Raw genomic sequence first — 72,089 nt, 5'->3', positions numbered from 1 at the left:
CAGATTGGTTGTATGTGAGATGCCAGCCCATGTGCACAGAGAGGTAGCCCCACTGAAGTTTGTTCCTACAAAGAGCTGATAATGAAAAGCTGAGAATATGAAGTGTCATGGGCTAAAGCAGCAAGCAGGTATGGGAAAGCTAATGAAGGAAAAAGTTGGCATGTTATCCAGAGACAGCAAGGCATTTAATTGCAAAACCAACAGTTGTTCATATGCTTTAGCCATTTTTTTCTCTAAGTTTACACATAAATTCGACACTGGAGAAAAGCATTTGAAGAAATAATTTTAAAGATTTCCCTGCTAATATTCACAAAAAGGGAAAATAGACAAAAACATTTGTAGGGATTCTTTTAATTAAAAATCTGGCTGAAAACTTAAACTTTTTACACATGGAGTATTTTCTTACTCATGTTTCAATTAAACAAACAAACAAACAAAAGATGTGGAAGTTCCTTCTACATATTCACTTTTTGCTCTCTGTTCCTGTTCATCTGTCAGTTAGCACAGTTTCACTGAAAGTTTCACCTCTCGCTACCTCTTCAAGCTGCTAGTCCTGGAGAAAACAGTCTGCTGGCATGCTGACAGTGTGACAACTTATTAAGGGTAAGCATATGAAATCCCATAGAATAAGGAGTAAGTCTGAACTTGAGCCTGGGATATGAATAGTAACTCATCTCCACTGGATTCAGGAGAGCGCTACCCTCTTAGTGTGTGTTAGTTCCCCTCTATCTATTGGATCAAGTACTGCTAAGAGCCTGGAGGATCACTTACTTGTGTCTTCACTGGGCTCAGTAGGCAGGTGATGAACTGTCCATAAAAGGGTGTCTGACATGTCCACAAACAGCTTTTGGCATTTTGGGAAGTAATGTAGCAAAAGGAGAGGCATATACCAAGTTTAAGGCAAGCAAAAAGTAGAAGAGATTTTCATGAACCAAACATTTTAACGTAGAATGGAATTGCACCCAGCTTCACAGCATACAGTCTAGTTGGTGACAATGGTGGTAACTTTGATGTTTACAATTTTCTAATAATTTGCATTCGTAAAAAGTGTATTAACTTTTTTTAGTATAAATAATAGCAAAATCACAACCCTGGAGTTCAGAAGAGCAGACTTTGGCCTCTTCAAGGATCTGCTTAGAAGAGTCCCATCTCTTTAAGAGGGGAGAGCACTACCTTGGCTTCAGTAAGACTTTTGACACTGTCTCCCATAAGATCCTTACAGAGAAGCTAATGAAATATGGACTGGATGACCAGATAGGGAGGTAGACTGAAAACTGGCTGAATAGCCAGGCCTGGAGAGTGGTGATCATTGGAAGGTCTAGTTGAAGGTGGTAACCAGCAGTGCATGCCAGGGGTCAATACTGGGTCCAATCCTATTCAACATCTTCATTAATGATCTGGATAATGGGGCAGAGTTTACCCTCTGCAAGTCTGATGACATGAAACTGGGAGGAGGGGCTGATATGCCAGAGGGTTGTGCTACTATCTGGAGGGACCTCCACAGGAGAAGCAGGCTGACAGGAATCTCATGCAGTTCAACAAATGGAAATGCAAAATCCTGCGAATCAGGAGGAATCACACTGTGCATTAAATATGCTGGTAGCTGACCAGCTGGAAAGCAGCTTTGCAGAAGGGGACCTGGGGGTCCTTGCAGGCAGCAATACACTTCTGGCAAGGAAAGCTAACAGTATCCTGGGCTGAGTTAGGAGTGTTGCCAGCAGATTGAGGGAGGTGATCTGTTTCCTCCACTCAGCAGTGGTAAGGCTGCATCTGGAGTACTGTGTCCAGTTCTGGACTTCCCAGTACAAGAGAGAGAGCTGGAGAGCAACTGGAGAGTGTCCAGTGAAGGTCTGCTAAGGTTAATGGACTGGAGCGTCTCTCCTATGAGGAAAGGCTGAGAGAGCTGGGAGTGTTTAGCCTAAAGGTTCAGGGGGGATCTCGATGAGGCTGTAAAGAAGATGGTGCCAGGCTCTAGTCAGTGGTGTCCAGGGACAGGAGCACTGGAACAGGCCACCCAGAGAGGCTGTGGAATTTCCATATTTGGAAATGTTATTTGGACATGATTCTGGACAACCTGCTGTAGGTGACCCTGCTTGAGCAGAGAGTTGGACAAGATGACCTCAAGAGACCCCTCCAACTTGAACCGTTCTGTGATTGTGTGAATTATTCAAATTCAGACTGAATAACTTCAGACTTTTCTTGCTTTCATGTTTAAAAATATTGGATCTCAACTTAATTTGAGTTTTGTAACCACTTTGAAGAAGACACAGTTAAATCTCTGCTGGTAACAGCACTGAAATTCTAAGCAACCACGGGAAAACTCCAGAGCAGTCTAGAGGTATGCTCCTCGGAGGGAAAGGACCAGGAATGTCAGGCCAGCTCCCAGAAACAACTTTATCTCCTGAAGTTATGCAGGAGGTAAATCTGCTCTCAGGTGAGACTTTGAATGGCAATAAAACTGACCAATTCCAGTTTTGCAGAAATGTAAGCCCAAATTAAAAAAAGACCAAGCAAACACACACCCCCTGCCACAACAAACAAAAAACCAGAATAGGCTGGTTGAGATAAATAAGTGGTATAAAGAGTTAAAATTAACATGCCTGTAACTTCTGTTTAAATCACCCTGTGGCATTTTAGATTCATTTGTTAGTAACTGGCCAAAAACGAATCCAGCAAAGGTAACCAAATGTTAACTTGGCCTTATTTGCTCCTGGGCTGAATATAAAATCGTAGAGCAGTTTTGGTTGGAAAAGACCTTCAGGATCATCGAGTCCAACCTTTGTCCTAGCTCTATCAACACCACTAAACCATGTCCCTAAGTACAACATCTACCCTTCTCTTAAACACCTCCATTGGCTGTTCCAATGCCTGACAACCCTTTCAGTAAAAAATCTTTTCTAATATCCAGCCTGAACCTCCCCTGGTGCCACTTAAGGCCATTTCCCCTTGTTTTATCACTTGTTACTAGGTAGTGAATAGGAGATTCCTCATGATCAGAATCCTAATAAGCTGCAGAAACTTGTGATTAAAGTGTAGCTATAGATTAATAGAGGGAGAACTGGTTTCCTAGCAAAGAACTGCTGTATAGAGAAAGGTGCTGGGAAGAAAGCACGATTTTTTGGGGGGAATCTGTTAGAGGCCCCAGGCTCAAGAATTTGCAAGAGAAGGTGAATGCGGGCTCCTCCTATTTAATGCAGTCCAATAAAGGTATGCAGTGCATTCAGCTTTTGAGGTGAAGGAGGAAAGGACTGGTCAAGCTTGTCTGAGACAGAAGTTGAAGAGAACAACTAAGACTGAAGCAGGATGAGCCCTTAAAGAAATCATTGGGCAGGCTATGATGAGTAACAGAGACTTTCCTTTGGAACTTGGTTGTTGGATAAGAAACACCATTTCTAATTACCACAGAGAGATCAGTCAGTTTTGGTGTAGGCCATGGGGAATAGCTGGAACAACTGAGCAAGATTACAGGAGGCCCTTCTATTTCAGGGAATGTTTTGAGACCTGACAATGTAATTAAAAATGCATATTGACAAATTGACTCCATTGCAGTTTTGGATTCCATTTTTAATATATCTGAAAGTATATCATCACAATGGGGGTTTTACTAAGCTATTCCTCAGCAGATGCCTACAATTTAAGACTGTGACACTCTGCCTATAAATTAATTTGCCAAAATATTATTTTTTTGTGGGAGGGGGTGAGGTGGGGAAGCATTAAAGGGATGAAAGACACTTTCTTTTAAAGTTCCAGCAAATGTTATTGAAGAACTTCACAGTTCCTGATTCTGTACAAGGCGACCAATACTAGGTGTTCACAAAGCACGTTTCTATTCTGTATACTGTCATGCCAATTTCCTTGACGTAGGTCAGTTTTCTTTCTCTTGAGAGGCATAGCACACTTGCAGGCATGCAGAATGGGCATTAAGGTTCCTGCATGCCTGAAAGCCTGCCTGGATGAATGTCCACAAAGTAATACAGCAGGTAGATTTGTTGTGGTGTTTCTCACTGGCAGTGGTAGAATTGAAGATACACCTGTGTCTATTTTTATACTAAAATAGTTTTCACTGATGCTATTGTTGGAAATATATTTTACTGTATAAAATCAGTCTTTCCACTGTGCCTTTTGAAGAATTTCTATGGGAATCCTATGTTTCAGAGAGAAAATACAGGATGATGGTGATAATAACAGACGATAGTTTTGCTCTGATTCTCACCAGCATGGATGAGTACAGCTTTACAACTGGTTTGCATCTGTATGTAAAGTTACTTAGAATGAGATATATATAGAAAAAATTATACTGCTGGGGTCAGACTATCTCAGTTGCCTTGGAGGCTGACCTTTTGTAATTCTAAAAGTATTCTAACAAAATTGTTAACAAAATTTAGTATTTTAATATAAATTACTATATACCCTAAAGGAAGTACTTGTTTGATTTGTGGTTTTACATGTATTTTCAGGTAATCTAAGTAGAATGTGAAAGAATTACAAAAGGAATAAAGTTGCAGAAAACTTAGTTTCTGATTCATGAAAGCAAGGAATAATTTCTTTGTTCTGAGAGGTGTTGATCTCATTACTGATGGCATTAATAGGAAGTGCTTGTAGTCTATGCAATGCTGTTGATTTTGGTCAGGAAATAAAGTCAGTGCATTTGGCTTCATGCCATATTGCCTTATTTTCGGGATGATTTCTGCAGTCTGGATGGGAAATGGAACTAAGTTGTAATACTGAATGAAAATAATGTGCTGGCTTTTGTGTATAGGGGGGCAGGGATGAGGAAGCATTGTCTGGCAAATAGTCACTTTAGAAAAAAAGTCAAGAGTAAACCTGTTTTCCAGTAAAACAGTTTTAGAAAAATAGTACAATTGCCAGTAAACAGATATTTGTGGCTGTTACTAGGTGGGGCACAGGACATTGTAAATGAACACTCTGATAGCTAAAGTCTAATTAGACTGGAATACCTTATGAGAGAAGGCAGGCGCTAAGCTCAATTCTCTGAGCCTCTGGTTTTGGCCTTGGATCATGAAGGTAATAAAGGAGAAGAGAGCCTCAGCCTCAAGTAAATAGGGTATAAAGGAGTTGGAAATACGTGGGGAAGATTGCCAATATCTAACATCGTAGAATATGAGGTATTGTTATTTGTTAGTCTGTTTCAGACTTCAAACCTTCAGTGGGGCTGGCAGTGTGGGATAAGGACTGCCCCAGAGCAGACTGTTTCCCTTCTGAAAACTTTGGCTCTGTTGGTACCACCCTCACTATCCCATCCATCACAGTCTGGGGACTAGAGAGAACAGAAATGTGAGCCAGCTGTTCAGCTACAGTTTTTTCTCAGGCTGGAACAGAACCTCTTGGAGATGATATTTTGCTTACCCACTGAATAAATGCTTTCACCAAAACCCTGAACTATTTTATTAGGACTTCTTGAATATGGGGACATTTTGCTTCTGTCAGAGTCAAAAAATGCCTAAGGTGACACCCTTCTTCCATGACCACAGATCCACTGGCATTTGCAGCCAGCATAAGACTTACTTCTGTATGGTGACATGCTGCAAATGAGGGTTTGTTTAGCATGGTGACTTCTCATGCCTGACTAAACTGTCACACTGTTCCGTGGGATTTAGTGGTTTGGGGACTAGACTTTTCTTTGATCCCTTCAATAGAGAAAATATTGTGGTTGCAGGTGCAATCAGCTCAAACTGTCTGTCTGTTCTGAGTGATGCAGTCTGTTCTCTCTTCCACTTATTATCTAATTTAGTGACTTATTATTTCTAATCTCATCAAATAGATACTGATACCATGGAAAGTATGTGAAAGAGGCAGATAGGGAGCTCATAGTTAAGGCAAAGAAAGAATAACACCCTTATGGTAAATATTAACTAGAAGATTAGCTAGGCTCTCAGGAATGCATTAAATAAGAGTGATACTGCAGAACCAGTAGCAGAGATGCTCTCACTGTAACTAGGACATCATAAGTGATTTATTTTTTTTAAAAATCTATGAAGTGCATTAGTGTTATTTTGTTTTATGCATCCCAGATCTTTATTAACTGATGTAGGAGTAATTTAATGATGGTTAGGAATCCAGTCCAGTAATCTCTAAGAAATGAGGATAAGTAGGATGTTGTAATAAACAACAAGTCACTGATTCTGAACTTGTATTACAAATTTCAGTTAGAGCATTTCTAAAGTGGACTGGAATTGGAGCCAGGCCAGAATTCAGATTTCTAATTTAAAATTCAATCTCTCCTCTACTCTATTTTCTCTGGGAGGACAGCTGCCTCAGTCTAATGACCCTGGTCCCATCATCTACAGCCCAAGCTTTGGCAAATGTGTTGAATTTATAACTCTTTCTCTGGGCCTCTTCAGTTTTTTCCAAAACCCAGGCCTATTTTCTATCTTTTATTGTTGTTCGGTTGTGTGTGTTGTATTTCTTTTCAGACAGAAGACTTCACAGCAAAATGAAGAGATGCTAACGGCATAAATAGGCACATACAGGCAAGTTTAGCAGGTTAAATTAATTTTGCAGGTAAAAAGCAGCAGAGACCAAGTTGTGTTGGCTTTTGTACTGGCTTTTGGCAGGATCTTATATAGTAACTGTTCCTGGAGGGCTTGTCTCTGACTTGCTGGCCTGTTCTGAATGGAATGCTTCTATCTTGGCTAGATTAAAGATGGTGTAGTTATGCTACTTATGTTTCAATTGTATCTTCATTTTGCTATATAGATTTGCTCAAAGTTTGTAGATCGATATGCATCCAGGTGTTGTTTATTGTGCAGTAAGTACACTTTGAACTTGGTTTCACAGCTGAGGCAGTTAGTGGCATGCCTAGACTACAGCATCAGAACCTTTGTTGTGCTAGCTCTGTATTAACATGGCATTAGTCCACGTTTTCAGAGGTGTCTTTCCATAATTAAAAACCCGTGAGTTACCCGATGGCACTGGAATTGTTTATTTGCCTTGAAACTTTGCAAAATCTTTAAAAAAATCTATCTGCCTTTTAGTCATCTTTATGTGTGGTTTCCATGGCCTCGTCAGGATTCAGTAATTGAAGTCCACAATTTTTTTTAATTTTTCCATTAATATCAGTATCTGTCAGGCTTTTGATTGTGTGGGCAGCCACTATTCACAGCAACTTGATGAGATTAAGTTTTCAAATCTAGCTTCAGAAAACATATCTGTAAATGTGGCAGCTGCAAGTGAGGTATATGCAAAACAGCACTCACACAGCCTTCTAGAGCACATGCAGATATTAGCTTGTGCCTTCACATGCACTAACCTGCCTGGCTGTCAGCCAAAAGCTTCCTTTCTGCTTGTTGCATGAGTTCTTTCCCACTTTTGTGAAGTGCTATTTTACAGGTATGAGACTACAGCTCTTCACTGAAAATCCAAGTAATTTTCATCAGTGTGCTTGAGTTTTCTCATAGCAGAAGGTTTTAGGTATTTCTCATGAACTGCTGTGTGTACATATTAGGTTGGCTACCAAATAGTGAAGTGTCTGTAGTGGTGCATCTGAAAATGAGAGAATAAGCAGTGTGGTAATCTGAGATGAGCTAAGTAGCCCAGTGAAACCTAGCTGAATAAAGGCACAAAGGGTGTGTTAAAGTCTCTGAGCTCCTTGTTGGTTTGTTGCTCAATGTGGTACATGCTATGGTCTTTCTGGCATATGCTCTGAATGTGTGTTTTAAGGAGCGCTGTTTGCTTTCCGGTTTAGAATCAGGTGCAGAATGTCCAAACAAAATAGCCTTGAAATAAGATTCCCTAATATCTGGTGTTCGATGACCCCCAAAATTTCTCGTTCCTTGCTTGCAATAGGGTTGCTTGCTGATTATCCATGAGGCTGTTCTGCAACATATTCAGAAAGATATTTGCCCTCATGCTACAACACTGATGTGTGAAAGTTTAGAACTATCCATCTATTTAGGGTATTTGTTTTGCATCCTGCTTGTTTAAATACAGCTGACTTCAGAGACGAGATCAACCTTGATTTGTTCCCAGAGTGATTTCTGTAGTATCCTACTGATTTCCTTTCTCAAATTCTTCTGCACTTTGGCATGAATATTTTTGATGCTGATGGTAGAACAGGAGCGTCTTTGGGGACTGCTAACTCTGTCTTTAGTTGACTTATGTAGGTATCTAGACATGTATTGTCTCCTTGTGCTTATAGCTTCCACGACGTTCATTTACCCCATCCTGTTGATTAGATTGAGAGCACTGTCAGGACTTTGTCCTGAAGCTGTCACAGTCATGTTGCATAGCTGACACTATGCTCACTGTAAGTATGGGTGTATAGTTGTGTTAAAAGTAAACTAAACCTAAAAGAAAAAATAGAGAAAAAACCTATTTCAATCGTGTTTGTTTCATTTTCATAAACTGCTGGTCTGTGGCTCTGGAGACACAAACACTACTCTACCGAACAAATAAAAAAGAAAGAGAAAGAGAAATGATACGAGGAAACTTATAAAATATTCTCTATTTCAGTGCAAAAGTGAATTTTTTGGGGGGAGAGTTACAAACAGCAAAGGAAAAAAGAGGACTAATTTTTTAGAGTAACCAGCACAGTAAGTAATAGTGGTTCGACAAAGAAATGGATATATTTTCCCTAAAATTGGCATCTCTTTCTTAGAAACATACTCCAGAAGATTAAGAAGGTGGGTGTGTGGTGGTGGTTGTGAGAGGTGGGCAGACAGGGTGCCTGTACAGATGAGATGGTAGTGGTTTGTGGCCCTTTTGTTCTTTCAGCAGGAGTAGATGGTTTAAGTCTTGTTGTTTTGCAGTGGTAGAAATAAGGAAACTGTTAAGTCCTTATCAGCAGGATCTCAAAGGTTTCTAAGCTCCATTATGAGACAATAAATCTGTGGAAGAGTTCTGGCAGCAGCGGCAAGGCGCTCTGTGCAAGGATGGTGCTAATCATCCTTTTGCATTTCACTTTCAGCTGACTGGGTAGCAACCACTTTGGTTTCCAAAATATCAGACTACCTATAGAAAGTGAAATTGGATAAAGGATAGCTGGGTCCTAAAATGTTGCATTTGTGTGCTACCGTTGCCAGTAAGTGGTCAACAAAGATTTAAGTGCAGCTCCAGACAGGATTAAATTGTAGGATGTGTTGCAGCTGAGAAGTGCTACATGCAGAGGCCAAGGAGCCTTCAAGAGAGTGACCTTTTGCAAAGCCTTCAGGACAATGGTTGGTACAACAAAGGAAGAGGAATGCAAAGGAAAGGGAAAGAAAGAAGACCTGTGTAGAGAGGGGAAGTAAGAAAAAGCAATGGGGTCAAGAAAAACTGGCATTGTTTGCATAACGCAACACTGTTGAGGTAGGGGATTGGGTAAGGTTCATTTCTTGGTGTACTCTGTTGGTGTCACCTACAGCTCAAATAAGTAATTAGGTGTCTCCAAAAAAGATACTAGAAAGATTTGACGAGACAGTTTGAATAGAAAGTGTCTGTAGAAGTTATGAGCAGAAAATGTGAACAGTGTTCTAATAATGTTTAGAAGTTCGCAGAGAAACTGTTTGTTTTGTTGGCAGAATTACATTAGCCACTTGTAGTTTTTGTAGACAAAAAATGTTTAATGCTTGTGCTAATTACAGTCATTGAGAATAGAACACAATACATTGTGAAGTTGAAAAGGATGGGTTTTAACTCATTTCTTTAAGCTAGAGCATCATCATCAATTTGTTAGAGGAAGTTGTTATTTCCTAAATCCAGGCATAAGCACTGTGCAGGTAGGAAGGAGAATTCTTTTTTTCACCCATATACTATCTTTTTCAAAGTAGAGCCATGCTTTAAATACTTGTATATGTATGTATGTATATATGTGTTAAAAATATTACTCTAATGTGAAAATATGTATTAAAAACAAGTGTGAGAGGAAAAGGTTTTTTTTTAAACCCTGTTTAGATAAGACAGTTCAGGATTTAGATGAGGAATTACATATTTGTTTCATATTGTTATTGCTGGGAAATTAAGAGATAAAAACATATATACATGGATATAGCAATTTTTCATTTTGCTACTGCTTCCTTCACCATCTGCTTTACCTCCTAAACTAAACTGCTACAGAATGTGTACCTAACTGGATGACAGACGTCCCCTTACAATGGGGTACAAATAGGAAATCTGAACTGCCCCTATAGCCATCAGTGGATCAAGAGCAAAGGAAGTGCAAGTAAGAAAGCTCATCACATACCGGAAGACATCTCAGAGGTAAAATAGTAAATCTAGATCCTGCTGCTACGAATTTTGAATACATAGTTCAGCTGGGAGTGTTTACAGTTAAAAGCAACACTTTTATAATGTTGGATGATACTCAGCATGAATAATGATGGAAGAATCTGGCTCATGATGTGGAACACCATGAAGAAGAACTAGTGCTAGTTGCTGATACCTAAATGCTGGTTTCTAAAAATGAAGAACTCTATTTTCCTTCTGGTTTGTCCTAGGAAATATTTTCGGGGAAAATAGAATTGAGATCATGACCTTTGCTTAATGTAGCTATGTATCCTCCTTTTCTTGTTTGACTGTGTTTTCCTGTGTTCGTAGTTATAATTAAATAGGGCATTAAAGAAATCATTCTACCATCTGGTACTTGTTTACAACGGCATATTATTCCTCTTGACAACTTTATTTTTTCAAGTTCAAGAAATAGTAACACCTCCTGGTGCAGTCTATAAAAAATGTTGTTGCTCTGTGATATAGTCTCTGTAGAAAATCAGTAATTGTGACAACTCAGTATTTCCCTTCTCTATGGAGTGATCCAAGAACTGCTTCAGAGGTTGATTTTGCCAAGTAACATGATGGACATTTCTATTCATGTGTCTTCTTTCAGAGGTTGTGTACACTTTTTGATAATAAAGGAAAACTTAGCTTTACACTCAAGTGAATTGTGAATTTACTGAATTACTCTCATACCATTTAACTTTTAATAGACCTATGAGCTTGAGATGTTAAAACTTGTCCTTGTAAGAACAAGAAACTGATACGGCTCTCCTGGCTTGAAATTCTGGAGCAGTGATGACAAATACATGGGCTATTGAGCTGCAACTACCTTGTAATCTTTAGTGTCTGGTTACTATTATAGAGATATATATTATGTGACTGGTGATTGAGATATGAGTAGGATTGGAACTCGTTGACAATCTGAACTCTGAAATTCCTCTGAAAATTTGTGGGAGCTTTACCCCACAGTGCAGTAGTGACACTTTCAGGCAGCATTGCCACTCTTGCTCATCTAAGAGCTATTCCATGAACTCCCTTTCCCACAGCCGCCTTATAAATGTGGTAATACATCCTCTGACACAATATTTCCATGTAATTTTTCTAAGGCCAAGAAGTTTGGCTGTCAGTGCTTAAAAAAAAATAGTCTTCTACAAGTTTTATTGATGAGCGGGGGGAATAATTTTATCTGTTTATCAGAACTGTTGATGAGAGCTGGCATTAACTTGGAATTTTGTTGGTTTTAGAAAGTGCCTGTGTTATTCTGAGGAAGCATATTTCTGAAGCCTTTCTTGGAAGCTCTGAAAAAAATCTTTCTTAAAAATAGTTTAAATATCGTGTATTACTTATTTCAAATAATGGTAAGATGTTGTAAAATAATAATTTCAGAATTAATTTCAACAGTTCTTGAAGCAAAGTTTCCCAAACTTTAAAAAACGATTCAGAAGTCTGCTTGGTAAGAAATGGTTTTGAAATTTCAGCTGTCTTCAGAACCACTCCATCTACTGCCTTGTTCTGTCACCTGGGTATGCGCCTTTTCAATGATAAGTTAATGTGGACAGAATTTGGAATGAACATGTAAATGTTTATATCACAGAGGTTGCATATTGGTGAGTCATTCAAAAACTTGACTCTTGACACTGAGGAAAGGTATAACAATAGCACTGACACGGGTGATGGAGGATTTAATTCATGCAGACAGTAGGACTGTGAATTCTAAGTTACTTCGCTCTTGCTGGCCAGACAGGAATAAAGTCTTGCTGTAAACTACTTCCAGACTCTGACAAGGGATAGGCTAAATAGTCTGTGGTACTGTAACTACAGTTTTCGTCGTGGTACCCAGGGCCTGTCAGTCTTTGTATGCAAGATTTTGCAGGTGCAAGTCTTGACAGAATTTTCAAGATCACCTAAGACAGTATTTCTTGAGACCTAAAAAGTTTCTCTTCCACCAGTTAAGCCCATTGTTACCTTTCCTGTTTATCACGGATGGTATGAGAAAGTTATTCTGCTTTTCTAAAGATGGATTCTGCTGCTGCTTCATCATTAAACAGTCCAATTTTTCTATCTTAGGCTATATTTCTGAGACATTTGGACACTTTTATTTTTCTGCTCTGGACTGTCCAGTTGACTGGCATCTTTCCAGAGCTATTTTATACAAAGATAAGGGCTTTATCTGACATCTGTGGCTTGAACAGTGTGAACATTAAATCATAGGTTTTGCAGGCTGTGCTCATTTATACATTGCAGGAGGATACCTACCATTTTTACAACAATGTGTTGACTTGCATTTAGCTATGATCTTGTTTTAATTGTGGAGTATCTCAAGCTTGTTTTTATTTGGAACAAACTGGTTTTTTAAAAAAACTTTTTTATTAATGGGAAATTGATATTGGCAAACTTATGCCCAAGCAAGCACTGTGTAGCTTGGCCTAAAATGTGACAGACTCTGTGGAAACTTGCACAAGTTTTAGAACTTTCTTTGAGTTTAATTCCAGCAAAAGCTAGAAATACAGTATGAATCGTCCAATTTCCAATACAGACATGCACAAAACTGGAAGGAAAATAAAAAGCAGCGATCTAATACAAAATTATGTATTGTAAACATCTCTGGAATTAAGTGGCCAATTTGGAAAACCTCAGCAATAGTGCTATAAGTGATGCTGTTATATTAAAAAAAAAATAAATTAAAGAAATTAAAGAAACTCTATTTTATTGAAAAAATAAGAGTGGTTCTGTCTTTATGAACTACTTGCAAATAGTTAACTTGAATTTATAGCTACATCCTGGACTTAACCAGGGTTATGACTTAGACTTCTGCCACCTACAGAAAATAAGGGCCATTTGAATGATATTCTGCTGGCCTTTAATTTTCCCTTTAACTTCTTCCAGGAATTTGGTTTGTTGGAGCAAAAAAGACACATTGTCTGGATGCATATTACACCCTGTTGTAAGAGTACAAGGAGCTGTATTTTTGGTTTTGTTTTTTCCCTGAAAATTCTCTGACCTGCTCTAATATCCTTCTTTTGAAAGAAGAACAATTAAAGAGTATGATTCTTATAGATATTTTAGAAAAGAAATGGATTTTCCTTTAAGATCACAAAGTCATGGAATGGTTGATGTTGGAAGGGACCTCTGTCTCTTAAAGATTTTTCACATTTCCTGACATTAGAGCAAGAGTCATCTTTTCTGAATTGGGACAAGGACTGTAAGGCTTTGTTCTCATTGCAAAGGTATTGACATGGTTATATTTGTGTAAAATCCTAATGGAGAGGGACAAAGTTGCTTTTTCCCTTGATAACATCAAGGAACATGCTGATGGTTACTACTTATATAGTGGGTAGTACTACCTGTGTGAAAAAACCCTCCAGATCTTTGATCCTATGAGGATTTTACTGAAACCTGGTTTAGGTGTGTTTTTATACTTAAAATTTTTCAATTTGACATATTTCTGAAAACTTAGAAATCTGCAGTTAAGAGCTTCTGAACAAGAACCCTCCAAACATGAGCAGAAAATAGGTTTACATAGTGGCCTGTATGTGAGTGTAGGGAGAGTCTGAAACAAAAATGGTAAGGCATTAATCCATTACATCATTGTTATTAATCATACAATAATGTATTAATATTTATAGTCTATTTTCCAACCAGAAAGATCACCTGTTTCAAATCTTGTGGTGTCAAGTTTGAAACTTGCAATGCTAATTATCTGCCACCTAACTTCCCATGTTACTTCTAATAATTTGCCATAAACATCTAGCTGAATGTTTATTCCATAAACTTCCGGCCTCCTTCTCATGTGCCAGGAGTCTGAACAGTGCCTGCCAAATTCTCTGGTTTCTTCCTGACAGCCTCTGATTTGCTTCTGCAGTTTACACAAAGATCATGCAGTGCATTGATTGTCCAAAATATAATTCATTAAGTGTAATATAATATTAAATTGCACTGATAAAGTAGGCCATTTCCTTTTCATTCTGAGAAGCTGTAAAAAACCCTCTGTTTTTTATTTCTAAGCTGTCCAAGATTTTCCAGTAATTAGCTTCTAACAACCCTGCTGAAGAATGTTGCCATTGAGCACTTAAGGCCTTAAGTTCATACAGTGAATGTGAAAAATAAGTATTACAGACTGATGTAATAATTAAGGTTGGAAGGGATCTTGACTGGTCATTTTTCCCAATCCCTTACTCAAAACAGGGCCAATATAAAATTTGGATCTAACTTTGACGTTAGATCAGGTTCTTGTCCAGTCAAGTTTTGAATATCACAGAATAGTTTGGGTTGGAAAGGACCTTTAAAGGCCTTCTAGTCCAAGCGCGCTGTGGTAAGCAGGGACATCTTTAGCTCAATCAGGTTGCTCAGAGCCCCGTCCAACCTGACTTAAATGTTTGCAGAGATGGGGCATCTACCACCTATCTGGGCAGCCAGTGTTTCACCACCCTCATTGTAAAAAAATTTCTTCTTTATATCTGGTCTAAATCTGCCCTCTTTTAGTTTAAAACTGTCACTCCTTGTCCTATCGCATCAAGCCTTGTTAAAAAGTTTGTTCCAAATATCTTTAATGACAAAATACATTTAATGAGAAAATTCCACTATATGTCTGGCAACTTGTTCCAGTGTTTGAACACTCCCATTATGAACAGTATTTTTTCCTTATGTGTAATTGAAATTTCCTTTGCTGCATCATGTGTTTGTTGTCTCTTACCGTTTTGTAGAGCACCTCTGAGAAGGTCTGGCTCTATCTTTTCTTTAACAACTTGTTAGATAGTTGACAATAGTAATTGTGTCTTTCATTAACCTTATCTTCAGGCTAAACAAATTCAGGCACTGAGCTTTGTGTCATGAGTCGTGTTCTTCAATCCTCTAATCATCTTGGGCATCTTATGTGTGGTGGTACTCCACTGGACTCAATGTGGTTTTTCAATGTTATTCATGTAATAGGAAGCCCAAGCTGGACGAAGTACTCCAGTAAACTCAGTACTCACCCAAGTACTGAATAGATTATAATAATCTCCTCACTTTTTCTGCTAGCTAGTTTCTCTTGCTAATACTGGGCAGTATGTGGTAAGCCTTTTTTTTTTTTTTGTCAAAGCCATGGTGCTGCCTTATGTTCAGCTTGTCATTTGATGGGTCCTTTTTTGCAAAGCTGCTACCTAGGCAGCTCTCCTGCAGCATGTACTATTGTGTGATGCTATTTCATTCCAGGTGCAAGACTCTGCATTTATGTTCCTTGACTTCACAAGTTTTTCGTCAGCTTATTCTCCAGGCTGTCAAGATCTCTCTGAGCAGGCAGAGAGTGAATTAACTACTTCCACCAGTGTGGTGTGATTCTTTTTCCAATAGTCATGAAAGTTAAGCAACTCACGATTCCCACATGATTAGTTGGTTGGTATGCAGGCAACAGTACCCTTCTTGAATTGGAAAGGTACAATTAAGTTGTTATTCTAATCTTGAAAATCTCAATTATGGTTGATTTATATGATAATCTGACTGCAGGCGATGCATAATAAATACAGTATTGATGATTTGCAGCTGCTCAGTCTAAGTATTTTGAACTGCTCATCTGATGCCTGTAAAATACAGTTGTATCTTATAAATACAGTTTATGATCAAAGTCCTGGGGAATTCTTCCTCCCTGTATTGTTCCCGCCACACCCCCCTCCTGCCAATATTGAATGCCTTCCTGTTCAATTTTTGGAAGAACATTCTACCTTTTCTACGTGCTCAGTGTAGTAGTTACTACTCCGTTTCCCCTCCATGTAATCTTGACATTTGGCTTTTCTTAAGGTTTTATTTTCTAAGCATTGACAAATTTCTGAAGTGTATTTTGCCTTTTTTTTTTTTTCCTTTTCTCCCTGTAATCAAGTCTAAGACCAGGAAAGCAGTCTGGGAAAACTGATGATGATTCTGATGGGAGTATTTTCTTCTATGCCATCCTTGTACATGAATCACTGTCCCTCTCTGCACAGGCCAGTGGGTTTACCTCCCATCTGCCACTCTAGTGAAAAGGAATACTCTTAACTTTTCTTTGCTGAACACCAATTGCTGTAGGCTTGAGCCAGTACCACTTTAATTTTAGTAAGTGGCGCTCTATGTGTTTGCTATAAAACTTACAGATAAACCAACTTTATTCCTTTCAAAACAATTTATAGTCCTAGTAAGCAGGTGAATAATTGATGTAAATGATTCAAGAGGAAGTAAGAGTGGAGTCAATGGATGTCTGGGCTAATGAGAAGTGGGAGCAGTCTGCAGAACACATCCAGATGTATCTCTGACATAGAAGCAGTAATAGGTGTTCCTCGAGGGATGCTAATTTCACAGGCTGGAGGATTTGATTATTTTGCTGCTGGTCTCCTCCACTGATGCGGAGGATCTGTTGTCAGTACGTAAACTGTAAGTGGTCTAAAGGGAATAGGGAAGCCAGATAAATCCCAGAAAGAAAGCAAGAAAAACTAGTTGAAAGGTCTTATTCTGACAACTGTCTCTCTTATTGCTTGTCATCTTATTGTGGTTCATTTCACCTATGTATACTGCTGACTAAAAGTCCTTTGCTGTATGAATCTGTCAAGAGCTGAAAAGAGCGAATAAAGTAAAGCTCATCGAATCTTCAAGGGTTTTGCTAATGAAAGGAAGTTCTCTTAAAAGTATAGTCATCAGATACCAACTTAGCTTGGATGGTCCTATATAGGGAAGCTACAAGGTCCTTTTCCTTTTTAGGATTTATGTGTTTTTTACCTAAAGACTATGTCAAAGCACTGAAAGCCTGTTAGGAATTCATCTATCCAAAGGCTATCTGTATTATGTCATTAAAATGAAAGAAGTTAAATGTGGGAAGTCAGGTTTTTCTGCTCTATAAGCAATCCCTATGTTTATATCGCATCTTAATCTGGTAGAACAAACTAGAACAGCACACCTTAAATGTTGTAGAAGTCTTAATTTCTTAAAAACCTACCCAAGATCAAAGTGGTTTCTAGAGTTGGACTGACTAGCTGCTATTTAAATGGAAATGTTATAGGTCTGTGTTATGGTTTGTCTAAGCACAGTCTATATTTTTTAAATCTGAACCACATCTGATCAATTTGTAGGTTGCCAAATTTTAGCCTTGATCAAGGAGGGACTTCTTTTTGGCATCAGTGGACTTTGGTTCAGCCAAACCATTGGGCTAAAGGAATCCTGCAAGCTGGTCTTAGGCTGCAGGAGGGCATCCTAGGCTACACCACGAAGGTGTATAAATACGACTTGTCAAGTATATTTGGCCCTTATGTAAAGTAGAATCATAGTATAAACCACTGCTTTCATTTGTTAATTTCCTTCCTGTGCCTTATCTTTGCTTGTGCTATTTATTGCTCACCTTGGTGACACCTGGTGTGGCAGTTGGGCTGGGCTGGCCCCTAAGGCATGGCAGATGCTCTCCTTAGCTCTCTGCCTCCTAGAGGGGAAGGGGGAGGGACTGGTGAGTTGGAGCAGAACACTAAGCCAGCTCTAAAGAAACCAAAACAATAAAAGAAAAGCTAAATAATATTAATAAGAAAACATTAAAAAAAAAAAAAATACACAAAACCAATACCAAACACAACTGCCCTTACCCCGATGGTGATACGTCACCAGCAGACAGGAACCGGGTGCAGGAGCTGGACTCGGGCACTGGATTTAGGAACACACAGATGTCCTGGTTTGGGCTAAATCAGAACTAATTCTGTTTTAGTGCTTTAGCTTTCAGTTAAGTCTCCTCTAGCTAACGGCACTTTCTGAAACAGCAGCATGTTTTTCCAGACAGTGAACGCTTCTAGCAGTGATAAGGCCTGATGTTTATAGTTCGTACCAAGGAATGGTATGCAGAGAGGCCCTTGCTTATACTTGTTCTTGTAGTGACCAAGGTCACTGCTGAATCTTGTGCTCCATTTTGGGGTGCCGGGAGTGAAAAGGGTCACAAGCACGTAAAAGGTCGCACCTTCAGGGAGGAGTGAACTGGACAGGTGACCCAAACCTGACCAATGGAGTATTCCATCCCATAGATGTCATATTCAGTATAAAGCTGAGAGATCGCTAGGGTCTCTCTCTCTTCTTCGATGGCCGACATCTGAGAAGGACTCTGGCTGTTCTTCTGTCGTCGATCCCGATCCGTGCATCCCTGAATTCGGTGCCTGAGTCCAGCTCCTGCATCCTGTCCCTGTCTGCTGCCGAGTCCAGCCTGGGACTGCCCCAGTGCCAGCCCTGCAGCGTGGTGGTGACGTATCATCATCAGGGTGGGGGGAGTTGGGTTCAGTATTGGTTTTGTATATATTTGTACATATTGTATATATTTCATGATTTCCTTATTTTTATTATTATCTTTTCTTTTATTGTTATTGTTTCATTAAAGGTGTTTTAGTTTTCTTTTCCAAAGTGTAAAGTCTCTCCCCCTTGTTCTCTCTCCTTTTCCCTTTTGGGAGGGGAGAGGGGTTAATAGAGAGCATCCGTCATTTGTTAGTGGCCGGCCCAGCCTCAAACCATGACAACGGATCAGGATCGCAGACAGAAGAACGGACGAGTCCTCCTTGGCCATCGAAGAAGAGAGCTTAACCCTCATGATCCCTCAGCTTTATACTAAATGTGCCGTACAGAGGATGGAATACTGAGTTGGTCAGTTTTGGGTCACCTGTCTGGCTTGCTCCTCCCTGCAGGTGCGACCTTTCACTTTAAGACCCCTTTCACCTCCGGCACCCCCACATGGGACACAGGATTCTGCAGTGACCTTGGTTGCTGTAAGAGAGTGTATAAGCAAGAGCCTTTCTGCACAGTGTTCCTTGGTATGAACCATAAACATGAAGCACTGTCACCACGAAAAGCAGTGACTGTCTGGAAAACCATGCTGTTGTTTTAAGAAAGTGCAGTCGCTTAGAAGAGGCTTAACTGAAAAATAAAATCACTGAACAGAATTAATTCCAGTTTAGCTCAAACCAGGACACCTTGTCATACTCCAAGATGATAATTTCCCTGGGTAATGCTTGTGTTTGTGCAACACTCAGTTCAGTGTAACCTGTTACCTTCAACTAGGACTTCAAATGACAGTAAAATTTATGCTGTAATATAGTTCTTAAAGCTGGATTATTCAGGCTGTTCAATGACTTATAACTTCTTTTAAAGGAATGAAAGCTGATGCAATAAGAAGTGAAATATACCCATTCCTTAAACATCACTGAGCTATGCTTTAGATCCTCAAACCTAAAACGGAGGTAAAGTAGAAACCTTGTGGTTAGTGCTGACTGAGGAGACCCTGGAGATCTGGACATCCTTCCCAGCCAAATTAACTTTTTTGTGACCATGCCCATCTGAAGATGCGTAAGCATTCTTGCCATGCTGCAGAGCTGAGAAAATAAATCTCATATTCTTCTGAGGTACATAAATATCTCAGGGATAAATATTGTAGAAAAGCCTATAAATATTACAGAAATGTAATGTATTTGTTGAATAAGGTTCAACTGCAGGCTTATTGTAACTTTCAGATTCTTTGACCTGAATGATATAAACAGAAATTATGAGCTTTTGCTGAAAAACCTTCGAGGACGAATGAGGACTGTAGGATTTAGCATAACAAATTTGTTTGTTTGCTTAACTGCCAAGTGTTACTGATTTCATTAGAACAAGAAACTTCCATAATACTTGATTCTCTGTATTTTAGTGTTTATGCAAATCTTGCCTGTGTTTTCTGAACTAAAATGAAATAGCAGCCTCTGCTGGCAAAAAACCCCACACCAAAACCCAAACAAACCAAAAAACATCAAAAAAACACCCAACCTTCTAGAAAAAGTATTTTTAAGCTGTCTATACCAGCATGTATTTAGTGGGTCTGAAACTGTAAAAAAACAAATGAAACCTGTCATTGACTGTGTGGTTTTACATCATCTCTCAAGTCACCTCATCTACTTGATTAAACCTGTTCTTCCAAATCTTGTAGCTTGTTCCAAAACTTGACCTATCCACTGGCCCTGCATCCTGCACAGGGTGCTGCTCAGCATTAGAGGGACTCCTTAACTTTGTGAAACTCATAGAGATCTAGAGATTTTGAGGAAAGTAGTTGACTATCCTGGGCTGCCAGATGTGTTAAGCAGTTGCACTCTATCTACAGGCTCCTGTGAAAGAAAGGAAGCTTTTCAGAAGCACTCAGTAGCATGCATGTTCATCTGTTTCCCTTTCTTCCCTCCCTTTGCCCTCCCCAAAAGGAAGGTTATACTTCTGTCTTATATGTGTGTGTGTTAAATCAGTTGTCTCACTCCAGGTTCTGCAACATGTGTGAGCTTTACTAGGACAGCATCTACCTCTGCCAGCATTATTCTAAGAAACTGGGTTTCATTTTAATGTGTAAACCCACTTTTCACTGTGTTTGATCCCTGAACGTGTATTTTTAGTCTTGATATTTGGAGGTCATATTTCTACGTACATTTTGATAAATTACTGTCAGACAAGGGTTCCATGTTATGGCTAAAGACCACTAATAGTACAGAAAAATATGTGCTACATGAGGAATTCCAGTTGAATTTATGATAAGTCTCTTTTGTGAACTAAAATAACAACCAAGCAAAAATCATGTAGGTCTAGGATGTGCAATGTATATAGAGGTTTCATAAAAATGAACAAACACTTTACTGCTTAAAATGAACACTTATTATCCTTTCAGCTATTTCTAAAATAGATTCCTTCTAAGGAAAGCCAACCACTGTTTATTTTAGCAGTAAAATGCCCCGGTAAGTTTATTGTGATGCAGAAGGTATTTAGTCCTATCCTGCCTAAGAAATAAGCCCTCCATCTGCAGCTGATTGGCACTTTGTTCATATAATAAAAATAATGAATAATTTTAAGGATTCTAAACAGCATTCAGATTGTTAAACAAGAGATGTATGTTAGGAAAGATGAGGTAGTGGTGAAGCTTAAATTATTTGTTTGGAACAGTGGGTCTCACTACTCCAGAAGTTTTTCTGTAAAAAAAACCCAACCAACCAAACAAACAAAAAAACCAAACCAGAATAAGAGATTTGATATCTATAATAGTTTCTAGCCTAGCTATTTCTGAGAATGTTTCTGAGTGTGGTGCTGTGATTGGGAGCCCTGTTGTGAGAGATTAGGTGTGAATTCCTCTGCCCCTGTCATCTTTTCTTAGCAACGATAATAAGAAGAATTAGAGAATTCTGGTAAAAGGTTAGCAACTCTTGCAGAACTCCTGGGAATTTTAAAGCTCATGGATTTTTTTTTTTTTTTTCCCCCGGCTTCTAACTAACAGTCTTATCTCCTGCATCTTTTTCCCAAAAAAGAACAAGACATGACTCTGTATGTTAAGGAGAATGTATACTCTTTCATAGGGGTTTTTGTTTGTTTGTTTGTTTTTCTTAAAAAAAGAGAAGCTATTTTGAGTCCCTCTAATCAGTGGCTGGTTAGATCTTCCAAGAGAAGGTTTCCTGTAGGGGGAAAAGGCTGAGCTAGACTTGTTATTACAACCACAGTTGGAAAATGGGCGGACTGCAAGGTGGGCTGAGAAGTAGTTGTAGAACCTGACCCAGAAGAAAGACATCTAGTGCTACAAGTTACAGGATGGGGAAGGTGGTTAAAGTCCAGCATGTCCTGTGGCTGTGATGGTCCTAAAATTACATACCATAATAACTCTATGACCAGAGCTGATCATGGTGCATCACCAAGACATTAGCAAGAGCTGAGCAAGCTGTTTTCTGTAGTCCCTTGTTTTTTTTCAGGATGTGAACAGTAGGAAAATACAAATCCCAGGGGGAAGAAAAGGGCTAATGTGCTTGGCAGAGAGTTCAGAATTGAATATAACTAAATTATTCAAAGCAGCTGAAATTTCAAGCATTATGCTTTCCAAACCATCAGGTCAAGACTGGTCTTTTCTGGGAAGACTTGTGAATAGTTGAAGAGGATTTCTCAGTCTGCTTCTAGGACTCAAGTGTTTGTTTTGTATTTCCAGCCTTGAGTGTAATCTGGGACAGACTGTAGCTACCTTGAGTGTCAGACTAGTACCAGGAAAGTACTAGCTGAACTTAAATGACGGGAAAATTTTAAAAAAATGCTTTTCAAATCTTAACACTTGCTCTGATGAGGTGCTTCTAGCTAGGAGCTTTTATACCTGCATAATCTTCCTATTGTCTCATGAGAAATTATAAGTGTCTGTGGTAGCAGGAAACAAAATGAAGTCATTACTTTGCCTGTGTCATTTTGAGGCCAGATGGTACTGGAAAAATGGACAGGATGTTAGTTGGCAATTACACCACCATTCTTCCTGCCAGTGGATGGCAATGTTTGACCAGAAAACCTAACCATGTATGAGGAAATAATAAAAGCGGAAAATTACATCCTCTTTTATTGTCAGGGGAGGTACATATCTTCCTTTAGGTATGTGGCTTTCTGGAAACTGAAGAGGAGGAAAATATTATATTGTATTAAACTGAACCAAATCTCTTTGCACTAACTGTTTTTTATTATTGTTCCAATAGTGCTTAGAAACCCCTTGAGCTTTGAATTTCAGCATGTTAGATGCTGTAGAAAACATATGGAAATCATTTCATGCCTACGAGAATTCAGTAACTTCCACTATATCCAAGCTCATTTAAGAAGCACCTTCTTTTAAGATGATGAATGTTAGACTCCAAAACTGAACATTTTTTTTTTAGTGAAGTGAGTATTTAAAAAAGTACCAAGCTGTAAAAAACCCACAAAGTTTGTAAAATTGTGTCAACAATGATATAACTATATGCCAGAACATTAATTGCAATTGTGAAGATGATGTTGGCGAGGTGTTTCCTTAGTGTTAGAATGTTGAGAAGAGACACTTGAAACAACTCTGGCTACTCTGTTAAACTGCAAGCAGCTCTGTACATTGCACTTTGTAATCCAGGTAGTGATTCAGCCAATTATGAGAACTGCAAATTAAATAATATTATAACTAGAACAGAGCATATTTTGCAGCTTTTTGTTCAACTGATAAGCCTCGGAAAAGTATTACTCTCTTCTTGAACACAGTTCTACATTATGCCCTGTGCCTGTGAAAATAACATGCTTGTTATGCTTTGACCTCAGTTGCTTTACTTAAGTGTTGGTTGTGGACAGTTCTCTGTGAGCTTAGCAATATGGAAAGCACAAATCTCAGTGCTTGCTTTACCATACCTAACTCTTGCTTTAACAAGCAATTCAGTCATTAGTGTATAAGAATTTTTCTACAATGAATATTTATGCTTCAAATCAGATAGGTGCATTAACTCCTAAAACACCCTTTTATGTCACGCAAGGTTAGAAGTGTTGTTTATCAGAAAAGATTAATTTACTGAGTGAAACAAATATAGGTTAGTAGAACCTTTCCTGCTTGAATTCTGAATGTACAATTTATGGCTAGAAATAAGAACATATTTCATTGGGTGAGACAAAGGGACTGTTTACCTTAATACTGTATCTTCGACAGGGGCCAGTGGCAGATGACTAGGGAAGAACTTAAGAATTAGGTAAACAAGATACAGAGGTCTCCTCTTTTGAAAGACTTCTTCCGCAAATTTCTTCATTTAAAAAAAAAAAGTCTTAGACAGTTCCACAGCTCTATTACATTTTGTGTAAGCACCTCATTTCATTTGGGTTTTGGGCCTGCTATAGCGTAGAAAAAGCATGTCAGAACATTAGAAAAATCTCATTCTTTGTAGTCCTGCTCTGCAATCAGCCAGAATTTATAAGGATTTTTATTAGGCTTTGTGCCAAGTCAGTGGTTGCTTGGGAATCCATTTTGTTTGATTTACTTGGAAATGGTCAGTGTGGAAGGAAATGGTCTGTTATTCTGTCTGGACGAGTGCTCATTTGCATGACAAACTTGAGGAGATTGGACATGAAGGAAGATGTAAGAGTTAAGAGGGCATGTAACTAACTGGCTGACTAGATATAGAGGTTAATTCATAGTTACTATAACAGGCCATTTTTCTAAAGAGAGGACCTCTTTACCAATGCTCCAAGAAAACACCTATTAAATAAAACCAGTAACTAGACATATTTGGTTTATGTCCTAAGATGAAATGTAAGCCATCCAGTCTGGCTCACAAAGGTGGAATACCTGATTGTTATTTTGCCTCAGGACATCTGGTTGTATACCTGGTTGTATACATGCTGTAAACATGCTGTGGAAGCACCAGTCCTGGCAGTTGCAATGCATCTTATGCACAGTAGAATGCAAATCATGGAGCTGGTGTTGCTTAGCTTCCAGAGAGAGCATCAAGAGCCTTGTTCTGCATTAGAATCATTATTGTCTAATTAATTTAAGGCCAAGTCAAGGACAGGATTCCTTTCTCCCTTTAAGTAAACACTTGAAGCGGCTTAGGATTCATGCTGCAGTGTAAAAGCACTGAAAGCATTACTTTTTCAAGATCCCTTTCTCCTCTTTTAACTATGTATAATCTCTAACTGTATAGTTATAAACTTTGAGTTATGGCAGAAGTGTGATTTAGGAGAGGTGCTGCAATAGAGGGCTTGGAAATGCTATTTCAGAAATTCTGAGTTGTGGTTCTAAGCCATGGCGACCTGCTGCAAAGATGGTTCCAAATAAGGAATTTTACTTCCCCTCTCTTTCTGCTGGATACATTTACTTTTGTCAAATAATCTGAAATGTAATGGGGAGAAAGATGTGCCTTTTCTCTTTTCTTTTTTTTTTTCTTCTTTTTTTTTCTGCTATCCTATAACAAATGCTTTAGATTGTGACTGTAGTCACTGAAGAAAGGAAACTACCCCATGAGAATGGAGATGATTTAAGAGTTCAAGAATTCAAAAAAAAGAAAGAGGCCATAGAGATTATAAACTGGGGGACTAAGTAGGAATAAGTACATGTGAGAAAGCTGTAATTTATGAATCTTTAAAGTGTAATATACTTGATTGCCATGGAGAAAAAGAGATGCAAAAGATCTATGAAGATCATTCTGCAAACTTTGTTTTTTCAAAAATCTCCAGACTTTAAACTTGACAGGTTTTCCAAAACTGTCTGGAATGACTGTTTAAGCCTTTGAATGCACAAAATTACCAGTTACAGACATTAAAAATAAATAAATAAATACAATTTAAAAATCCGGTCTAGCTCTCCAGGAGGCCAAAAGACACTTTGGAAATAAACGCTGGGCTCTTTCTTCCTCACTTGATGCTTTGAATCTTGTTGCATTTTATTTCTGACTTATACCTGCAAACTTAAAATTAATTATCAGCTGTATTTATCATTGAAAGCTTTCAAGTCTTGAGAATTGGCAGAGTGCACATCCTCTACCTAGTGCTTGACTGTATAGAGTGCGTTTGATACTTGAAAATGCTGTGCTTTCTATCCTGTTTCTCAGAAGCCAAGCTTGCTCTGCTTCAATTGGCCAATGTCAAAACACTTACCCCTAATACTTATGCACTATAAAAATATGTTTCATTGAACAAATTCTCACTTAGCTCATAGTTTTGAGAAGGGCCAGTTTACAGACTGACTTCTGAGGTTGTGTTCCAACAGTGCTCACTATTCTGTAATAAAGTAGAGCACTGATACACCAATGTCTTGGTTTAGAGTTCACTTGGGTTGTGCCATTTACAGTACAGAGGAATTCAGAACAACTACTGGCTCACAGCAAGAACTGATATAAGAATAGGGCACTGGAGCCATCATGTGCAATCTTTTCTTTCCCAAGCATGCTGTCTCTTCAGCACTTCTTAGCGTTCTTCTGTCCTGTGTTTTGCTTCAGAAGAGGTATCTGGAGCTGCTTTGGTAAACACACACCACCACCAGCAAGTTAGATTTTCCTCTGTTGTTGATTGTTTTTCTTTTCTTTCTGCAAATTTCTTTTCTGACATTCTGTTTTCCTCAGTCCTGATGGTAACATAAATGTTTAGTAATACGTAACCTGATGTAATCTGGCAGACATGTCAGTCAGTTTGATAGAAACACAATCAGTATGTGGAGTGTTTGGTTCAGATTTAGACATTGTTTCTCTCTCTAAAATGGCAGTATTTTTTCCTCTTTCATTCAACAAATAGCAGATTCCCCCCCCACCTCTCCCATCTACCAAACGTAGTAAAGTATTGAAGACTGCTTTAGTAGAGGAAAACTTTTTGTCATGAAATCTAAACATGGAAAGAGAGCAAGCTGCCAAGAGTGGTTGTGATCCCTAAGCTGATGTTTGCAGTGAACTTCTGTAGAAGTGATAGTGCAAGTACAATAACAGCAACGGAGGTAGAGCCATATAAAATTGATTCGAGTTGGTGGAGAATACAGAGGAATGAGATAAGTGCTAAATAAAATGGATCAATATGTTACCTGGCTGCTAAGAGCATTACGTAGTAGAAAATGTTCTGTATATTTTAGGTGATTCAATGTTTTCCATTGCAAATTAGTAGGCTAGAATTTGTCTGGAAAAAAAAAAAAAAATGAAGCTGCAATTTCCTGTAGAATATGGACTCAAGTAAAATAGGGTTATCAACCCATTTGCAAGCCTGACTTCCATTGAGAGAAATTATTTTGTCTACATAAAATAATCGTACCACAGGTTTCACAGAGAAGTTATACCACCTTAGTATTTGGTGAACTTGTAGTTCCTTTAAAATGCTGCCTTAATGCCAGGACCTTTTCACAACCTTGCAATAATCTACTCAAATATGGCTGAATTATATCAAGGGGAGACAGGGAGGTTTGGACAGCTAAACTATCTTAAAACTCTGTCTGTACTGAGCATGATCCAATGTACATGTGCCAGGGGCTGCTTTCATTTGCCTCTCCCAGCTGTTGCATAGTTACTGAGACATTGAGCAGGAAACTGAAAGAAAAGCAAGGGCAAGTGTTACAATTTTTGTTTGCTACCTGCTGTAACACCAAGCCAAATTTTGTGTTTGAATCAGAAGTGTTTGGAACACAAAAAGAAAGGTATAGCATGAAGGATAATAAGAGGTATAGCATGAAGGATAACAACATTGGATTTGTATTTTGTCTTTTTTTTAGAGAAGTGTCTTAAGTGATTGACAGATGCTGTATCTAGAAACTTTCTCATATAAATGCACATACATCTACATCCATATACGTTGCAGCTCAAATATACTTGGTAAAATATCATAGGTTTATGTGGATCTTTTTGTTTACTTATGGGAAATTAGGTCCCTTTATATTTCCATTTAAAGTTTGCTTCCGTTCACAGTGCAAAGAGAAACTTTTGAAGACATTTCAATAGGGTGTTCAAAGATTACTGCAATTATGAAGCAAGGAAGAGAAGACTACTTCAGAAGTTCTAATTATAGTTTTGCTAGTGGAGATCAGAGAAATGTTATTCCTTTGGATTTCTTTTAATCTGTTTCTTTTTGTGCCTGTCCAGGTCAAAGCGCTACAGTATTTACAGAATATTACTCTGTTTAGATGCTGCTTGCAGAGCTATGAAGTGTCATTTTTAAGGTCAGGTTACCTGTAGCCTGTATGGGTCCTCTGCTTGATGTAGAGGTAACACAGAGACCTCTTTTTCCTTGTCTTCTTGGCCAGGTATCTAAGCTATAATCGCATTTTGGCAAGCGTGAGGTAGGGAAAGCAGAGCACTGGCAAACACTTTTATAGTGCTGGATGAGATGGAGAAACAGAAAAGGCAGGATCAGGTAACTTTTTCCATACTGAAGCAGTGCTTGGGATAGTGCTAGGTCTTTTTATAAGTTTTTCTGCCCACTACCTTTTTTTCGGAGGAGTTGGGAACATCTGCCTTCCTAGTTTGAGCAATAGTACAGGCTTCTAACCTGGGGAAATATTGTTGGTATGGGTAATGAAGGTACCAGACTTCATGATTAGCCAGAAAGGAAGGCTTTGAATAGTCATCATGCACACAGTACTGCTGGGTTTTCTGCTCCAGAGCAACATAACAGTCGTATGTCACTTCTCCAAACTCGAGCAACTTTCTTAAGGCTATCTATCATTAAAGCCTCTAAAAACATGCAAGTGTGCCATGGGTTCTGTCAAACTTCCACTTTCTGCCTCTGAATACTTGTAAAGACTTGGTGATTAGGGGAAAATTGCTGCTCAACCTTTTTTCTCTTCTTTTTATTTTCTCTTTTTTTTGTTGTTGCTTTTTTTTTTTCTTTGTTGGTTGGTTGGTTGGTTTGGGGGTTTTTTGGGTAAGAGACAGAATTTACTTGTTCTGAACTCTGTTCTCAAAGAGAAAAAAATAATCTGAAACTTTTTGAAAGAAATCTTCCAAAGCAAAGGCTCAATTTGCTTAATTTCAGTCAAGAAAAGTGAAGAAATCACTAAACAGCTGACTGAATCCTTAGAATGGAAATATTTCATTAGGAAATCTGTGAAGGTGTTGCTACTTGGTATTCCCATAGTATTTATATCATACCACATCAAGTGTTTATTTCTGATATATATTTGTGAACTTATTCTACTATGTGAACTTATTTTATGGAGATGGAGATTCATCTTGGGAACAGCTAAATGAAGCAAATTCCAAAGAGCAGACGAGGCATTGTGTTTAATAATGAGCCTGACACAGAAAAGTACTGGCAATGTAATTTGACTATCAATCACTGTCATCTCTGGAGCATGTGAAGCTTATGGCAGCTGCAAGAACAGCTGTAACCCAGGTCTATTGTCCTTATGACCATCCCATGTATTTCTGAAGCCTATTAACGGCATTTTTAGGGCTTGAAAACTGGATGGTAGTAATATAAATCTGAATATTCTAAATGACACTGGCTCATTAGGCAGTGCTTTCTACAATAATATCTAATTTTTGAGAGTTCACTTGGCAAAAGAAAAGACATTTGAAATGGTACAAGTGTTACAGCTTTACAAATGCAAGCAGCATTTTCCCATTTAGCACAAAGAGAGAGGAAAACACTCAACAGATGTATCTAATTGCTTCTTCTACTCCATGTAGTTTATTTCTTCCAAATGCCTGAGGGAAGACTTTGCCTTTATGTTGAGGATAAGGCAAATAGAATATTGCCTGGCACAGAGATCAGGCCCTGAACAGATCCAGAGGGGCCAATATATTCCATAGCAACATAAGGAAGACACATGGTTTTCTATCTACTTACCTGCTTCCACTAAGAGCAATACATGATGAACAAGATCTCTTGTGTGTGTTAGTCTTGCAGTCCTAGAATTTCTGGATTTAGGGTCCACCTTCTTCCTGGTTGCATTTTTCTGTTTACCAGTTTTTTTAACAGTTTTGTACCTTGCAGTTCTTGAAGTCTTCAGAAAAAGAGTTGGACTTTTCTAAGGCACATGAAAACTAGCTAGTGGCTCTGTTGCATATGGGATTTTTGGGGGGGGGAGATATTTTATAAAAAAAAAAAAAAAAAAAAAAGTTGTTGGAGGCCTTTGAAAAGGAAGGCTCGTAGGAAAAAATAATGACTTTCAGCTCCTGGGTTACTAGCTGTTCCAACATAAGCTTCATAGCCTTAGGAGGCTTAGTCCTGGTCTGCCTCCTTGCTCTTGGTTAAGTGGATTGAAGATATTTGATATATTTTACCATCTCTTTTTTGAAGTGTGAGCAACTACTAAAGCTTCTGTAGGGTTTTTTGTGCTGCATATTGATCATAAAACTTCATAGGCACTATTAGTTTTCCAAAGTTCTAGTATTTTGATGCAGTATTTTATCTGAAAAGTATAGCAGTTTTGATGACTGTATTTTGCTTGGCAGTTGTAGGAATGTCAAGCCATATGGAGCCCTGTTGAAAGCTGACACAAGCTCAAGACTTGTAGCGGTGTTTTAAAAAAGATAAAATCTAACACAACTTCTGTTTGTACTAGGGAATTGGAGGGAATCCCCTAACTAGTTTCATATATGCCACTGAAACTCAAAGATACATGACAGTTGTGGTAGGGAACTACATTTAAAAATATGACAGAGCACTCCATTACCAGTTCCTCTGGTCAAAGATTGCTCCAACTCTTTTTGTGGTGCTTGCATTGCATATTGTAATTGCATGCAATCTTCATCGTTTTAATCCGAGTAATGACAGAACTATTATTTGCTTCAGGTAATTATACAATGTGGAGGGCATTGGTTAATGGTGCTTTTTGTAAATCTATTTCCTCTTCCTTTTTTTTATTAAGTATTTCTGGCTGAGAAAAATTTGAAAGCCTGCTAAATATCAAAGGCTCTTTCCTAGCATATAGCTCCTTTTATGTTTGTCTGTTCCACGACACTATCTCCTGTGATAACAAAATGCTCTGTTACACAAGAAGATACAGTTTGGGCTGAGAGCAAAACTCAGCTAATATTATAAGCATTAAAGAAGTTAAACAAGGAGGTGGTTGTAACTGAGGTAAAGAAAAAGAAAGCAGTGATGCTTTGGGATTTCCTGCCTTTAACTTGTTACTGTCTCCTGCTGCATCATTTTCTTTTGATAGAATCTTTCTGAAAACCAAGCAGAGATGTATGGCATATCTGACTGATTCAAATGATCAAATTAAAGTGAGAGAAATAAGGTTATTTAGTACTTGCATCTGCTGAAAGACACTAATAAGCCAGTCACATTTGAGTAAAATCACCCATGTGACAAAGTTAGTTACATGATTTCACACGTCCCACTAACAAGGTTACTTCTGTTGCATGATGTTTGTGTTGTATTTTACATGTATATCAAATCAACAATTGTCATGCGTCCCCTCATGTTATGCATATTAAAATGGAGCATAGTATTTTTGTCTTCTGTAGTGATTCTAGCCTATGAAATAATTGCAAATAGGATTCAGAATTATGGGTTAGTAGTAGTCTTCTAAATTTAGTATATAGTTTTGAGCAGACAAATGAATTTTTAAGGGAGGTAACTTTCAAAACTGAGATATTTAACTTCACCTGATAGCAACCAAGTAACTCTAGTAAAGATCTAATAACATCTGAAAATAAATATGTATGTGTGTTATATCTAATGGAAAGAAGCAGCATATAGATGATACAGCTTAGGTGAGCTAGACAAAGGTAATCATAAAGATGATATGAGGGTAGTTCTGGTTGGTTCTAGTACTTCAGAGGATGGTTAGTCCTCCAAGGCATGGGATATGGAGCAGTTGACATGTATACTGCTGTCTTGGTTTGAAAGACAGGTGTCTGCTGAGGAAGGCAGGAGCCTCCCTTGAAATGGAAAGTGCAACCCCCTTCCCTCCAAATTATTATAATTTTGAAATTAACGGGCCTTCAGACAAAGATATGGGGAATAGGAATAACAATTCTTTACTTTTATATATATATATATAACACAAGGCAGGGAAAAACAAACAACCCACTGGTTTACACTGACAGAGTCAGAAATACAACCTGACACCCTGTTAGGGTGGCAGTAGCAGATCGATAAGATGATGGCTGCAGTCCTCCTGAAGCGATGGATGTAGTTCTGTTGAAGCAGCGATCAAGTAAAAGAGTCTGGTCTTCCTCCGAAGGTCCAGTGGTAGGTAGGTAGCTCTTGTCCTCTGGAACTCCAGTGGGGGGAAAAACTCCTCTGGGAATCCAGTGGAAGAAGGCTGCTAGGGTGTTCGAAATCTCTGTTTTTATTTGGCATGGACTGCTTGGCTCCTTCCCCCGGGCAGAGCATCTCACAATGGGATGGGGAGTCGTGAGGCAGTTCCTTGATGGGCCATTAACAGGAGATAGTCCAGGAGCGAGTTATCTATGGGTCAGGCGATAAGGCATTGTTGTGCCCATTAACAGAAGATAGTCCAGAGGGAGGAGGCAGGGAGCACCGCCCCACCTGGTCTCAACAGCTCCTGAAGATGGTAATAGAATACTTTTTTTTTTCCTTTTGGCACATTTTACACTGTAACCTAGGACAACTGCAATCATTGAAGAGCATTTGAACAGGAGTGTAAATGGATTAGTGTGTATGAGGTACTTCCATCTATCATAATTATTAGAAATGGTGTGAAGAGAATTCATGAGGCAATATATAAAAGTCTATAAAGTTGTTTCAGGACTGGAAGAGTTAAAGTGAAGTCATCTGTGAGTCCCAGCAAACCTCTAAATTCTTGAAAGAACTCATAAACACATATAGAGGAGTTAATTCCAACATATGCATATATTTTTAATATTTGGACATGTTAGGTCTTAATAGGAATCTGTAACTGTTACCAGACAACTGTGAAATTGGGGGAATACACAAGAATGTATATATGCGCAGGCTGTGCGGCTAATTCTACTGAGAAGCAATGTCCATAATGTTTACGTGAGTTTTATATTGTAAGTAACAATGAAAATGGGCTGTAGGAGAGCTGCTTTCTATTTTTATCTCTGTTGTAATGCTTGTCTCGGTTTTCCCATTTATAAACAAAAGGAATGATATTTGGCTGTGTTGTGGACTGATTGAACACCTGAAGAATATAACAGAGAAGCTAAGTGCTTCCCCCTCCCTTACTTTCTGTCATATATGTTCTTTCTGCTACTTGGAATTCTGTATCTCACTTCTTCCTTATCCCTAAAATCTTGCATTCTTTTATTTCCTTTTCCTTTTTTTCTTACAATGGACAGTATCGAACAAATTCCAAATGGTCTGCAGTATATAGCAGCATATGGTGGTGCTCTTCTTTTCCTACCTATTTCACTGTATTTTTTTGTAATTGTTTTCCTTCACATTCAGTATTTTAAAAAGGAACACTTTGAGAGGTGGCTAAATGGACTTCTTTTCTCTCCCCTTTTTTTTTTTTTCTCTCCTCTTTTTTTTTTTTCTCTCCTCTTTTTTTTTTTTTCTCTTCTCCTTTTTTTTTTTCTCTCCTCTGCTGCTTTATACTGCGGTCAAGCCGTAGTTCAAATCTCATTGAATAATCCATTGCAAACTCTAATTTCACCCATCGCAATAGCTCTTCAGTCGCTAGGACTGTAGTCATGGTGTCTTGGTGTTGAGAGCCACTATTCATTAATAGTCATTGCTTGGAGGCAGCGGAAGTTAGCTTTGCAGCACAGCGAGTCTGTGTGTAAACTTGTCAGCTCTCCCTATGGATAGTAGCCTGTGTTGACTGCAACTTTTGAACAATACCTTTTGGCATGATTCAAATGCTGTCTAGAGTCCTGACCCTGGAATGAAGTAATTTTTGCAAGTTTCCCTAAAACAGGATGGCTAAGGACAATGTCATCTTTTGGCTCCAGTGTAAGGAGCTGTTGTTATGAACAGATGAAATGCTTACATTGGCTTGTTCTGCATCATTTCTGCTATGACTTCTGCCCTGAGTTTGAGTGTACAGTACAAAACTAGCTTTACCTGAGGGACAGTGCAATGTCAAATGTATGCTTTCTTTCAATGAAACTGACTGTTCCTATCCAAAGATGCTAAACCATCCCCGTGCATTACCGTGGTGAGTCCACAGGGTAGTCTGAAAATGGTGTATAGTCACTCTGATTGTCATCTACCTTTCAGTTTAATTTCACCCTGAACTTGAGAATAATGAAGGTTATACACATTAATTATACACATTAATTAAAATTAATAAGCATTATTACTTTTTAATTATCGTAAGAATTGTAAAAATATACAGCCTGTATTTACCAAGCTGCTTTACCTGGAATAAAGCCTTTGCTTTATTTACCAAAAACCCTCTAAAACCCATGTGTTCATGCTGGAAGACACACAACACAAATTAATTTAATGAAATAATTTTACTTCTAAATACACTACTATTGCTTAATTTTCAGATTTATTTCTTGGTCACTTATTTCTTCTTGATTAAAATATATGCTGATTAATGCTGAACTGAAAGGCTTTGGCTTTTCAAGAACTGACATCACAAATAGTCTTTCAACTTCCAAAATTGCCTGGAGGAGATATGCTCTTTCAGATAATTTTTTTTTTCTCTGTGGTAGCTTGATTATAATATCCAAATGTCCACATCTTTCCTCATGCACATTCTCTCTCACTCACTTTTTTAAAAAATAAGAGAGCAATTATTCAGCAAGGTGCAAAAAATAGAAATATTTACATTTCTTGCAAGATCATGGAAAATGTGTGTTTTGCTTCTACCACTAAAGAATTCCGTGGTCCTGACCCTGCTAAAATCTGTGTACTTTACCTTACAAACTCAGCTTTGCCTGTTGAAACAGATAAGTTCATTTGGCGTCCATTAACTTGAAGCATGCATGTAGAATAAAACACCCCAAAACTCTGGATTTCAGTGCTGAACCTGTAATTTACTCTGGTATGAAATGCTGTACAGCAAGGAATTTACAATGATGTCAAGGAGATAATATTAAGACTCTCTACCAAAGAAATGTGTAAGTCAATGGATAGACACTGAATCCAGATAAACATAAATTAGATATCAGGTATGCAAATTGTTGGGTTCTATGTGGATGTAACTGGTTGGTGTATATAGTCTCTGCTACACTGGAGGTCAGGCAGGTCCTAAACTGTGTGTGTCTTTCGTAGAATAAATTAGATAATGTCTCTTTAACAGAAGATGTTTGGGAATGTTTCTCTTGGCAATAATGCTCTGTGTTGCAAACCAATATGTTAAAATATCTGACATACCTTCCTGTTTTAGGGGAAGGATTTTAATTTTGCTTGGTTGATTACTTTTTAAAGAGGGTCATTTATGCCCATATCACAACAACATTATTAAGATAAATTGGACTCACAACATTTTCAATTATTGAACTTTACTAGATGAATAAAGCAGCAGGAAATTATACTCCAACAGTTTTGCATTAAAACTTAATGAACTGATCCTCTTTCTGAAACTGCTCTGTTTTGCTTTAGATTTGATGTTGAACCAAAACTGGATTCCATCAGCAGCTCCTGGCTCATACTGACCTTTTTTTTAGGAGGGATTGACCTTGGAAGTGTTCAGGGTAGGTCATTATTTTGGATGAAGGTTCATAACTTTATGGACTTAGTGGGGGTCTGATAGAATACATTACCCGAGAACTGGCATCTTTATACTTAAACATGGTAGAGATGTTTAAATCTGTTTCTGAACAGCAAGGCTCTTGCCTATCTTAAGGAAAGTTTGCTTTATGCTGCTTTTATTGTCACTTTCAGTGAAACCAGTAAAATTCCACCTCACATGGGAGGAAAACTTGGCCTGCAAGTTATGGCTGGGCAGAGTGATGTGGCTAATACTGGCTTGGCATTTCAAACAATGACACTGTCATTGCCAAGAGTAGTAGTGAGTTCATTTCCTTCCTTCATCTCATGCTGAAAGGAGATTTTCCTGTCTTTCTGCTGGCAGTATAGTCATGTTTATAGGCCCACTTGGAAAGGAAGTGGATAATATCTTGGGAATTCTGCAACCTTTGATTAAAATCACTGATGGCTGGCTGATAGGATGAATAATGAGATATTGCAAAAGGGTGTATGCTGAAGGGTGCCTTTATGTGATAAGTGTTCTGTGCAACATAAACCACATGTTGAATGAACTTCTGGGGGCATCTATTTTAGTGGAAAAGAGAGGTGTCAGTGCTACTTAACTAATTGTGTTGTGTCTGACTGTTCCAAGCTGTGGTTCCATGCAATGCAGTGCTTGGCAGCAAAGTCTGTATTAGGAGACTTTTTCTTTGGTTGCTGTCCCTCTATGCTGGTCACAGTGCTGTTGACATAGCTGTTTGTAAGATGTGTTATGGGGGACATGATTGCCATTAAAAAGCAAATAACTGGGTTACCTGACCAGGTTTTCTATTTTGGGTTTTTGATTTTGTTTTGTGGTGTGGGTTTTTTATTTGCTTTGCTTTTAAAGATTGGTTAACTCACCTGGCTAATCATTTCCCCAAGGAAATGAAAATTTGAACTGCAATTGAATCATATCTGGGTGTTTCAGTCTGAAGAGGTAAGTCTCTCATCTTTCCTTCCAGATTCCTGAAATTTTGTTTGGCTGCAAAGTACGTGAGGGGAAGGTATGAAAAGGTGGAAGAAACAGGAATTTCTTACACCTATATCATTGTTATATATGATGTAATCTTGAGTTATATTACCTCAGATGCCTCTTCTGCAAGTTAGTAATGGTAACTGAGAACAAAATGTGACCTTCTGTACCAAAGAATTGAAGGAATGTTTTCATGGAAAGTTTCAGCTGTTAAATTTGGCTGTGGTGGGGTCATTTGAGATGTTTTTGGAACTTTTCACTAATTTATCCACAAAATTACTCCTTTGTCAGTCAGGCTGAGAGATACCTCTTAGCAGGTGCAGAAGTACCTCTAAAGTTCGGAAGCATACATGAAGCGACATGAAATACATCTTCCAAATTACTGGGTTTATTTAATAAAATGGAATAAAGAGACATCAGTTTGCAGCCCTGTCTAGTGGGAGTTGTGGTGTGACACTGCTAGGGAATTAAACTAATGTCTAAGAATAAGTGCCTATTTTTAAAGAAACATATTGTTACTGAAAAATAAGAATTATTTTAAATTAGTTTTAAGAAAGTTAATAGTTGGAAAATAAGGCCTAATCTGGAGACTTTATATTTGTTGGATAGCAAAAGGTTAGCAATACAAGCAATATCTTAGGACTACATGCATATGGAGAGGTCATACTGATGGTCTGACTGCCATTTTGTATGGTCTTGTGAAATAAAATTCAGAGCTTCCAAACCCCCTTGCTTTCTAGCACTCCTCACCAAGGTGGGAGGCTAGGTGCAGCTGGGTAAGGATTCTGAGATGTAAACTCAATAACAACAGAGTGTTACTAAGCAGGCATTCTTTATTGCAGTGCTGGGCAGCACTGGGGATTGCTCCACCATGAGTGCTGCACCAGAATGGTCTCACAAAGTAGCTTAAGTACAGTTTAACTCGTGTATATTCATTATGTTTCTCAGAACTAATTATAATACTCAGTACTTTTCTAGAACTCATTACTATATGCTAATGATTTTGAAACATGCGCAGTTAAATTACGGTAGGGGTCTCCTCTCCCTCTGTTCATTGGTCGTGTTCCGTAGTCTTCCTCACGTTGTCCTTTCTTTAACCCCAACCTGTGTGCATGCTCAATTGTCCTTTGAACATTTTTTTGTGTCCCCTGGTCTCGTGCTTTACTTGGGTGTTATTCCAAGTTCCTGTTATTTACATATGTCAGTATGTCTGTATCTTCCAGACACCAAAGGTCACACAAACTGTTCTTCCTTGACACAAACAATGTGATTAAATTCCCTATATCTTAACTGGTAAAAATATTATTCTCTAGCAAACAATGTAAACTACAGACAGAGGGTGTAAGATCAAACAGTTCTAAAAGACTAAACTACATAGTTTAAAACAACCTGGCTTAACACGGTAAATATAAGAAAATCCTAGCCCTATTATCAGGGCAAGAGAAAGAAGAAATATTTCGTATGTCAAAATAGCTGACAAGATAGCTCCTTTAATGCAAAAACCCAGCAAGAAGCATGCTTTTACTTAGGTTTAAATCTTAGCCCTATCACCTGGGTGTGAATACTGGTGTAAATGCTATTGCTCTGGTTACTTGGATTCTTATAGGGTCATCATTTGTTACACCATGTGTGACCTAACTGATAACCCAATGCTAGCATCCGGCAAAGAAGTGAATGTTACCTTGCTTCCTTTTGTACAGAAATACACCAGAACTTAAGATATGTTAAGAAATACTTAAGATATATTAAGAAATGTCTATTTTCCTTGCATATTAATGAGTGTCTTCAAAGACCTGACACTAATGTGTCTGCAGGTTACTCTTCTTTGCTACTGTCTTACGCATCTCAATCAATGTGAGGGTGAAGTGTACTTTAGTCCTCAACCTTTTAGTCGCTTTCCCCATATGCCCTGCAATGGAGGAGTGTTATCCTTAGGGTTAATGCAGTTGCTACTCAACCTTGTGGTAAAACATCTCTGATGTTCAAAAAAAGCACTTAATTCTCTCTTATTCACTGAAAGAAAGACGGGGACCCTCGCCCAGCAGACGGGGTAGAAAACACAAACGCAGGTGGCAGCAGTTACCGTGAGTGACTGACGGCGGTTCTTGGTCCCTGTGAAGTGGGCAGCCGGTGAACCGCTGCGCCGGCCGCGCCGGGCTGTCCTGGTGGCCGGGAGAAGAGCCGAGGCCGGGGGCCACTCCACTCCTCGCTGGCCTCTGCCTCCTCCACCGGGTGGCTGTGGGGACAGAGCCAGCCTCCGAGCACACCGCTGCCACTGCTCCCATCCCTTAGCAGGTGGGCCCGGTGTCGCTTCAATGCACCTTGGTTTTGTTAACAAAAGTCGCTTTACAAGTTTTCTCAAAGACAAAGGGATGTAGACCTATTGTTAGTATATTCCATCTCCATGGGGTGATTCCTGCCTTCAAAATTAACACTTTTATGAGGTAATGTGTGATCCAGGAATGCTTTGGTGTTTCATCCTCTGGGCTGAGTGCAATTCCAACTCGCCAGCAGCGTTGACCTTCAGCTATAAGCATAGTGTGTGAAAAATTGTTGTTTTTTTTTTTTTTTTTTTCCCAGTTCAGGGATGAATTGAAAATACTGAGGTGGGGGGGAATTGATCCCCCAAAACTGAAATACTGAAATGAATATTTCAGTTTAAATCTAAGGAGGAACACAGAAAGGAAATGAACAAGGTAGATTTCAGTATAATTTACAAAACTGAGAAGTAGCTCTCCATTTCTAATTTTTTGCCCTTATTTTTGTATAAATCTAATACTTGGCTCCTTTTTTCCATAATGTGGGAGACCTGGCTTCAGCTCCTACTGCTGTCTGAGGGCATGTCAACCAGCATCTCTTAACCTTCCAAGGAAGTGCCTTAGCCAACAGTATTCTCTCTTGTTAACGCTATTCCACTTCGTATAAACTACATAACTATTAATCACAGGCAGCCTCAGGGCGAGTGTACTCTTTTGGCAGACTGTGGCTTCACCAGGGATTAATTTTGTGCCTTTGCAGGGGTGTGGGGGAAAGGCATTGGCATTTCTTTTTCCTCTTCCTTCCTCATGCTTGACTTCATGGATCTATGGCAGTTACTGGAGTCCTTATTTCAAAGGCAGAGCTGGGTACTGGATTTGACCAGATTATTGTAGAACCCACCAGCAGCAAATAACTTGATTGAATTTTGTCTCTGTTTCAGCTGTGATGGGCTTGCTCTTTTTCTACGGGGATGAATGCTTCACAAAGAGCATCTGGTGGTCTCTATTTGGTAATCAAGTCTATTGGTGAAGAGTAATTGGCTAGAGAAGTTGCCTGCTGCCTGGTTGGCTAAGCATTGCTTTCACAGTCTGGAGGGCACTAGAACTGAAAGTAGCAATTGTGGTGGGTTGACCTTGGCCAAAATGCCAGGTGCCCACCAAAGCCACTCTATCACTCCCCCTCCTTAACTGGACAGGGGAGAGGAGAGGAAAAAAAAAATAACAAGAGGCTTGTGAGGTTGAGATAAGGACAGGGAGATCACTCAGCATTTACCGTCAAGGGCAAAACAGACTCCATTAAAGGAAAAATGTAATTTGTTGCCAATTAACTCAGAGAGGAGTAATGAGAAATAAAACCAAATCTTAAAACACCTTCCCCCCACCCCTCCCTCCTTTTCCCGGGCTTAACTTTGATCCCAATTTTCCTCCCTGCTCCCCCCCCAGCGGCACAGGGGGGGAAACAGGGAATGGGGTTAGGGTCAGTTCATCACATTGTTGTTTTCTGCCGCTTCTTCCTCCTCAGGGGGAGGATTCCTCACACACTTCCCCTGCTCCAATGTGGGGTTCCCCTCATGGGAGAAAGTCCTCCATGACTTCTCCAGCATGAGTCTTCCCACGGGTTCTGTTCTTCATGAACTGCTCCAGCGTGGGTCTCCTTCATGGGGTGCAGTCCTTCAGGAACCGACTGCTCCAGCGTGAGCCCCCCTCACAGGGTCTCTAGCAGCAAATCTGCTCTAGCGTGGGCTTCTCTCTCTCCACGGGCCACAGGTCCTGCCAGGAGTCTGCTCTGGTGCAGGCTTCCCATGGGTTCACAGCTTCCTTCAGGTATCCACCTACTCCGGCGTGGGGGCCCTCTACGGGGTGTAGGCAGTCATCTGCTCCACCGCCCATGGGCTGCAGGGAGACAGCCTGTTTCACCATGGTCTTCACCACAGGTTGCAGGGGAATCGCTGCTCCGGTGCCTGGAGCGTCTCCTCTCCCTCCTTCTTCACTGACCTTGGTGTCTGCAGGATGTTTCTCTCACATATTCTCACTCCTCTCACTCACTGCAATTACTGCTGCGCAACAACTTTTTCACTCTCTTAAATACGTTATCACAGAGGCGAAAAACGCTGTCGCTGATTGGCTCGGCCTTGGCCAGAGGCTGGTCAGTCTTAAAGCCGACTGGCATTGACTATATCCGAGGTAGGGGAAACTTCTAGCAACTTCATACAGAAGCCACCCCTTTAACCCCTCCACTACCAAAACCTTGCCACGCAGACCCATTACAGCAATTAAATAATAATTATGAAACATCACCTTTTTGGATGACGTTTGCCTGGCGTGCTTCAGAAAAATAAGGTTCCTGTAGTCTATTCACTGTGTACAGTGTGATCCTTTGGGGACTACTGATGCAAATAAAACTGGGGCATGCAAACATAAAAACAGGCGGAAGGGTGAATGTTAGTCCAACAATAATTTTGAAGTGTTCCAAGTCCCTGTAGGACAGTGTGTAAGTATTTGGGGACTGATTTGTCAGCCGTACCTGAAATTCATGGGTATTTTACATTTGCTGTGAAGTATCCACCAGCTCGTATACAACACTGGAACAAGAAGTTCCTGCTCCATGGAAGTTGGGCCCCAAGTTTAAAAGGACCTTATTTTCCAGAGGCCTTAGCTCACACTCAGACACCTTTGCTGAAGGGGCACAGATTCCTAAAGAGCTTGTACCCAACATTGCCTTGCCAATTTGTTTTGGTACCCAGGACGTAGTCCTGCCTCGGAGTCTGCTCTGACCTTCTCTCCAGTCTCCACCATCACTGCCTTCATTATCACTCAATGCTGCTTCCAGCTGCAGATCCAAAATGTCTCGTAATAACAGACAGCAGCAGCGTCTGGGCTTGAGCGCTTCCTCAATGCACCTACAGTTTCTTTCACTGCCTTTGCTAGGGTGAACTCCTCCCTCGAAAACAAAAGAACAGCCAAACACCTTTGAAAATCAACGCCCTATTATTTGCACTGAAGAAAGTACTGGAGGAACTTTTCTGTGGTTTTCACTTTGCTCTTTTCATTTGTGAAGACTTGATGGTCAATTACTACACAGCTTCCATCTGTAAAACCAGAGTTTTTTCAAGTGTAATATTTCTCCAGCCTGTTCATTTCTCTTTAACTGCACCACAGTAGGTTACATCACTCATCACAAGTAAATGCACAAATACTATTAAGTAGCTCTGCCAGCGCAGCTGAGTCCTTATCTCTCAGGGTGACTTCCTTGACTGGGAGATGATTCCCCCACAGAGTAATTTTCTCTGACCCATATCTGTTTAGCGTTCCACTGGGAACAACTGTGCATACTGTTTCTGGAGACTGTTTTTAACAGCGCACATTTTTAAATGGGTCGAAACCACAATCTCTTTCACAAATGCAGGCAAAAAATCACTACTTGGCCTTTTTCCATGTAAGCACTTGAGCCCCTCAGGGTTGAGACAGAGACTGCTTTTGAACACAGGGTGCTTATGCTGCTGTTATGAATGTAGACCTGAAAATAACCCCCCTGTATCCAAATGAGTGTCATACTTTCAAGGATGCATAACTACTTTTTATCTTCTGTAAGTCAAACACAGATTTTTAAAATCTCATATCCCTCCCCAAAAAATGGTCCTGTTGGGGAAGAGTTGCTGTAGAGGAGCAGGAAATATGACCCAGAAAATGACCATGAAGAAGACTTTCAGGAAGGATTATCCTTGTGACTAATTTTATCCTTCAGACACACTTCTTCATTTTCGTCTCCAATTAATAGCAATGAATAAAGTCAGAGTTCTTGTTCTTGCATACTATATTAAATCTTCATCTGGATAATATGCTTTTTTGCTTGTTTCTTTCTCTCTTTTTGTGATGGAGATCCATGCTTCGGTTGCTTGGAAGAAGCTTGTTATACTGTACATGTTCATTTTATATGTTTTGTATTTGCAGAGTCTGAAATTTCCTTTGGACAACACATACCCATTTCAGTCCATCTGAGCAGTGAACATTTGATTCTGAAGTGAATCTGTTCCAGCAGACTCTGCACTAGGCCCAGTCTCACACAGAAATCACTATTGTTTTCTTTGGTGGAGCATTGTTAACTTTCAAACACTACAAAAGTAGACATTGTTCAGCACATCTATGTCATATCTTCTAATTGTTTGAATGTCTTGTGGTATCTTGAATGAGGCAATGAACTAAACAACCAGTCTGTGATTTACCAGTCTCAAAACCCAAGTATATCTTCTCTATTAATCAGCCTCTTATGAAGTGCATTATCTCAGTGTCTGACACAGCATGGCTATCCTTTGTAGAGCTAAGGGGCTCTGTTTAGACACTAATAACTTAAGTAATTAGCAAAGATGTTTACATAGATGTAAGCATTGCAAAAATAATGACTTCAATTTTTAAAAGGTGGAGTGAGGGAGAAGACCAGGACGAAAATGACAAATATTTCAGTCTTTTTGCTTGCTGGAGCAACATGCTTGCTAGTCTAGAGAAAGAAGTAAGATCCTTAGCATTCCTGTCTTGCTATTCCTTATGGGCCAGAGCTAATGCAAATGTCATCCTCTCACCAGTACTCCCAGAAGGAGAGTTCCTGAAGTTGTAATTGCCATGAGTTCATGTCAGAATTTGAAGTTCTTGGAAGACTGTTTTCTCTTGGGGCAAAGCTTTTGGGAATGACTCATCAAATCGAGGTATTTTTAGAATACGTAAAGGCAGGTGCAGCTGAAGGCAAAGTCACATTTGCCTGTACTTGGAGGTCTCCTATTACATATATGCTCTGGGGTTGTGTTCATTCACCCTCACCTTTAAAAAAGAAAAATCTCAGCCCCAGCACAATATTTGCACATATTAAGATTATAGTAATTCAGAGGGCTCAAAATCTTGGTAGGATCAGTTTTGTTTTAGTTATGACACAACAGCCCAATGACGGATGGCTTAAGGAGCCGCTAGAAAATGGCTTGTCTCTTGTTGTTAATGTGAGCTATCTCCTTGATGTTCCTTCAATCTCTAAAACAGTGGTGGATTTGAAACACATCTATGTTGGCCCTGCAGCTGTGTCCTGATTCAGTGCCTTTTTGGTACATTTCTTATTTGTGCAGATACTAAGTGTACAAATCCACGGCTGTGCAATGTGACATGTTACATTAGTATGAGTTATGCACGCAAAGGAGAGAGCAGAGTTGGTGAAATGATGATAATAAATTGGGAAGGTATAGGATGATGATGGATATACTACTGTAGGGAAATGTCCTGACTTCAGTGTTGCAACAGATATGCTCTGCTGTATTTCAGAAAAAAATAGAGAATTGATGGCTTTGGTACAGTCTTAATTGGAAGAGGTAGAAGTTGTTGCAGAATTCCTGAAGTGTGGAAAAGCATCTAAAGAGCTGAGTTAAAGGTCTGTAGAAAAGGGTTGCAGCATTTTAGCTGGGACTTATATCAGCTTCTTTATCAAATACAGAGTAAGCAAGTGGCTGTCTCAATCTAGCTACTTTGAAAACCAGGAGGAGCAAGGAGGAGAGTCACCAGCACAACCGTGATCAGTCTAAACCTGTTAAGATTCTAGGCAACGTCTTCAACTACTTGATCTTCTTTTCTGAGCGTGAAAATCCTAGGGTGACAGGAAGGCTCCATATCCTACCAAGAAGCGTTACTTAAGTTAGTCTGCACACAGCACTCGAGGTGGGGCTGCACCAGTGCAGTGTAGAGTGGGATAATCACCCACCTTGACTGGCTAGCGATGCTGTACTTGATGCACCCCAGGACATGGTTGGCTCTTTTGGCTGCTAGGGCACACCCTTTGCTCCTATTCAACTTGCCATCAACCCAAACCGCCCAGATCTCTTTCTTCAGGGCTGCTCTCCAGCCTCTTGTCCCCCTATTTGTATGTATAACCAGGATTAACCCTGTCGCTGGTGGAGAATCCAGCATTTGCTCTTGTTAAATTTCATACTGTCAGTGATTGCCCAGCTATCTAGTCTATCCAGTTCTCTCTGTAAGGCCTCTTTACCCTTGAGGGATACCACAGCTCCTCCTATTTTAGTATCTCTGGCAGACTTAATGTATATTAGATTCCTGCATCCAGATCATTTATAAAAACATTAAAGATCACTGGCCCTAAAATTGAGCCCTGGGGAACTACACTGGTGACTGACCACGAGCCTGGTGTAACCCCATTTACTACAACCCTCTGAGCCTGACCCACAAGGCAATTGCTCACCCAACATATTACTGGCTTTTCTAGATGTATGCTGGACATTTTGTCCAGAAGGATACTGTGAGAGACACTATCAAAAGCTTTGGTAAAATCAAAAAAACCACATCTACTGTCTTCGCTTTGTAAACTAGATGGGTGACGTAATAAAAGGAAATTAAGTTGGTTAAGCAGGATTTTCCACCTCGTGAACCTGTGCTGGCTATGACCAATTACTGTATTGTCTCTCAGGTGCTTTTCAGTAACTCCCTGAATAACCCTCTCCATAATTTTACCAGGCATTGAAGTGAGACTGACAGGCCTGTAACTACCAGGGTCTTCCTTCTACCCTTCTTGAAAACTGGGACAGCATTTCCCAGCTTCCAGTCAAATAGGACCTCTCCATGTGAACCATATGAAATAGTGCTGTGTTCTTGAACCAGTTTCCTTCATGGGAGAGAGGCCATCTCAGTGATTTTTCTCCAACTGATGTATTCCACTGCATATAATTCCTTTTTTGCCGGTTAAGGCAGTTTTTAATTGCCTGATTCCTGAATAGGACAGAAGGAGGTCCCTAATGATCTAAATATTGACACGAGAAGCCAGTTGCAAAGAATAAGGAAGATGCTTTCCTTTGTATGAAGTTTCAACTCTAATCTCTATTATAATTGCCTAATATTTGGAGAGACAAAATACAAGTGTGCCAGCATGATGCCAAAAGCACAACTGAAAGCTCAGAAAGAAATTCTTTTTTGTTCTTAGAATCATAGAATAACAGAATGGTTTGGGTTGGGTTTGGAAGGGACCTTAAAGATCACCTAGTTCCGACTGCCCCTGCCATGGGCCAGGGATGCCTCCCACTAGACCAGGTTGCTCCAAGCCCCATCCAATGTGGCCTTGAACATCTCCAGGGAGGGAACAGCCACAGCTTCTCTGGGCAACCTGTTCCAGTGCCTCAGCACCCTCACAGTAAAGAACTTCTTCTTAATATCTAATCTAAATCTACCCTCATTTAATTTAAAACCATTACCCCTTGTCCTGTCGCTACATGCCCTCGTAAAGTAATACAGTAAAAAATAAACCAAAATTAAGAGCTGTGCTGCGGAGAACAAGGGGAACAAGACAGCTTATCAGTAGCTGTCGGAGTATTGACAAGAGAGATGTTAATTTCTTCAGTTGAATTCCTGGTAAGGCTGTGGCTGCCATTCCTGTTCAAGGGCAGGCAACCAAGATGAGCAAGTTCTACTCTCTGATTATGACAGACAAGAGATATTCTAGCATGGAAAACATCACTGTCAGGAATCAGCAAAGTGATGCAGGAAACCAGACCCTGTTGCTAAAAAGAATAAAAAGCAGTACCTATAGGATGCATTATTTGCAATATAGAACATGCAAAGCCTTTGGAATGCATCATGTTCCATCTGTTGCATCCAAATTCTTTGCTGGCATTCTGTGATGTCTGTGTGGCATCTCCTTTCTTACAACAAACACCGTAGTTCTGGAGAAAATGAAAAGAGCACCTTGCTGGACCTGTAGAGAGAAGCTCATTTAAGATTTTCTTGCTCTCTTAAGCAAGTAGTGGACAAACTGATTTACAAATTGTGGAACTTCTGTATATGAGGTAAGATTTTTTTTCTCAATAGGATTAGTTGATGGTGGTTTACTGTGCTAGGGACACAGTCTATAAACTGACAATGTTAGTTTTATTCATGTGCATGCTTATGCATTATTCATTGCTAAACCAGTTGCTTCTATGACTTGTTAATGTAGATGTGTCTTAGCGCTCAGAAGAGCTGTATGGGACAGCAACCTATATGTTCTGAGTCACAGGCAAGCATTTGACCACTGCTTATCTTCCCTTTAAACTGCTGGAGCTTTTTAAGCAGAACTCAAAAATCTATAACGTCATGTTTTCAAAGCCCAGCACTTCCCGCTGCAAAGTTGAGGCATTGCACTGTTGTAGAAAAAAAAAAGGCAATTAACAAAGAATGTAAGAATCCCTCTTCCCTGCCCCCTTTCCCAAAATCTCTGACCGCTACAGCAGAACAAGCCATGACTTTTGCAGTTTTAAACATCTGAAGCAATTATTTTACTAGTCCTTTAGATAAATGAGAGATGGGTAGTGTTCCTTTCTTCTGGTATAAAATGTCACAAGAGCTACAATAGTGTAAAAAGCAGAAAATCAAACATCCAACCTGGAAATAATTGGAACCCTCAATTATTTAAACTAGAAATTGAAATCAAGTGGCTGCAAGCTGCAGTTGGTTATTTTTAGATAGCTTTGGTGGTTTGATGATTTAAAGTCCCATTACTGCCTCCAGTACTTATCACAGCAATCTATTTTAAATTCAGTCAGAGACTGTACAATCCTCCAGAGTTTGTTCTTACATTATTTAGAAGTTGACTGGCAAGGAGAGAGGCTGCCCATATTTTCAGTCTTGCAGCAGCACTGTGGGTAATGCCAATAGTACTTTTGGATAAATTCCTCACTGACACTGGCTTCTACCTGTTTCAGTATGCAATTGATACTTGTAAGAGCAGAAAACTTTCCAGTGGTGTGATAGTAAAAGCAGTAAGGCAGAACCTAAGGCTGCAAGAAAATGTAATGAATAGGGAAAGGTAGGGAAGGAAAAACAATCAGAGCATCAGAGAACTCATGAAGTTATAAGAACGTATGCCAGACCTTCAGTGCTAAGATCAGGTCTCCATGACAATAAGCACAGGGTGACATAGAAGGTAACAGAGATCGATCAATATGACAGAGCCACAGCACAGAGAGCAGTAAATCAGCAATGAAGCAGGCAACTCAGATAGCAGTGGAGTCAGAAAGGAGGAGAAGTCACCAGTAGCAAGCCAAGCCCAAGAATTATGCTGTCAGCAAACTTCATTTTCCTGAGACTTATGAAGAGCCAGAACTGTTAGTGTGAGCGAATTGTCTGAAAGTACAGTAGTCAACCATAAAAGTATTAGGTCTTTGAAAGGTGCTGTTCAGGGCACATTCAGGTTTCCTTTCTGTAATGTTTTGAGCAAGACAGCAGTGATATATAAATCTTTATGTTCATATGAATAGTATATAAAAAAGAGCTTAACAGTTTCCAGCTCCAAGTGTTAAATAACATGACTTAAGAATCAACCCTGAGATTCTTATTAAAATGATAATATTGTTTTACTTATTTCTGTGTTTAAGCCTCCAAGATATGCTTGGATTAAAATTTCAAGCTTGCTCCACATCACTGGCCAAGCTAAACCTTGTTTCAGTTTAAATTTGTTTCTATTAGGGTCTTGACTTCAGAAGCCTGACGTTTCTGAAAGCCACCAGATACTGAATTAGCCACTGTAGAACTTGGTATTGGCAACTCTTTTTTTTTTCTTTGTGAACAGGTTATGTACAGTCTGATTGCCTGTTGTGGGCTTTTTTCTTTGAAAACATGATTCAGATTTTTGGGGGACAACCCCCCCATATTAGATCAGGATGTTTTATTTTTCTTTTCTAAAAGCCTCAGAATAAATTGTTCAACAGGGACTTTTACAATAGGTTAAAGTGAAACATGCAAATGAGAGACATATGGTGATACCTACGTGTCTTCTGTTTGCATAGCTCTTTTCATACAAAAGATACTTCTGTGACAGCAGTTAGTCAAATTGCTGAAGATAGTAATGTGTTATCACAGTGATTTAAGGTGGCATAAGAAGGTTGAGGTTTCACATTTGCAAGTTAACACACTATACTCAGATAGATACATCATTCAAGAATGACATTCAGTCACATCTGACAGGAAACACAGAATAATCCAAGGGGAAATGGTTAGTGGCCTGCTATACCACCTAGACACGCACAAGTCCATGGGGCCGGATGGGATCCACCCAAGGTTACTGAGGGAACAGGCAGAAGTTCTCACCAAGCCGCTTTCTATCATTTACTAGCAGTCCTGGCTAGCAGGGGAGGTCCCAGTTGACTGGAAGTTAGCAAATGTGACGCCCATTTACAAGAACAGCCAGAAGGATGTGGGGAACTACAGACCTGTCAGTCTGACCTTGGTGCTGGGGAAGTTATGGAGCAGATCATCCTGAGTATTATCACACAGTGCTTACAGGACAACCAGGTGACAGGCCCAGTCAGCATGGGTTTATGAAAGGCAGGTCCTGCCTGACTAACCTGGTCTCCTTCTATGAAAGGTGGATGACGGAAAGACTTGGATGTTGTCTACCTGGACTTTAGTAAAGCCTGTGACATTGTTTCCCAGAGCATTCTCCAGGAGAAACTGGCTGCTTGTGGCTTGGATGGGTGTACTCTTTGCTGGGTGAAACACTGTTTGGCTGGATGGCCAGGCACAAAGAGTGGCGGTGAATGGAGTTAAATCCAGTCAGTGGCCAGTCACAAATGGTGTTCCCCAGTACTCATTGTTGGGGCAAGTTCTGGTTAATATCTTTATCAATGATCTGGATGAGGAGATCGATTGCATCCTCAGTAAGTTTGCAGATGACACCAGGTTGGGTGGGGACGTTGATCTGCTTCAGGGTAGAGAGGCTCAGCAGAGGTATCTGGACAGGCTGGATCAATGGACCAAGGCCAATTGTACGAGGTTTGACAAGGCCAAGTCCTGCACTTGGGTCACAACAACCCCATGCAGCACTACAGGCTTGAGGGTGAGTGGCTGGAAAGCTGCCTCTCAGAAAAGGACCAGGGAGTGCTGGTCTACAGCTGGCTGAACATGAGCTGGCAGTGTGCCCAGGTGGCCAAGGAGGCCAACAGCATCCTGGCCTGTATCAGAAACAGTGGGGCCAGCAGGAGTGGGGAAATGATTGTGCCCTTGTACTCAGCACTGCTGAGGCTGCACCTTGAATGCTGTGTGCAGTGTTGTGCCCCTCACTACAAGAAAGACATTGAAGTGCTGGAGCAGAGAAGGGCAACAAAGCTGGTGAAGTGTTTGGAGCACAAGTCTTATGAGAAGCAACTGAAGGAACTGGGGTTGTTTAGTCTGGAGAAAAGGATGCTGAGGGGAGACCTTATTACTGTCTGCAACTACCTGAAAGGAGGCTGTAGCGAAGTGGGTGTTGGACTTTTCTCTCAAGTATCAAGTGATAGGATGAGAAGAAACGGCCTCCAGTTGTGGCGGGAAGGTTTAGGTTGGACATTAGGGAAAAATTTCTTCACTGTAAGGGTTATCAAGCACTGGAACAGGCTGCGCAGGGAAGTGGTGGAGTCACCATCCCTGGAGGTATTTAAAAGATGTGTAGATGAGGCGCTTAGTGACACAGTTTAGTGGTGGATTTGGCAGTGTTACATTAATGTTTGGACTTGGTGATCTTAAAGGTCTTTTCCAGCCTAAATGAAATAATTCTATCAATAGTAACAATGATTCTATCAATTAATTATTTTTTTCAGATATGAAGCCAGAAAATGCAAGAAATAGCCTTTAAATGAAATGAACTGGACTGAAATTTGCATTAACATCCTGCTTCCTCCTAAAGATATCCTAAGGGCTCTATGTTCACAGGTCATAAAAACCTTGGTCATAGAGGACCTGTGTTCAAATCAACACAAGCGTCAGAGGAATCACTGTATACTTGAAACAATGCCAGGCTGAGTGCAGAGACTGAAACTATTGTTCTTGTTAGAAACTCCCAATTTTCTCGGTTTCTCCCTGGAACTGCTTTTGTTGACTTTTTGAACAGTACCAAGCTCAAGTAGTGGACTTTCTGATACTCCTTGCTTGGCTCTTCTGAAGGGTAAGAGGCATACAGGATTTTTTAGTCCTGAGTGGATATGCTATTGCCATGCTAGTATCTGTATAAGCATTAGGACTTGTTAGAAGAAGGATGGCAGACCTTTTTTTTTTTTTTTCTGTGAGTTTTTGGCTGCAGATGGCTAGACTGAAGCTTAGGATTACATTGGGCCAATGTCTTTGACTTAGGTTTTAGAGTTCAGAAGACCAGGAACCTCTTTTTTTTTGGTTTTAAATTTTTATTTTTATCACGAGTGGGAGCAGGTTAGTGGGAAGAGGACAGATTTTCAGATTTTGGTATACATCCAAGGGATATAGAGGAGAAAGTTAGGGTTTTGATTTAGAAAACCAGGTGTGGAGAGCATTTTATAGTCATGAATATTCTGTAGCTTGTTGTATTAAGGTCTGTTCAGCAGCGTGCTGGAATTGCTTTAGCCTAATGAGAAGAACACTCTTGTTGGGTGGGTACCTGAGGAGAATTTTTTTACAAGTTTATCCAGTGCTTTCCACGCTGAAAGATCTGCGATAAAGGATGAGATCTGGCTTTCTGTTTTCTTTTACACATCAAACAAGAAGCTGACGTTGAATTGTCCTGGTTTGGGCTAAACCAGAACTAATTCTGTTTTTCTGCTTTAACTTTTCAGTTAAGTCTCCTCTAACTAATGGCATTTTCTGAAACAGCAGCATGTTTTTCCAGACAGTGACTGCTTCTACCAGTGATAAGGCCTGATGTTTATAGTTCGTACCAAGGAATGGTATGCAGAGAGGCCCTTGCTTATACTTGTTCTTGTAGTGACCAAGGTCACTGCTGAATCTTGTGCTCCATTTTGGGGTGCCGTAAGTGAAAAGGGTCACAAGCACGTAAAAGGTCGCACCTTCAGGGAGGAGCAAACCGGACAGGTGACCCAAACCTGACCAACAGAGTATTCCATCCCATAGATGTCATATTCAGTATAAAGCTGAGAGATCACTAGGGTCTCTCTCTCTTCTTCGATGGCCGACATCTGAGAAGGACTCTGGCTGTTCTTCTGTCATCGATCCCGATCCGTGCATCCCTGAATCCAGTGCCTGAGTCCAGCTCCTGCATCCTGTCCCTGTCTGCTGCCAAGTGCCCCAGTGCCAGCCCTGCAGCGTGATGGTGACATATCATCATCAGGGTGGGGGGAGTTGGGTTCGGTATTGGTTTTGTGTATATTTGTACATATTATATATTTTTCATTATTATTATATTTTCTTTTATTGTTTTTGTTTCATTAAAGCTGTTTCAGTTTTTGTCTTGGTTTGAAAGACAGGTGTCTGCTGAGGAAGGCAGGAGCCTCCCTTGAAATGGAAAATGCAACCCCCTTCCCTCCAAATTATTATAATTTTGAAATTAAGGGACCTTCAGGCAAAGATATGTGGAATAGGATTAACAGTTCTTTACTAATATATATATATATATATATATATTAAAAAAAACACAAGGCAGGAAAAAAAAAAACACCACTGGTTTACACTGACAGAGTCAGAAATCCAACATGACACCCTATTAGGATGGCAGTAGCAGTCCGATAAGATGGTGGGCTGCAGCCCTCCTGAAGTGGTGGATGTAGTTCTATTGAAGCAGCGATCTTGTAAAAGGGTCTGGTCTTCCTCCGAAGGTCCAGTGGTAGGTATGTAGCTCTTGTCCTCTGGAACTCCAGTGGGGGAAAAAACTCCTCTGGGAATCCAGTGGAAGAAGGCTGCTAGGGTGTTCGAGATCTCAGTTTATATTTAACATGGAATGCTTGGCCCTTCCCCCTGGGCAGAGCATCTCACAATGGGATGGTGAGTCATGAGGCAATTCCCTGATCGGCCATTAACAGGAGATAGTCCAGAGGGAGGAGGCAGGGAGCACCGCCCCACCTGGTCTCAACAGCTCCTGAAGATGGTAATAGCATACTTTTTGGGCACATCTTACACTGTAACCTAGGACAGTTTTCTTTTCCAAACCGTAAAGTCTCTCTCCCTTGTTCTCTCTCCTTTTCGCTTTTGGGAGGGGAGAGGGGTTAATAGAGAGTGTCTGTCATTTGTTAGTGGCCAGCGAACCTCAACCCGTGACATGAATGAAATAACTTCTTTTCAGTTAAAGGGAAACTCCCCAAAATTTAATGTGATTTAATGTTTTTTTTTTTTTTTTTTTTTTTTTAAAAAAAAAAGAACATATATATATAGAACATTCTATATGAAATATTTAAGCTTTTTTGCTTTACTAAGAAATTTAGTTTGGATTTCATATCTCAAAGGTTTGTGAGTGTTGCTATTTAACTAAGGAAACAGGCTATGAAATTCTCTTGAAAGAAAAGAAAAAAATGTTTGCACTCTGTAACTTAATATGTTCATAAATATAATTAAAGCATAAAATTATAGAATATGAGAAATAAATGTTGCATGAGAAATAGAAAAACGTAGGCTCAATGTATAAGGAGGTAAACAGTTTATTTCTACCTTGTCCAACTTACCTTCTCAATAGAATTATAATATTTGTCATGCAAATGTGATTGAGTCATGGCCTAACGATTTATAGCCGCTGTTTCTTCCTTCGAGGTTAGAATGTGTTAATTTAAGAAGATTATTCCTTTAATTACCATATGCATTCTTAAGCTTATCAGTAGGTAAACGTGCTCTTTGCCCGTAAATGGCATTTGAGCATCTACAGTTCATGTTCAAGCTGGCATAAAATGGGTTTTGTTTTGTTTTGTTTTCTGCCATATCAGATGATCTGTTTGCAGATATCTGCGTGAATGGTTTGACTCTGATGCTAAGGTCACGATTTGTGTGACATCAGTGTGGTGTTGCTAAGCAACAGTTAGCAACTTGCATCCCACCTTTAGTTCCTTTGATTTTGTATTTTATATCTATCCTGACATGTTCATGTTCAAAATCTGGGAAAGCTGGTTAGTCGTTGTGCATGTTTCTCACATGAGGTCACCAGAAATACTGGCCCAGCCCTCTGGAATGTGATGGACTTGAACAAAGCTTTCTGAGCTGGTCAAGCAGATATACCAATACAGACTGTGGGCAAAACAAACAGGGAAAAAAAAAGGGGTACGGAAACAAAAGATGGAGAAATAGTGATATGGAAGAGAAGAGAGGGCCACTGTATTCTCTCTTGGACAACATGCCAGCTGATTTCACAGATATCTATTTTAAAAACTCATATTTCTTTGAGTTTGGCAGGCTAAAAATATACTTTAAATTGTACCATGCGTAAGCGGAAAATGAGATTCGTGTCTATATGCTCTACATTTTACATTCAGCTTTGTTTTGAATTGTAAGTTCTCTTCAATATTAGCTCTTTCTCTGTTTAACTCCACATGAATATTAGGCAGTAGTTTATAAATGTTAATTAAACTTTACTATTCACCAGTGGATATGAATTATTCTTGTTTGATAGACAGGGAACAAAAAGTGGAAATGGATTAGTATAACCTGTGTAGGTGGGAGACCAGTAAACAGAATACAGTTGACCTGATTTTTTTTGGTTTTGATTTACCACTGGCAAGTCCAGGAGCATGTCAGAGATCTGCTTCCCATAGTGCGTGAGGTCTCCCTGGTCAGAGTCATATAGTGTTAACCTCTCTGCAGAACAGCAAATTCTAACTGGCTTTAGTGAGGTCAACATCCCTTTCGCAGCTGAAGCCCAAAATTACTAATTAATCTGCCCTGCATTAATATGTTAATTTCAAGCACATACAGTGGTGGTTGTCTGTCACTGATAAACATGACAGGCAACAATTTCTTCTCCACAGGTATCCAATCTAATAAAGAAATAGTGTACTATTAGCTCTGTAGGGGTGTACTGCAACAAGATGCATCAGTGTTATCAGATGTCAGTCAGGCTATTTGTTATGTCTCCACAATACCTCAGGATCAGAACCAAGTCATCGCTAACCAAATCTCATCTAGCTTCTTCAGGTAAACCATTCAAGTCTCCAGTCTCCTCTTGTTACACCTCACTGGAGCCATAGCAGTTGACTTTTTCATGTATAATTACTGCAAAAGGCAGTTGTTTGTGAGAGCTATCCACCTCAAAATACTACTAGTTTGGATTTTTTCTTACACTGTAGACCTGCCATGCCATAAATGGTTTGCCAGTAAGGTATGTGAACCTTCTTATTTTGCAAGGGAGCACTCCGCATATATTTTTGATAGTGATACAGTGCACAACAAACATTGCTTTTAGATGTGAATTTGCTTTTTGTTCTCATTTGGAGCCAAGCAGTATGCATTCATGGGCAGGACTAGTATGCTCAAAGTGGTTTCCTTCTCTGTTACCCAAAGGTGGGAACTGTGTCACTGCATACCTCATTTAGCTAGTAAAAAATAATACTGCGTCTTTCGGTAACTTTATTAATTTAGCAATTTTTTTCAGGAAACAGATGCTGCAGTGACATTTTCCTTGTCAAAGCAAACCAAGATTTATCAGTCAGTTAGAATATATCATTTGATTCTTAGGTTACAATGAATACTTCTGAGGCGGTTAAAACCTTGTAGGGCAATATAGTCCTCTTTTATAGCCTTCTGATTATCCCTCTCTCATAGAAGTTTTCTTACTATTATGTTCCATCTCTGCTTCAAGGAGATGTCTTGCTCTTTTCACATATTCTGCATTCTTAGTTAATGTCAAATTGTTGGTCTCTTTCTCCAAATGCCTCCGCATTTTGTCTGTTGTCAAGCATACACTCATTTTATTGCAGGAGTGATTATTGCACACAGCTTTAATTCTGTTGCTTCGGCGGAGAGTGTTAAGTTCCATCTTTAAAGCTAATGATATAAAGGAGGATTTAGGTAGAATAAAACTGTACCTAGACTTCATAAAGTTAACGCGTGCACTTGTACAAATACCTGAAAGATCTGTTGTCCAATGGTACTGCTATTTTGCTACTAAAATAAGGGCTAGATTTAAAAAAAAAAAAAATCCTAAGGACTTAGTAGCTGCTAGTTTGAGGCTGGCGGGTAGATTTTCAGAAGCTCAGGACTCAAGTGTGCATGCTTTTTTAAGATTCTGGGTGCTTACATTGTATGCCTAATTAGGAGCTTGGAGGCCTTTTGAAAATGAAGGCCTGCTTCCAAAGCAGAAAAAAGAGCTGAATTAGGATGCTGAGAACAGACCTACAGGCTTCACTTAAATAAATCTTAAAAGCTACATGCATCTTAAAGGGCTGCCATGAAGGGAGAAAGGTCTAGGTGGAACACCAAAGAAGAAAAAAATCTACATCTCACAGGAAGAGGGACTCAGGCCAGGCTACAGGAAATGTTCTCTAAACAGAATTTGAAAATACTACCAGACTAAAAGGAGGTGACTAGAGAAAATGAGATAATCTCAGAGCTCAGGCATGACTTACAGAAATCCTAGATGAGGAACAGACTAACGCCATGCTCTTAACCGGACAGTTGTTCACAATGCTTGTCCTGAAAGGCATACCCAGCTTCATTTCCTCACAGAAAAGGCAGTAAAGGGGCTAAAAGGAAAAGACAGTTTTCAGAGGTTTAATCAAATCTAACTTTTCTTTTTCTCCCCAATCTTCCAAGAAAGAGGTGAAACAGTGAAGAAAAAAAGTTCTTTTCTTCACATGCTGGAGGGCTGAACGTGTGATCTTTGGTGGAAATAAGGACCAGAGAAAAGAAAAATTCAAAGAACACAACAGTTCTGGAAGCCTGAGATTGTTTGTGGTGGTTATTTGCCCACGCATTTGAACATCACCTTACTGGAGATCTGAAAACCACTGTAACATATGCACATAGGTTTCTGGGGGCAGAACATAAATAAATGTAAATTTACAATGTTTTCAGTCACCAGTCTCTCTTCTATTACTCTTTGAAACATTCTGGTTAAAGTCTAAGGGGGTAGATTTACCTCAGGACCTGGTGCTTGGTGATATTGATCCTCAAACAGATTCTTGTGTCTTAGTAGGGGAGGTATATCCCCACTCCTGAGATTCCGTTGGAGTGTGATAACCTGAAGAGTTTGTCTACATATTCTGCTTTGAATCATGGAATGTGCTTGGCAGAGTTTCCTGGCATTCTGTCCTTTAGAACCTTTTCAAGATGAAGAGACTTACTTTAGCACAGTAGAAATGTAATTAACAGTTTTTGTTGTACATAGGAAATTGAAAAAAATTGCCCTTCTGTGTAGTTACTGGAAACTACCTGAGATGATTGTTGGGTAGGTTATAATGCAATTACAAAACTAGCAAATAGTTGGAGTGTATAATTAGAAATAATAGTAAAACTTTGTGCAGATAATTTTGCCCATTTGAACTTGAATGTATTTTCCCTTTGCATAGTTGTCAAATTCTTCTCTTGTAGTGACTTTTAGTTTGCTTTTGGTTTTATTGAAATGTTCCAAAAATGGCTGGTTTTTACCTAAATTATACTATGCTTTTGTTTTATAGTAAAAGTAGATTTGATTTCTCATTGCTACAGGTATATATATGTGTGCCTTTGCTGTTATAACTGTGATAACTCTATGTACAGCCATGTGTATGTAGAAGTTCATGGAGCAGAGAGAGCTATTAGCTGTAGATCCTATAGGAGGAAGTCTATGGCAGGAGTAAGAACAGACGTCAGGTTTCCTGAACTCTGGTTTTGTACCTTAATCAAGAAATCATATGTCTCACCTACTTTCTTAGTCTCTTTTCAGGAATTTGTTGATCAGAGATGATGACCACTAAACACTTGCATAATCTCTGGAGGGAAAGCTTTTGTTTGGGTTTTTGTTTGTTTGTTTGTTACCTACAATTAAAAAGTTATTCCTGAATTAGGTTTATGTTACTTTGGAAATAGTATACAAGAGACGGGTTATAAACAAGCCTACCTCTGGACTAAGTATCCATATAAGAAGGTACGGTGATAAATTTCCAGGTGAAGACAAATGATAAATTCATGTGGTTTGGGAAGGGGGAATTTAATGCAGGGAGGTGTATGCTGTAAAGTAATCATTGTAATGATTTAATCTCACAAATCATTAATTACCATTTAATTCTCTGGGTGATTGAAAGTAATATAACAAATACATTGCTTTTGGTAGTTGGGTAATTATGACTAGGTGATGTTTTCTGGTCCTTTGCCATTTTCATTTGTCAAAAAAAGGAATTCTGTATGCCGTGAAAAATGGCAAAATATGGTAGCTCATAGCAGATGATATGAAAGCCTTTCCTTGGGTGAGCAGGGGAAGGCAGGGAAGAAAAGTCAGTCAGGTGAAGCAAAGGGAACAAAACAGGCTGGGGTTCAGTCTGGAATGTTTGTAGAGCTTTTTTTTTTCTTTTAAGAAACATAATCAAAATCTTTTTGAATGGCTGTGCTGGTTTTGGCTGGCTCTTGGCTGGTTTTTCGGCTGGTTTTTCTTCTTAGTAGCTAGTATGGGGCTATGTTTTAGATTTGTGCTGGAAACAGTGTTGGTAACACAGGGATGGTTTAGTTACTGCTGAGTAGGGCTTACACAGAGTTGAGGCCTTTTCTGGCTCTCTCCCCCACCCCATCAGAAGAAGTTAGGAGGAGACTCAGCTGGGACAGCTGACCCCAACTGACCAAAGGGATACTCCATACCATATGATGTAAGTAATAAAAGCTGGGGGGGAAGGTTGGCAGGGTGTTGCTGTTCAGGGACTGGCTGGGCATCATTTGGTGGCAGTGAGCAGTCGTTTTCATTTACATTGCTTCTCTGTCTTGGGTTTTATTTCTCTCTCTTTGTTATTTTGCTTTCATTTAATTTCCCTTTCATTACTGCTGCTATTATTTCAATTTATTTTATTTTATTTCAGTTATTAAGCTGTTCTTACCTCAACCCATGAGTTTTCTCACTTTCACCCTTCCAATTCTTTTCCCCCCATCCTGCTGGGGGGAAGTGAGCGAGTAGCTGTGTGGTGTTTAGTTGCTAGCTGGGATTAAACCATGACAATGCCAAAAGGAGTCTTGTCATGAACTTTACAGACATTAAGATGTTTTGACAACATCTGCTGCCATTAATTCTAGGACAGTTTGCTAAGTTACGGAATGACGACAAAATTGGTTTTCGTAGTGTTGTATATAAAGAGGCAGCTTTCACAGGTAAAGCACGTGTTCCACCTGTATTTATGTTAGCATAAACACTGGCGTAAAACACCCAATGCATTCTCTCACCTCTCCCATTTTGGCATTAACGTTGACTTCATATGAGGAAAAATGTAGATATATCCAGTCCATACTTTGCATGACTTAGCTGAGGATTGCTAGGAGACAGATTTTTAGGGCAACATATATCTTAGTGTCACAGCTTAAAAAACATACAGTGAGCAGCAATATTGTTTAGCACCTGAAAAATTATAATCACTTGTGGGGAAAAAAAAAACCCAAACTTATTCAGAGATGTAAAGCTTCAATAGCAGTAGTGCTTTACAAAGTAAAGCAACACAGGAGGACAACCAGTTAGCAGAGTTCTGCTTGGCAGAAGCAGAAACTCAGATGTATGTAATTGGCAAAAGATTTCAGCAGCTAAACAGACTCTGGTCATTGAATTTAAGGGCAGGCTCAACTTTGCTGTTCCCTGACAGCATCTCACATGTGTTACTACCTTAATAAGCTAAGAGTTCACCAAAGATACAGTCAGACATCTGACTGCCTTTGGAAGTAATTGCTTCAGGAAAATTTCCAGTATTACAGTAAATAGATTTATTATATATACCAGGACTTGACAGAGTCCAAAGCTATCTAGAAAAAAGATGGAAATAGTCTGAGACATGTTTAGAATGATGTGGAAGTTGGAAGAACATGTCAAAGTAGTTGATTGAAAGAATCTATCCATTAAATAGCACTAAGAGAAGAAAATCATTGAACATATACAGCATGCCTAGGACTGAACAGCAGAAAGAGTGACAGGTTCAGCCCTTCAGGCTTCCTGCAGTAATCCCAAAAGAACCAGCATACATAAGATTTTTTTTTTTTTTTTTTTCCTGGCTTTGTAAGCATGGTAGAGGAGAAACTTTCTTTGGTGGTTCCTGGGGAAATTGGTTATCTTTTGTTTGAAGACCTAACAGACACCAATGAACAACCCCAGCCATTATTTAGTAGCTGCATCACATGTGCCTTACCTTCTTTTTAGTAGGTAAATAAAGGTTTTGTTAAGAAGAAGAGAGTTAATTGTTTTGGCTGTGACAAGGTTCAGCAAGCATTCTTAATTTGCATTTAACTTTGAAGACTTTTTTATTCCAGTCTTAAAGAAGGCTTTAGTGTACAAAATGAGCTTTTTTTTTTTTTTTTTGTCCCAACTCTATCGGTCTAAAAACAAAGAAAAAACATAGATATAATACCTCTCCCTAAAATCCTTGCTTTCCTTAAATTATGGATTAAACAACTTTATTATATCAGCATCATGGGCTTTATAGAGAAGATCACATGTTATCAGTCTGATTTTGAGCAGTTGCTGTGTATAAAACAACCAAATCATTATTTAACTACTGATGAGTCTTGTACTTTGGTTTTCCAGCATCAAAGAAAACTTACTGAACGTGCATCATCTAAGAGTGAGTTTGAGTTTTTAAATTTTTTTACCTAAAGTACCAACTCTGGCATCAGCTAATAATTCAAAGTTTCTGTAAATTAGTTATTTTACATTTTATTGATCTGTACCTGTAAGTGAGAAGTCAGCTAGTTATTTCCCAAAACTGGTTTCCAGGCCGTTCTGTCTTTTGCTTGTTTGCTATGTGAGGTCAATTCCTTAAAACCCTGGAACAAATATTCTAATCAATGCTTATTTGTGAGCGTACCTTAATTTTATACACATGCCGCTTTGTATGTAGAGAGGGAGAGACACAGTAACTAAAATGTAATTCGGGAACTTTGACTAGTAACCCAGAGAAAACTGGGTCCAATTTTTGTCTTATTCTGACTCCCTGGCTTATCAGGGTTTTTGACCACTTAATTAGAACTTCTTTTCCCTATGCTTCAATGGTGTTTTCACTTCTTGTCTCCTCAGTATTCACACCAAGAGCTGATAACACCATGGCAAGCATGAAGCTGCCTCTGTGTGATAGAAAGAGGGGTCAACTGAGTAAGTAAAGTAAGCATGGTCTGCCAAAACCATAATACAGGCATTAAGGAAAGATTAGGTTAATGAGACCATTAGTGTCTTCGTTGTTCAGAGCAAATTTAGAGGAAGAACAATTATGATGCTGCAATTACCTTCCACAGTTCATAAACAGTTCCACTGCTCCTGAGTGTAAATGATGATTATCATGGCTGTCAGGGTGTAGGAGCTTATTGTACAATAAGGCCAAGAACTGTTAGAAAGCTGGTATTACTCCAGCACAGAAACTGTTGTCACCCAGTGATGGCTGAAACAATCCCTCCAAAGGATTGAGAGAGCAATGGCTGCATGGTGGCTTGGCACTCTGAACGAATTTTGACTAACTCCAATGGCCCTAAAAGGGTAGTGCCTGTTTTCCCATAGTCATGCTGCCAGAAAAACCCTATTACGAGTAGCTTTTTATACCAGCTCCCAAACATTTTTATATCATATAAGCAAGACAAATCAGCCAAAGTGGTTTAGGACGCGAGTCTGACCTGTGAGAGCAAAAGTCCATTAGAGGAAAACTGCTGTTTCACACTCAGAGAGCGAAAGTCTTCGAAGCAGGAGCCTGATCAATGTGCATAGCACTGAGTAATCGGTGGTACCAGTGATTAAATTCTTCTGCACACACGGAATGGATTTAATTATTAAAATGTCCCTCCTGAGACCAAGAAGATCCAGTCTTGCAACATGGGATCTACTACAGAGCCACTTCTTGAACTCAAATGTTCCCAGCTGAAAAATTTTGCTGGCTACAAAGGGAGCAGTTGTGATCCCGTTAGGAGACTCAAAATTAATTTCTTTTAAATCCTGCAAAGGGAATGGAGCACGGTGTCCTCTGGAGAACTAAATTTTCTGGAGATTCCTGTTCGTAGAACTCCTTTGATGCTCTTTTTAAAGCATGATTAAAATTGCTTTTTCAGGATCTAACCTGGAGGATGCTCCCCTTGAAACCTTCTTAAAGTTTGCTGAATTACCTGCAGGGAATTACTTGGTACTCTCTGCATAGTAGTGACATACTTCCTGCCCTCCCTTCCCACAATGTAGCAAAGTATAAAAGATGGTGCCTGACTTATTGCTTCTTCATAATTAGTCAAGACTGTGCAACTGCTTTGTTCAGCACATACCATTGGACTTGCTGGAGAATCATTTGGCTGATACAACATACATCAGCAGGACTTGCCCCTGCTCCCCAAAGTGTTAGGATCTGCATATGAAAGAACTGGATGTCCTGTTTGGGTATCGTCATGTCGTCTTCTTTACATGCAGTCCTGCTAGATTGGACCTGTCCCTCTAGCTTTGGTAAATGACATCTCAAAAGAATGAAGTAATACCTAAACCATCCAATCAATGTTGTCTGGCACAATACTGTAATTCCTGGGAGACAGTGGGAGGTAGTGTTCATAGAAATTTACAACCAAGATGGCTTTTATTCACTGATTCAGAAAAAAATCCACTGGTAACAATCACTTGATCTTTTTTTTTTTTTTTTTTTTTTTTTGAGAGGAACTGCCCAGTTAGCAGCATTCAACAGTACCCACTTTGAAGTGGCTGCTTCATAGCTCAACCTCATGCACACATATCAGTGACACGTAGCTCTAGCTTGTTTTTCTGGAGTCATAGAAGGAGAACATAGCATCTATTTAAAGAAAAGAATTTAACACTTTCACATTTTCTCTGGAAAAATTAAACCACCCCTTAGAAGAGTCAGATTGTAATTGTATTTTAGAATGCGTAGATTGTCAGTGAACATAATGCTATGACATGTAAAGGCTACTTTTACATGGAGGAAGTTTAGGGAGGTAAAGTGATTTATGAGCAATAACGTTTACATTAGCAGTTTGATGTTATAACTCAGGCAATCCATCAGGTTTTACTTTGGTCCATTTATTTTGTACTTTCCTTGCCCAAGGCCTTGTTTCTTACTGCAGTAAAAGGTCAACTTCCAGCACTGAGCTAAGCAAAAACAATGCAGAAGAGAGTTCAAAGGCAAGGTAACACACAAAGCAGAAGAATCCAGATGAGGGTTGATATTTGAAATACATTAATTTTAAATACAAATACATCTAAAATCAGTACTTATGAGTAAATATGTCCTAGCTTTTAAAATCATCTCACTACAGCTTGCATCTGGCAAGTCATGTATACATATCAGCTTCAAACTTTGTCAGGTATCAAAGATTTTGCTGAAAGCTGAGAAGCTGCAAGAATTCTTTGTGAGGCCTCACTTCAAAAATAATTTCTTAAGCATGAGCTGAGGACAGTGGTAGTGGCAGCCTTTCACAATGTGCTATACTCATGGGCCATGCAAATTCAAGTCTTTGCAGATGAGCACTGCTTAAAATGAAATAGTTGAGATTGTAAGGAACATAGAGTTTGTGTTGTACGGGAAGATCATGCAGCGATTTCAGATTTTGTAGTGAAGGTGCTGATCAGGATTATTGTCATTACCAGGGAAAACTGAGCCTGAATGGAAGAGCATTTCAAATAAGTCTTAAGGGGAAGCTAGTGTAGCAAAGAAGAATGTGTTTTATTTTTCACTAATACTGCATTAGAGTAGTGCATGGTGAACAAAACAGCTGTGGCTGTAGTTTCTGGATGTGGCTAAACACAAGGAAAATGCTTGTGTCACATTTGCTTGATTTGCAAGTGATTTTCTGCCAAATTAAATCAGAGCTTTAATGTAGCAAATAGAGCTCATTTTCACCTATTGGTGCAGCTGCCATCTTACCAATGTAATGTCTTTTTAGAGTAGAATAGGAAGTTTGTTTGCTTGTGGTTTTTTTCCTTTTAAGTGCCTGGATAAGTGTCATTGGGAGAGGAGGGCAGAACAAACAGGTCAGAAGAAATGCGGTGCTGTCAAGTCTCCCTTTCCTGAAGCTGCCACACTGGTTCTTGCTGTTTGCTGAATTCTCAGTAGAGTCTCCCTTCAAAGTGGCATATGCCACTTTCTTTATGTCTAGTTGAGCTGGTGTGGAACTGCAAAGCTCTTCTCTTGCTGTCTTGAAGGGTTCAAACCAGGACATGTTTAGATTCAAAAAAAAAATCTGCCTATGAATTTTAGTTTCTGAGAGAATGCCTAGCCTCAGCACACTGCTGAATTCAGTTCTGTAGTGCCACTGTGTCTCAAGAAATTGCCCTTATAGTGGGTTGCTTTTTTGGCTCTAAATATGTTAGCTACTTGATGAACTTGACTGTGTACGGAACAATGTTACACTTGTTAGCCAATCTTTCTAAGTAATTGGTGTGCTTAATGCTTTTTTGTTATGCATTTAGTTTAGTTTCCTAAAAGGTATTGTACTCAACTACTTCTGCAAGGGGTTGAGCAGTGATAAAAATGAAGCTACCTCAGGCAGGGATGAGTGAGGACTGCCCTTTTTCTCATGCAGGATGTAGTGGATAAAATTCCTGGATGTCACTCTCGAGCATAGTGGGAGCAGCGGTGTCTGGATCCTGGTTTTTGCACTGAAAAGTCAGAGGCAGCGTGAGCCTACCCCAATTCATTACCTCCTCTGAAGAGGGAAAGCTACCACCATTATGCTCAGTGCTGCTTCCTATATGCGCCAATTTTGGATGCCTACTCTGAGGACAGGGTTAAAGGGGGAAAACAAGCTTTGTAGTAATGCCTTTGGGAAATAGATATGGCTAGCTGTGCTAACTGAAGAACTTTGCCATAAATTATGACAAGTGTCAGCAGCCCTGCAATACCAATACATTTACCAACAGAAATATATGAAGTAAATTGCAAATTAGTGCATAGCAATATTTGAGTGCTTTATTTTGCTTTAGCAAGCTCTTGGTCTTCCAGTTGCTCTTTAAATATTAAAAACCCCCACAACTTCTTGGCTTTATTATTTGATTCATTGTATGTACAAAATTGTCTTTTCTCAGCAGGACCTCATCAGAGAAAATCAAAGTGAGAAACTGAAAGTAGTTAATGAATGGGGATGAGGTGAGAAAAAAACTACTGTGGAGCTCACAGAAGAAATGGCAAGTGTCGAAAAAGGCATTTGATATTTATTGACAACTGAAATAATTTAATTAAAAATAAAAATCTTGGTAGATATTTATATATAAATATATAGTGTTGAATTGAATTTTGGTTCTACAGTTCTCTGATTTGCATATTAAGACACACTTGGTACTCATGATCGGTTATGTTTTGTTAAACTTAGTGTGAAAAATAATCCTAAAACTCTACAAATTTCAACCATTTTTCAGTATTTTAAGTTGCTCTTTGAAAAGCAGTATTCCACCAAGGGAACAAGACTAATACAGTGCGATTTTAAATAATCAGCTGAACAACTCAGAGTAAATGAGAGGATGAAAAAACTACAGAGTACACAACCTTTTGGCTGGGAATTTTCATGTCAATGTAACAAACAAAATCAGGAGCCATTCAACAATATCTTACATAAGAAGAGACTATTATAACTAGCATTCCTAAGGAACAGTTTGACTGACCTTGATACATAGATCATCTGGACCTACTCTGGAAATACGAGATGTACTGTAGTTGCAAATGTTTATTTACAGAAAAAACGATTAAAGAAAGAAGAAAATGCTGTCAAAATAATCTCATCTGTGACTGACTCCTGGTGGCTGGGTGCTCCTGGTGCCTCCATCTTACTGTGGATTTCAGACCGTGAGGCTGGGTACATTGATCTGCCTGTACACAGTACTTAGCAGAATGAAGCTGTACTTGGAGTAAGCTGGCTGGAAGTAGCAGGATATTAGTGTTGCCTAAGGGTTGAGCCTGTCCTCATATATACAAGTTGCAGTAATAGAATCTGACCTTTTTATGACACCCTTGATAGAAAATGCCATCATGTATTAATAGCTGGTATTAAATAAAGTGTCACCAGTGAACAAAAGAGCAACCCTTGCCCATTAAACGCTACACCACCATCACCCAGCCTTGACTGGGCTGTGACATCTCTTATTTGGATCTTTTAAGCAAAAGTCTTAAAAACCACATGCCAGTATGTCAAAGGCCAGTGAGTAATTTGGCTGCTAATTATGTTAGCCAGCCTACACCCTCTCTCTCTCCCTCTCTCTCCCTCACTCACTCCCTGTCCCTGTGTGATGCAGTAAATCCATTAATGGATACAACAGTATAATAGAATATGACAAAGACAAAAGTCTTGAAGGATCCTGAGGAGAACCCTTCCTAAACGTAATGTCCACATGGTTTTGTTCAAGTCAATGAAATAATTGCATGGGAGTACGGAATGCAGAGACTGGTACATGATATTCTTGATTACGCGAAGTAAATAAGTTATAGACATCTATTTAGAGAGTTAGCCTCTAGTTTCCCAATGATACGAAGAGTATTCAAATATATCCCTACTACAGAGGCACTAAAATTGTCTGAGAATAATAATTATCTTAGCTCACTAAAGGCTTAAACTTGCAGGTCCTGACAATTCTGGTCTTAACCCCCAACATACTTAAATAACGAGCATTGCCTGACTCTGCATATTACACATGGCCTTGAGAGACATGCTGTTTCACAGTCAGGGTGTTTGGTATGTTGGATGACTGAAGGGAGTTTGGTTTTGGAAGCAGAATTAGTTACAGCTAGAATGGGCTGAGAGGCTGACATCCAAATAGCATGGTTATAGCATTATGCAGCACTCAGCTCTATGTGCACTGCACAGTAGACCTTGACCTGCTGCTGTAGGTCCCTACTAAGAAAACAGGTTTTTTAGGTACCTTTTCCACTCTTGTCTCCAGTCTTCTGGTGCTGCCTGTGAGTGCTGTAGTAACAGAAACACTTGCTAATGAGAGGGTCAGTTGCTGCTGCTGCAAGTTCCTCGTACCCTGCATTTGGGGGTTTCCTGCTGCACCGCTGAGACTTCCTGCTGTGCTCTCTGCTGCTGTTTACAGAAGAGAAAACGCAGGTGTGGTCTTTGTAAGGCTCGGTCAGTACTAGTTTTCTTCTGTTTCTTTTTGGCTTACTGGCTGGCACCCAACAGTTAGTGCTTGTTTGGTACAAGGACTCTTGTCTTCAGAAATTGCAGGTTTTGAACACAATAGGTGCTTTGCTAAGCAAGATATGGTTAAAAAGTGAATTGTACCATAGAATTAAGTAGAGAGATGGAAATTTCATATGTAAGTAAAGGTGCCTTCCTTCAATGGTTTTTGATATGGAATAAAAGATAGAAGACACCTTCTGGCTTGATACTTTGGTATGTAAAATGACTGTCTTGTGATGTGGATGATGCCAGTAGACCTGCTTGTCTCCTTTTGGATAATTTGTTTCTTATGGTTCTTACAGCAGATGTACCTTTATAGAAGAGTCTTGTAGAGGTCAGATGCTATAGGAGTAGCTTTACCTAAGGAATTCAGCAGTGAGCAGTTGTTTTGCCTTCTAAGTTTCTTTTTTCATTGCTAGCAAGAGGTCTGTGTGAGGAACAGGTCTCTCGAATGATTTATAGAATAGTTCAGAAAAATTTTCATTTTTTGTTATGCTTATATGGGTGATAGTTTTAAGACATACTTTTGCCCCCTCAAAATCTGCTTTTTATATTTCACAGTTCTCTCAGCCTAAACCCACTAATCCTCTGATCACCTTAAATTAACTCTAAAGGTCTTGTTTCTCCACTGAGCTCTTTTGGTGCTTTTAAAGAGCATTATAACAAGAATGCGCAATGGATTGCACTCCTATTTTGAAAGACTGGCTGTGAAAACACATTTTTCCTGCAAACGTCAATTTTTACCACTAGCCTGTCAGAACTGAATGCCTATTTCTGTCCTCTTAGGCGAGATTTATGTTACTTTCTCACTGAACGAGCAGGTGAAACAGAATAGTGTTGTATTGAAGAACAATGACTACTATATAGCTAAACGTTTCTCTGGGCCTGCAGGCTGAGACCACTATCTAGAACTGAAAATGAAATACATTATTTTTATGACTGTGGACAAAACACCCTAAATCTTCTTCTGTTTTGTTTTGGTTTTTTTTTTTTCCCTGTTCATGTTACACGGCGAATCAAGTGTCTGCTATGATTCAGTCACAGTTGTGCATTTTCTGCACAACATTATTTCCTGTTACTTGGATTTTTTTTTTTAAATTGCTGTGAATCAATACAGGGTTATATTTACTCTGTTTTGATGTGATGATGCCACCATGTTACAAAACATAAACCTGTCTTGTCATAGAGGAATGATTATGAATAGAATGACTGAAGTGTCTCAGAGCACAGTGATAGCTAAATGTCTGGTGAAGTAGATCCATGTAAGATTTGTATGGCAGATAGTGCATGCACAGAGTGGAATTAGATACCTGGACTTGGGGCTTGTTTTTTGAGGAATTTTGGACTGAAGAAGACTGTGAGGCAAAGTGAAGTTGGGAGAGGTGAACTCTGGACATCCTCAGATGCAGGGACTCACAGGTCCTGCTGACTTTTTGCATTTTATAGAGGAGAAGGCATGTACTGATGATTGCTGGAGAGACATCCTATCCCTTCGTGATTTTTTGAGGGTTTTTCCTTACTTCAGGAATGGAGAGATCTTACAGTTAGTTGGAGGAAGAGACAAGGATGATAGAAAGTGTACCATGGTCATGCTGGGCCATAGGGAAGGGCTCAGAGTGTGGGACACGTCTTTTGTTTTGAATTCTGCATCAGTAATTTTGTCTAATTGTTGTAGTATCACACACATCCAGACTGTGAAACCACTGGGGTATTGGTATATCGACAGCCATTGCTGTGCTGTACCCTCTTCTAGTCTTTCTTCAGAAAGTAATTTAGAGCCAAGCAAAATGTTTCATTCAACCGTGAATGCCTTAGCTTTGAATTTTCAGAAGATTTGAAAAGCTTTTATTTGTATTAGACAATTACATTTTGAATTGGAGAAATTTGTCTTTGTTGCTTTGTTTCAGAAGTATCCTCAGTTGGTTTCATTCTGAAATGAAAAGTTTGGGACTTTTGAATCTTGCTTTTCATTTGGCAGAAATTTGTCACCAAATTTGTCTGTTTTGTAGATAGTTTGGATGGCACATGTGTATGATACATCAGGTATGTAGCTGTTGTAGTAGCAAAAGTCATCCTCTGTGCTGAACGCTGCATATTTAAATAGATAAAGTAGGGAAGCAAAGGCCTCCATCGGTTTTACTGATGGTAAACTGAGGCTCAGAACCAGACCCATGTTCCTGTCTATTTCCAGACTGGGATCAGTTTACCACTGTTGGTCTATGAGGCAAGGAAAAGTGTTCTGCTGAATGGATCAGTACTGTAAAATACTGTGCTGCATTTTATGCTATGTTAATGAAAGCTTGGCACTATGGTGGTTCATGGGACATGTTGAGGGTTGAGAGTAAGCTGTAGACCAAAAAGGGTGGGAATCAGTATTGATAAATGAAAGCTGAACCCTGCAGTCAATCTACTAGAGATACGGAGTTTGCTCTGAACAAACATACATATAAGGTTGTAAACTTCTGGGTTTTTTTCAAAATGTAGTCCCGCGAGATCCCTTTCAAATAATTGGATTGCATAGGAATAGTGTAGCATATAAAAATGTTAACTTCAGATTTGCTGAATAGCTTAAGTGAATTTTATTTTTATTATTTCTTTAGAATGTTCATAGTCTGTGTGGGTGGATAACAGGAGAAAAAATTGAGTTCAGGCAGCATTGAGACCTTGCATTAGAAATAAATTGCAGCCTGAAGGAGTTATGCTTTATGGTCAACTTTTAAAGCCTTTGCTAATAAGAAAAGTAAAGAAAATATATTTTACATTGCTACAGAATACGTAACATTCTGTGTCTATAACCTCTCCTAGATTACTGTGGCATGTGCAGGATTTAAACATTTGTAACAGCAACAGTCCTTTGGGAGTCATGCTATTTGTTCAGAGGAAATCTCAATAGTTTTCAGCAGAAAACTATATATAATATTCTTATATGGTTCATGAACTGCTATCCTTTCTTCTGCTTTTTTTTATAACAGTCATCTTGGGAGTATGCTCTTGTTAACCAAGGATTGTGCTGTTTGCTTTAGTGGAGAACGGTGAGATGAGATTTAATGTAGTGTGAAAGACATTGAGCATGGGAGAAAAGGGAGGGAGGAGAAGAAAAAGTTAGGCTCTCTACTTGTCAGCATAATTATATCTTTTTTTTTTCTTTCTTTTTCCTGTTTTTTTTTCTGTGTGCTAGGATGTAGAGCATTGAGACAAGTCGCTTAGCAACTAGAGGTGAACAACCTGCACAGAGAAATAACAGCAGGGGAAGAGGACGGAGCATGAATATATATGGCCCTTATTTCAGTTGCTCATTTTAGAAATGAAACAGGAAATATTTTGCTGAGGCTCTTTTCTTCTGCACTTCTTTTGCCAAATGAGTGCCTTCTCTGCCTTTCTTACCGGGCAGCATGCACCCAGCTGATGTGTTATTGTGGTACAGGAGGTTGGTCATCTGGAAATCATGAAAATCTAGGATTCCCAGAGTAAATAAAATGCAAAAACGCACTGGAGGAAATTTTGGTTGCTGGAATGCAAAATGTTAAACTGCTTGGGCTGAACTCTGCAAAATCTGGAATGAATTAGGGTAATGAGGGAAGGAGATCCCTCTCATCCAAAAGTGGGATGATGTACTTTGGAACAAGTCCTTTTAGTGGCTGCAGATATTAGAGTAGATGGAGCTTGTTAACAATGTCCCATATTAAAGTCTTGTCTCAGGATCTGGCTTTCATGAAATTATCTTCATCAATCTATTCTGTTTTGTGTTAAGAACGAAGAATAGGGATGGTGTGTCACTCTGGCACATTCTCTGGGCAGAGGAAAATATTTGGCTCACCCCTTACGAATTTTAGGAGAAAATCAGGGAAAGTATCTGTTCCAGGCTTTTTATCATCAGGCAACTTTAGCTATAGAATCACATCTGAGACCATCCAAAACAGACTTGAAGCAACAAGTTCCACCTACTTACAATTTTTTTCTACAGGTGAAGGCAGAAACAGTAGATTTAAGTTGGCCTCTGATTTCACAAAGTGTCACTGACTGTATGAAAAACTCTGGAGAAATAGCTGCAAAACGGATACCTATCAGTGGGCTATGTAGGCAGTGCGGTCCAGGAAGCACAGCCCCTACAGTGCTGTTTTAAATTTATGTGCATTTTAAAATGCATATGCTGAAATACAGGTCCTTTACCTCAATACACAGAAACGGGAGATGGAAGTAGAGGCTGCAAATACTATTTATATGCAAAACACTTAGTGCCGGCAGAGCTTGTGATAGAGCGCTGAGCAGATTAACAATTAGCTCTGGCTGTGCATATAGGGGACATAAAGTCAAATGACCTAATTCTGAGATCAAAATACTTAACTTATGGTTAATACTTAACCATTAGGCCCATTACTTTCTTGCCTGCTAGAAAATGTCAGAATAAATACTTGTCTTTTTCTAGTGAGTCTGGAAAAATGTAACACGTTTGAGCAATAGGAGATGTCAGGGGTACATGCTCCTGAGCTAAGGCTGGCTCCCCAAAGTCCTTGCTGAACTCCACTGTTCAGTGGGAATTGGGGAGGGAATGATTCCTAAAGTAAATATTCATGGTGGCTTTGTAAATCAAATCTGAAGTGAACTGACACCAAAATATGTGAACAGACATCAAATACAGAGCAAAGTAGTAACTTGCTAGTGTCAGGTATTTTATACAGGGATCACTGCCAAGTAAGCAGCCAGGTCAGTTTTTCTCCCACTGGATTCCTAAGATTTAGATCCACAAAAACAGGTAGATTCCTAATTCTCCTGGATTCCGGTCAAGATTTGGCACCTGCCTAATTGTGGTGATCTGAGCCAAAGAACCTTCTGCTGGCAGCTTTGCAAAGGGCACGTGGAAACTTACTTTTGTTATCCGTCACTGGGGGAATTTTGGTATTTTAAGTCCCCAGTAGATATTCTGAGAGTTCCTTCTAAACCATATGTTCATTCTGTGTATTGCATGGCTGCCAATGACTGGTTAAATGGACCCTGCCATTCAGGAAGAGTTGAGAAACCTTTCAACCTGTATCATTAAAATATATAGTGTAATTAGTGTCTTTTGTTGCTGACTCGTAAGGGAAATGGCAAGAACCTACAACTCCTGAGTGACTGCAGAAGCCAGGGAGTTTCCAATTCTCTTTTCCTCTCAGTAAGTGTGTCACGAGTGTGGCAGCATAGCAGCAGCTGAGTGGAGATGAGCCAATGAAGACTGATGGCAAACTGCGTCTGTAAAAAGTTTGTAATGCTGTATGATGCTACATATATTGAAGCAGTGTCCGTTGCTATGCAGAAATACTGAATTCTGTTTATTTATTTTAAAGGAATAGTCCTGCAATTATGCAGATGGGCTGCACATTGTATTAAAGTCTTCTTCATGTGTGGAAAGGTCTGTGCTAGCTTTTGTGAGAAGCTTAGAAGGGCTTCTAAACAGAGAGGCTATTGCCTGTATTTGAGTGGATGACCCCAAAATGAGACAAATTCTACACCAAAATGTTTCAAAGAATGTAATTTTGTACAAAGCTCCAGATCTTGAGAAGAAAACTGCTGGAGTTGCTTGTATTGTACTTTTTTGGGGGTACGAAGGGGAGTGGAATTCCAACATTGTAAATAATGTCTAACAACTACAGCAAAGGAAGATTAGGATGATATTGTGCTAAATGCTAAATCTAGCTTTGGAGCTGGACAGGAAGAAAGTGGGATAAAAGAAATTCCTTCCACTTTTAAGACTTCCCTTTCTGGGAGAGCTGTGGCAGAGTACCAGTACAGCATGCCAGCCAGATGTCAGTACAAGCCATTTCCCCCTCTCTCTCTCTCACAGCTTTTTCCTATAGACTGATTTTTGAAACCCAGTTGGCACCAGG

This window comes from Leptosomus discolor, chromosome 9 (genome assembly GCF_034619465.1).
Source record: "Leptosomus discolor isolate bLepDis1 chromosome 9, bLepDis1.hap2, whole genome shotgun sequence".
NCBI lineage: Eukaryota > Metazoa > Chordata > Aves > Leptosomiformes > Leptosomidae > Leptosomus > Leptosomus discolor.
The sequence above is the reverse complement of the archived record's forward strand: the minus strand, read 5'-3'. Positions refer to the sequence as shown.